This window comes from Ursus maritimus, unplaced genomic scaffold (genome assembly GCF_017311325.1).
Source record: "Ursus maritimus isolate PB19 unplaced genomic scaffold, ASM1731132v1 scaffold_35, whole genome shotgun sequence".
NCBI lineage: Eukaryota > Metazoa > Chordata > Mammalia > Carnivora > Ursidae > Ursus > Ursus maritimus.
The window spans coordinates 27592564-27648542 of NW_024426119.1; the positions used below are offsets into that span (position 1 = coordinate 27592564).

General features: G+C 38.6%; 1 protein-coding gene across 1 annotated transcript; it reads right to left on the reverse strand.

Moving 5' to 3' along the window:
- Positions 1-4311: 4311 nt before the first annotated feature.
- Positions 4312-28521, reverse strand: LPL (lipoprotein lipase). The gene is made up of 10 exons (XM_008705916.2): positions 28244-28521; positions 22309-22478; positions 17906-18085; positions 16471-16582; positions 15219-15452; positions 13184-13426; positions 11111-11231; positions 9071-9253; positions 7975-8079; positions 4312-5872 (listed from the first exon to the last, which is right to left on the reverse strand). Coding segments are annotated over exons 1-10 (1437 nt in total). The 5' UTR covers positions 28332-28521; the 3' UTR covers positions 4312-5871.
- Between the last annotated feature and the right edge of the window lie 27458 nt (positions 28522-55979).

The window sequence follows — 55979 nt, forward strand, 5'->3', positions numbered from 1 at the left end:
GGCAGAGGCCACAGACTCACTGTCTTTTCTTTGCTGGGGGGGGCTTCTCCTTCTTGTCATTCTGATGAAGAGAGGTTGAGGGGTTGTCCAGAGCCCAAATTATTGACTGGGTCCCAGGCCGTGCCCCTTGTTTTATAGGGATCTTAGAGATGTGGGCTTCTTCTTTAAAGATTTTATTTATTTATTTATGTGGCAGTCAACCAGCGAGAGAGGGAACAGAAGCAGGGGAGTGGGAGAGGAAGAAGTAGGCTCCCAGCGGAGGAGCCCGATGAGGGACTCCTTTCTGGAACACCGGGATCACGCCCTAAGCCGAAGGCAGGCGCTCAATGACTGTGCGACCCAGGCCCCGGGTTGTGGGCTTCTTGATTTTTCAGCCTGCCTTCTGGGGGAGGGGCCTGCCGCGCCGATACTCAGGCAGCCCTGTTTGGGTAGAGTCTCGGTGTCCCCTGCGAGGGCGGATGGGGATGGGCACGCTGTGAGCCGGTATTTCCAGGCTTTTGTTCCCTGGCGACTTTCCCTGGTGGTTTGCTGTGCCTCTTCTGAGAGTTAGAGCAGCAGCGGCCGAATTTCAGCCTCTGTCACAGAACAGAGGGATTGCGGCCCGTTCTCCACTGATGTTCTGGCCACTTTAACTCTGTTACTGTTGGTGCTGCTCAACCCTGCAGCGTCCCGGGATGTGCGCCCCACACCCGGCGTCCCTGCCCTCACTTCCAGGGCCAGCGCATCTCTGTCCTTTGTGTTTCTAATGCCGCCAGCCGCCAGCCGCCAGCCGCCCCGCACGCGCTTCTGGATCTCCCGGTCTCAGTCGATCCAGTGAGCGCACCGGGATTCCAGTGTTTCGCGAGATGCCTGGTGGCGCGTGCGCACCCGGCTCACGGTTTCAGTCTGCTGTTTTGCAGGTGCCGTCCGCAAGCCCCGCCCGCTCTCCTGTGCAAGTGGCTGCCGCTTCCCGGCGCCCAAACGCGGCGGCTCCCTCCCCCTTCCATTTATCTTCCGATATCTGTGCACAGTTTCATGGCTCCCCGCTTCGTACCTCAATACTCAGCGCTGGAGATGTTCATTTGTAGAGTTCCAGATGCGTCTTCCTGCGTCTCAGGCTGGTTCCGTGGTTGTTTAGGCTGGTCTGGTACCTATCCAGCTCGACTCGGGGGACCGGCTGAAAACGGTGTCTCCTACTCCTCCACCATCTTAACTCCCTCTCTCCTGACTTGCAAGATTCTTGTTGCAACTGGACTAGGCAGGCTGAAGACAGGGCCCAAGGACAAGGCCTAGTTGAAAAGAGGTCTCAGAGGAGCCTGACTGAAGTTTGGCCAAGGAGAGAATCTTTGTCACTTAGGAGCTCAAACTGAAGCGGACCATCGACTTTGTTGGGTGTCATCTGAACACCAAGGGTTCTCTGTGACCATTGCTTATATGGAGACAAAGACACAAATGTGGCTTTTGAGCCTTCTGGCTTTATATTTGAGTTTCATGTTGCTTTCCCTGTTCTGGCTCGGTGAAAAGTTCTGTAGCTACAGGAACTAGAAGCAGCTAGAATCAGCAGATAGGAATCCTAAAGCCATTAGGATCAAATATCGGATGATTCTTTCAATACACTGTTGAATGTAGATTGCTAATATTTTGTTGAGTTTTACATCTATGCTCATCAAGGATATTGGCCTGTAATTTTCTATTTTTGTAGTATCTTTGTCAACTCTTGGTATCGTAGTAATCCTGGCATCATAGAATGTTTTTGGTAGCTTCCCTTCTATTTTTTTGGAATAGTTTGAAGAGAATATTTATTAACTCTTCTTTAAATGTTTTGTAGAATTCACCTGTGAATCCATCTTTTCCTGGACTTTTGCTTTTTGTAGTTTTCTGTAGTTTCCAATTCAATTAGCTTACTCATGTTTGTCCTTTCAGTTTTGGAAAATTGTATGTTTCCAGGAATTTATCATTTTCCTCTAGGTTGCTGAATTTGCTGACATATAATTTTTCATACTGTTATATTATAATCCTTTGTGTTTCTGTATGCCAATCATTGCTTCTCTTTCCTTTCTAATTTTGAGTCCTTTCTCTTTTTGTCTTGATGAATGTGGCTCACAATTTATCAATTTTGTTTATTTTTTCAAAGAACCACCTCTTGGTTTCATTGATTTTCTCTCTTTCTTCTTTTTTTTTTTTTTTTGGTCTCTATTTCATTTATTTCTGTTCCAATATTTATTGTTCCCATCTTTCTGCTAACCTTGGGTTTTGTTCGTTCCTTTTTCCCCCTAGTTCTTTAGGTGTAAGGTTAGGTTGTTTATTTGAGATTTTTCTTGCTTCTTGGGATGGGCCTGTATTGCTATAAATTTTCAGAGGTAGAATTTAGTGATTTATCAGTTGCATATATAAAAGAAGACATTTTTTAATAGAACAAGGTTATGGCAGCTTTCACTTATGACAAACTGCCATGTGTTGGGCCCTGGGATACACAAGGCTGTGTTAGAGGATAGTAGATAAACACTGCAGATTCCTCCTGTAGAGGCAAGGTGGGAGAGTCTCCAAATTATAGTTTTCATAGGTTAGAATGTAATGTGATTCTGTCTATCCCCACAGGTCTATGCATATACATTTTTAAGACCTTTATTGAGGTATGCCGTAAAAGTCACCCATTTTATTAAGTGTACAATATAATTTTTTTAGTAAAGTACAGAGTTGTGCAGTCATGACCACAATCTAATTTTCTTCATCCCCAAAAGATCCCTTATATTCATCTGTAATTAATTTTTTTCCAACTCTCATCCCCACTTAACAACTAAATCTACTTTTTTCTCTATAAATTTGCCTTTTCTGGAAATTTCATACAAATGGATTCATACAATATGTAGCCTTTTGCATCTGGTCCTTTCATATAGCAAAAGTGTTTGAGGTACATCCATGTTATAGCAGATATCAACAGTTCATTCCTTTAATTTTCAATAATATTCCTTTGTATGAACATACCACATTTTCTTTAGGTCTTTACCAGTTGATGGACATCTGGGTTGTTTCCACTTTGGGGCTCTTATGAATAATGCTGCTATGAACATTTTGTCAAATCTTTGTGGATATGTTTCATTCCTCTTGGGTATATACCTTGTAGTGGAATCACCAGGTCAAATGGGTTAAACTCTATAATCAACTTTTGGAAACACTGCCAAACTGTTTTCCAGAGTGTCCACACTGTTTTACACTCCCATCAGCAATACATGCAGGTTCACATTTCTCTACAGCCTTGCCAACTCCTGTTATTATTTGTCTTTTTGATTATTTCAACAGGCATTGATGTACAGTGAGCAAAGTTTAAACTGGAAGTCTCTTCCTGTCAAGGGGACCCCAGACCAGAAGGCCCTATACCCAACTAACATTGAAGTTTTGGGTCAGTGGCCACTGAAACAATTGTTGTCTGTATGAAATTCTTTCTGACTGTACTAAGATGCAATCTCTACTTAGTTGCATGTATGGCTATGTTGTTCTTTTCCCAATGAAAAGTTCTAAAAAATACAGCTTCCCACATCAAATAGTTAATTTTATTGCACAAACTCACTTCGTGAGTAACAATTAGACCTCAGAAATAAAGACAATGTATTCTAGAAAATGGTCAGAATTTTTTATATTTAACATTTTACTAGTGAAAAAGTAGGTGCAGGCAGGGAAAATTCTGTGCATTTTATTTAGGAAAAAATCTGTATTACTTCCCTTTATAGTTAGTTTAAAGGATTTCTAAGGCTTTGTACAAATGTAAATATAAAAATAAAATATAATGTGCATTGTAATTTTTAGAAGCTATATTTTTTACCAAATAGAGTAATTTTACTCAGTAAAAATGTGCTGAATGAATTTGCCCTAAGAATAAATATCTTTTTAGGGAACTAAAACAATACAAAATAATGACTTAGTGTTAATAAAATTTTGTCAATTTTATTAAAAGCAGATTCCATTTCTTAACATAGTTAATTTTTCTTTAAAAAAAAAAGTCTACTTTATGGTATTATTTCATCAGAGTAAGTTGGCCCAGTGAGACTGTCATTGACAAAGACATGTACAAAGTTAGCACCACATGTCTATAAATGCAGTTAGCCACAACCTTTCCAATATACAATTTCCCTTTGCTCATACACACATATATTTACAGCTAATAAATAACATTTAAAGCCAAAGCATTGCTAATATATATATAATGAAGTCTGTAGAAGCCAGAGTTCCTAGGGCCATACACTGATTGGATCCATATTTTCTCAAGTTTACACACCCTGTTCAAAACCCAAATCCAGAAAATTAATGAATTAGCAATAAAGGGGGATGACAACAACAAATCTCACAATATTTTATTTTTAGAGAAAATTCATTCCAAGTTGGCTGACAATCACAGCATTCATCCTACTTTGTAGAGGTATAACCATATTTCTGAAATGAAAGGCTGAAGTTCTGGCACCTCTGGAATAATTTCTAGTCCAATATGTCCTAATACTGTATCTCTTGATTATTTATTTTCCAAGCTATGCTGAATAATAAATGTACATGTGGGGCTTCATATGTGAGTAATATGTTTAGATAGCCACACATGTTCACAGCTTGGATTCCCAGCAATAATCTTCGAGACATTTTACTTCCTTAGCAATTTACATTAATATATAGAAGATCATTCTGAAAATATGCTATCTAGTTTATAAATAGATATATTTATCTGTTCGCTCACTCTTGACTAGTTAAAAATAACACCTCTCGTGGCATTTCATGTGGCTATGGCAATTGAGGATTCTTTTAATTTTCCAATTTGGTTTTAAGCACTGTTTATGGATATATACTTTTTCACCTCTTAACTTAGTAACAATGGCCCTTGTCTAAAATTTATAGGAGTTTGCATGTTGTAAAATTTGACCTTGAGTACATATTTTCTTACTAAAACCACGGAAGAAAGAGACATGCTCAAAGAATGATTGAAGCATGACTGAGATAAACCTAAAATTGAACAGTGTCTATGAGATATTAAATGACTTCAAATTGATGAATATAAGTTCAGAAATCTGATTAATGAAATTGTGGTATCATTTTCTTTCCCCATAGTTAAAATTATGTGTCAGCTGACAATAACAGGCTCATTTAAAACACCAACATAGAAAGCAATGTTAAAATATAATCTTGAGGCAAATGGCGGGTAGAGATTAAAGCCTATTAAAACTGAATTGGTCTAAATTTTATATCTCTTTTAATTTGTAACTTAGCAATGATGCAACCAGCTTCAGGGAGGGTTTAGAGTTTCAGTGATTTATCAACTTCATTTTCTATTCCTCTCTCCAAGTCACTAGTCCCTGGTTAACTCCTGGACAACACAGCACCCAATGGCAAGAGAAGAACCATTCCAAAAAAGTCAGGTGTCTTGACTAGTAAGTAAATGGGTCCAACTCATGTCACCAAAAAAAAAAAAAAAAAAATATTTTCTATATTCAGACTTGGAGAAAACTTTGAGACGGTATCAGTCCAGAAAATGCAGACTTCCAATTAAAAAATGAGATTCTACTCAATTTTAAGCTGTGGTTAAACTCACCAGATAAAGAAGGCTTATTACATTACCATGAGCCAAATTGGTTCTTATTTCTTTCTCAAAGGACAAAACAGTGATTTTCAAATCTGCAATCTTTTAATGTTAGAAGATGTGCTATTTGGCCACTATATTCCTCAAACTGAATTAGCCACTTTTTTGGGTATTTGAGACTGTATCCTAAAATAACTAATTAATTACTGATTAGGGATTAATACTCAGGAAAATTCTCTTTGAAACACCCAAAGCACTGGGCATCTTTTGTAAAAAGTTATTTCATTCTTCATGGAATTCATATGCTGTTCTTCCTTCTGCAGATTTGCCCAGGTTCTGAGAAAAAGTAGAGGAAGGGCAATTTATTATTTGCTTAGTGTTTTACAACACTCTCCCCTCCCACCTTCATGATGAAAAAGTTATTCAACTGGAAGTTCAGGACAAAGGTTGTGAGTACATACCCAGGGGATATGTGGATAATGAATCAGACATGGATAAGGGCAGGCTTGGGGGCATGAAAGACACTCTAAGATCTACTTAGCCATGTTCCAATAAGGACTATCATTTTCAGAAGACTGAACCAAATTATTTCAAAGAAGATATGATTTAAGAAGACTTCTTAATTCTAAAACTTGTCAAATGAAATGCCTGATTCTTTTCTTTTCTTGTGATATGAGTCCTCTAAAGAGTTATATCAGAAGATAAGAGACAGAGAACTTTCGATTAATTTGGTGACAGAAGAGAGAAACTGCAGAATGTTATTAGTATGATTCATAATTCCTAGATAAAGTTCAGATGCATAAGGAAAAGCCACCCAAATATCTGTGGTCTCAGTAATCCTATAATCAGACAAGGAATGTATCACTAGACTTTCTCAGGTAAATGATTATGACTTACATAAATAATATGACCAGAAATACTTTTAAAACAGCTGGAGATATTTCCTAAATTTTCAGGTTTTCTTTTTACATTCCCATATAGATTTAAAGTTGTGGATGATTTGGGGAAAATGTAGGTGTACAAGTGTTTGTGTATGTTTGTATGTGACATAAATACATGTATAAAACTTCACAGAGGAGTCACTTCTAAAAGTTGAAGCAAATATGAAATTATCTCATATTTGTGAGGAGGGAAAACAAAGCAATGAACCTCTGAGTAGAATAGTCTCCACTTCGATAAAAATTCAGTTATTCTGGCTCAATACCATCAACTATTTTCCATTTTAAGTTTATCTTGAGTGCTCCCACATTAATGTTTTTAATCAAATGGCTTCAATCTTATTGTTCAAAGTGTATGTCATAATTCCATTTTTGTAAAAAAAATGAAAAAATATTAATATTATATATGCGTTGAGAAGGTCTGAAAGAATATAAATTTAAATGTTAATTGGGAGTTATCCCTGGGGGATAGAGTCACAGTGATTTTATTTTTGCCTATTTTTCCTAATTTATCCATAATTCATAATTATCCATGGATAAATTACAACATAAAATAGAAATTTAAAATAATAGAGATATTCCACATAGGGTCTTTAATATGCTTTTCTGATTAGGCAACTCTTATTCTGTACTTTTGTCAATAAATGTTAACTGAGAGAAGACAAACCAGAGGACAAACCAGAAGCAATTATTTTTTCTATTTCTGGATAATGTTGTACCAGCCTTTCGCATTGTTTCTTGTTTCCCTGGCTTGTATGACATGATCTAAGCTTTTCTCCTTTATACTTGTAACCCATTAGAACTTGGTATCTGGCAGGAGAATGAGCAGAGAAATAAAAGTGAGATAATGTGAGAATTCAGGAGGGGAGAGAGAGGGTCACATGCTTAATCTCCACTTAGTATTGATCTGGAAAGATTTAGCTGACAGCTGCCATATGGATTAGTCTTAAAGTTTGGTAGAAAAGAGCCAGGGTATTGTTTTGAGACGGAAAAGAAGATCATCTCCTAAATTCTAACTCCATTATCTCCACATCGTTGGGGATTTTGAGATGGAGGCTTGGTAGCTTCCCCTTTTTGGCTCTCTGTCCTGGAGTCGGCTGCCACCTGGGGCACCAAGAAGGACTATGTGCTGCCGCTGATGTTTTGCTCCCCTGGAACGGCTATGCCCACAGTCACAATGACGACTACTGTGTTGTACACTCTGAACACAGGCTCCGTAAAGGTAGCAGGGATGCAGTACAGAAAAAAGCAGCGGTAAAGATTTTGTGGTAGTGCAAAAGGAAAATATAGAACAGAAAGAGAATGAAAAAAGAGGAAGTACTGCCAAAAACAAATGGGCCAGGCCAAGGTGTATATGGAAGGGCTAAGAAAGAGCACCTGAAGATTCTAGCCCCAAGAATCAGTGCAAGTCTTTAGTTACGGGATGAAGAGAGACGTATGCAGCAGTGTCCCTAAGTGCAAGCTCAGGATACCCAAGGAACTTCAGCCCCTGATGCTCACCAGCCAGACTTGTTCTTCAGAGACTTGTCATGGCATTTCACAAATACCACAGATGACTTTCCTTTCTGCAGATGAGATACTTTCTCCCTGGAACAGAAGATTACCCTGTAGAAGAAAATGAATGTGAACATGTCATATGGGGAAAGAGAAACAACTGAAAATATATGGTTCGATCAGGGCTGTTTAAATCCTACCTGATCACTAGGATTCATTACTTTGATATTTTCAATAAACTGTTTAAAGTCAGGCCATTCTGGTCAGCAACACATCTGAACCAGAGAGTTATTTGAGGGCCTAACCCACTGTTCAACAATAGAGTTAATCAGTCTAGACAGGCACATAAACAGCTTGGAGCAGCCTTAAAATCACAAAGCTTTCACCACGAGGTGACACAAGATCAACTTTACCACTTCCTCGTATCTGCATTAGGGAATTCACAAACCATCCTTCAACTGGCCTGCTAGAGAAACAAATGCTCTGCATAGCCTCTCCATCCACAACCTGTTTTTTGTGTTTTTGTTTTGCTTTGTTATGAAAGAAAATGACCAAAGAGAAAAAATTTATCAATCCTAACTTAAGGAGTCATTTTTATTAACAACAATGGCACACTATAGTTTGCAAAATCCCTGTACATTTAGTATAAAAGTCTTAAATGCTATGGGGCTCTCTATGCAATTAATTTATAGATATACGTGAGGTGGGGTGGGGAGACAGAATGAGATTACCTTTTCGTTCTTCTCTAAGAGCTGATTTTAATCTTTGAATGTCAAAGTAACATCTCTGAGATTCTTTCCATAACTGTTTTGTGCTTGCAAGAAACAGTGCTAAATGAGAAGCTGAGATCCTCAACTTAAAATCTCAGCTCTCACTCAATAATTGTGATCAATTAATGGCTTATAGTTTCTTTCCATGAAATTCAGAAATACTATTACTTCGATAGTATGATAATAAAAGAACACTCCTCCCCAGAATTATAGGTATAATTATCTAGTTGATATAGTCTTAAAGAAAAAGCTTACTAAAGCTCCACCTGAACTTATCCCTAGGTAAGGATGCAGTGAGTCTAAAGTGAATGGAGAAAAATAAATTTAATTACTTTTTTTGAGTCTCTCCTGCCTTTACTCTGATCTTCTCAATAGCAAAGCCAGGGCTGCTCCACCAGTCTGACCAGCTGAAGTATGAATCACTCTTCCATTTGAGTTTCAACATTAGCAGTTCCCCAATATCCACCTCCGTGTAAATCAGAAAGGAGTATGTCTTATTCGCAGAAACTTCAGACCTGAAGCAAAAATCAGCGTATTTGGTTAGTTCTGGAAACAAGTGTTTTATTTTTCTCATTTTTCTTCCTCCCAAGATATAAATAAATAGCTTTATTGTTTGGGAGATATTTTAAAAATGCAAAAAATGTCCAGCAAAATACTCAAAATGAAGATCAATGGCATTCAGGGTATTTTAAAAGATATCTACACCCTTTTAATCTATTCTAAATTTTACACTAACAATATGAACTATTTAATACAACTCTTAAGAAAAAAAATCCATAAATCAATCATTCAGAGACATTTATATTCATTTTCATATATCCCCTTTCAATCTATATCGCTATGTGAACATGTTTACTTTGTTAAAGTCATAAGATACATATAATTCTCTATTCTTTCTTTACTTCATATTTTACTTTCCATTTCTTGCCATGTTGTACCTAGTTTTCTATAATTACAGTTTTAGAAGCAACCTCTTTGACATCGGCCACAGCAACTTTTTTCATGACACATCTCCAAAGGCAAGAGAAACAAAAGAAAAAATGAACTCGTGGGACTTCATCAAGATAAAAAGCTTCTGCACAGTCAAGGAAACAGTCAAAAAAACGAAGAGGCAGCCCATGGAATGGGAGAATATATTTGCAAATGACACTACAGATAAAAGACTGGTATCCAAGATCTACAAAGAACTTCTCAAACTCAATACACGGGAAACAAATAAATCAAAAAAATGGGCAGAAGATATGAACAGACACTTTTCCAATGAAGATATACAAATAGTAACAGACACATGAAAAAATGTTCAAAATCATTAGCCATCAGGGAAATTCAAATCAAAACCACGTTGAGATACCACCTTACACCAGTTAGAATGGCAAAAATAGACAAGGCAAGAAACAACAGATGTTGGAGAGGATGTGGAGAAAGGGGATCCCTCTTACACTGTTGGTGGGAATGCAAGTTGGTACAGCCACTCTGGAAAATAGTGTGGAGGTCCCTTAAAAAGTTAAAAATAGAGCTACCCTGTGATCCAGCCATTGCACTACTGGGTATTTACCCTGAAGATACAGACGGAGTGAAGAGAAGGGCCATATGCACCCCAATGTTCATAGCAGCATCGTCCACAATAGCTAAATTGTGGAAGGAGCCGAGATGCCCTGCAACAGATGACTGGATTAAGATGTGGTCCATATATACAATGGAATATTAGTCATCAGAAAGAGCGATTGCACAACATTTGCAGCAACATGGATGGGACTTGAGGAGATAATGCTAAGTGAAGTAAGTCAAGCAGAGAAAGACAATTATCATATGATTTCTCTCATCTGTGGAACATAAGAAGTGGAAGATCGGTAGAAGAAAGGGAAGAATGAAGGGGGGTAAACAGAAGGGGGAATGAACCATGAGAGACTAGGGACTCTGGGAAACAAACTGAGGGCTCGGAGGGGAGGAGGTGGGGGAATGGGATAGGCTGGTGATGGGTAGTAAGGAGGGCACGTATTGCATGGTGCACTGGGTGTTATACGCAAGTAATGAATCATCGAACTTTACATCAGAAACCAGGGATGTACTGTATGGTGACTAACATAATATAATAAAAAATTTTCATTAAAAAAAAAAGAAGCTAGATTGATTTCATTGACTTTAAACTTTAACCACTGCCTCAATGTTGGGTACTTATTTTGTTTCTAATCCATGCTATTATATGTACCAATGTAATGAATATCGTTTGCCATAAAGTTTTTTAAAAAATCTGATGACTATTTCTTTTCCAAGTGTTCTACTCATCTTCTGCTCTAAGGACCAATGGTTATAGCAGGTAACAGTACCATGATCAACCCACATGCTGGAGGTAATGCCCTGCGGCTACTCACAGGGTAAAAGGGATGTTCTCACTCTCAGCCACAGTGCCATACAGAGAGATCTCAAAGGCCTGGTTGGTCTGTGTATCACTCTCAGTCCCGGTAAAATGTATCTTTACTTGGTAATGGAAGACTGTAGGGAGAAAATTGGAACAAGTGCTGATCAGTTTTTATGGAAACACCACCACCCCCAGATAAGCAGGCAACTCAGAACCACAGAATTCTGATCCATTAAATAGGAAGTGTTCACACATGACTACCAGTGTAGCTTGGAAAGATTTCTTCATGTCTGCACAGTGTTTGTTACTAGAAACTTCAGACCTTGCATTCCACTCCCTTTCAGGAAAGTGTGGTTGTAGCAGATAGGAGGAACCCAGGTGCATATGAATTGTTAAGTAGTCCTAGAAAGTAATCATCTTTGATGGGACACAAGGGAGATCAAATTGAGAAGCTGAAATACCCATGATTCTTTCTCCAAGAACTCTACCCTTTCTTGGCCATCTTTGTCCCCGGATATCTATACAGAGCATATTTGGCATTTGTTAATGGGACACTGTATGTGACTGTTTCTTCATGTTTTATGGGTACGTCTGACTCCCTACCCTATGTGTAAATTCCCTCAGGTCAGAAGATCACGTTTATCCTCTTTATCCCCCCACCATCTAGCACACAGTAGGTATTATAGTAGGCTCACAATCAAACTTATTCATTGAATCATCAGTGAGGCCATAAAGACTGCTAGTTCTTAACGTGTTCTGTAATTAGGGAGAACCTCTGGAAGCAGATAATTGAACTTCTACATTTCCTCCCTGCTCATGCCATCTCTACTAAAAACCCTGAGTAAATGGGATGGGGGAGGTTAAGGAGATAGGAACAGCAGCAGGTTTAACATACAGCTACTAACAGTGAAGAGAAACAGAGTTTGGGGTTGAATGGAGCCCTTGCAGGCATCACCACAGACCACAGCAGGGGAAGTGGAGACTGCCAAAGTATCCCCAAGAATAGTGATGGAGCACTGCATAGCAACAAGCAGGACGCCTGGGGATGAGTCTTCAGAAGATTCCAGTCTCCTCTATACCTCACACCCACTTTCTCATTCTGAAGAGTCAGAAAAACTAAGGGTTTCCTCATTGCTTAAAAGGTTCCCTTGAATTATTGCTGCTCCAAACCTTGGGGCCACCAAATACACCACTATGGAGGTTCTAACAAACCACCTTACAAATAGTTGCCTCCGTCAGATATATTTTACCTTGGAAAACCGTACTTCAATTATCATCCTTTCCCTCAGACTTCCACCTGGACTCCACATAAGTTAGCTTTTCTGGTCTTAGTTCCTCTTGCCAGATTTCCTTGGTATCTCCTCTCGCTTCCCTTCAATCCCTATAAATCTCGCTCTAAACAAGTCTGAAATTCAACTGTACAAATTCATGACAAAATGGAAATATTTTGAGGTCTGATATATTCTTCCCTCCCAGAAATAGCTGAATTTTAAAATACAGGTAGTTTTTGCCCTCACTTAAAGCAAACTTTAGGAGTGGGTAAACTCTTGTCTGTGAAGGGCCAAATAGCAATAATTTAGGCTTTGTGGGCCATACAGTCTTTGTCCCAACTACTTAACTCTGCTGCAGTAGCACACAAGCACTCTTAGTCAACACAAAAATGAATGTGTGTGGCTGTTTTCTAATAAAACTTTCTTTACAAAAGCAGGCGATGGGCTGGATTTGGCCTATAGTTAGCTTGCTGACCCTGGAAAGATGGATGGTTTTACATTAGCTCACAGCCTGGTACTAATGGGCTGGCCCACGCGAGTGGTCATAATGGCAGAGGAGGGTGGAAAGCAAGGCTGCTGCATAGGGTAGTGCAGGTTGCGCCCTGGGCCTTACTGGCAATGGGAATTAGGAGCTTCAGTTAAATGGACCAGGGTAACTCCCTCTCTACCAACGGAAATACAAGTGAGGGTTCAGGGTTGAGTAATACCGTTTCGCTACCTCTGTTGCAATGGACAGACGCAGTACATGTGATGCAATGAGCAATAAGAAATAGGATGGAATTTATTTTCTTTATTCACAACATCCTCCAGCCTACCTTTGTAAGGCATCTGAGAGCGAGTCTTCAGGTACATTTTGCTGCTTCTTTTGGCTCTGACTTTATTGATCTCATAGCCCAAGTTGTTGCAACGGTTCTTTCTGCAACTCAGGCAGAGCCCTTTCTCAAAGGCTTCCTTTGAATTGCACCGGTAGGCCTTGCTTGGATTTTCTTCATTCAACAGAGAGTCAATAAAGAGATGAATGGAGCGCTCATGGGAACACTTCACTAGCTGGTCCACATCTGGGGAAAATGAGGCACAAAGAAAATTCAACTCCATGAGTGTCCACAATGAGTGTTTCATCCTGTATGTCTGAACTAGTTTCAGAATAAAATTACCTAAGGATCTAGTCCTATGACTGCTTGAGTGTAAGTCCTATTTAAGGAGGTATTTTTGGTGGCAGTGTCTCATCTCTTTCTGAGTGTCAAAATTGCAAATTTTCAGAGAACTTTTGCCTTTTCTGCTGTCTTATGTATGTTTATGAAGATATAATAAGAGACAATCAAGGTAGAAGTTGATTTCCCCCAGTTTGTCACATCCTTCTCTTATATTGAAAACATAAGACATTTCTACATGCTTCTAGAAACATCATAAAAGGCAGAATTGTTAAGTGAATAGTATTTTATCATAGATATTATGTATAATTGGAGGTTGTCTCACTAACAATTTTTACATCAAATGAACCACAGAAATAATTAGCAATGTAATAAAAGTGTACCTCTTACCATAAGCTTTTATAACTATTGAAAATAGTAATATTAAGCTGTAATTTCTATAACATATGCACAAAAAACCTGAGCATATTGACTATAGGTAGGTTCCATTGCCCACAAAGGATGAAAAGATCCCTTAAATTATAAATTTAACACGAACATGATTATTGAAGTAAACATTAAGATAATATTAAATTATGGGGCGCCTGAGTGGCTCAGTCATTAAGCGTCTGCCTTCGGCTCAGGGCGTGATCCCGGCATTCTGGGTTCGAGCCCCACAGCAGGCTCCTCCACTGGAAGCCTGTTTCCTCCTCTCCCACTCCCCCTGCTTGTGTTCCCTCTCTCTCTGGCTGTCTCTATCTCTGTCAAATAAATAAATAAAATCTTTTAAAAAAAAGATAATATTAAATTATATCTTCTTTAAATTTTGGAATATTTATTGTTAGAGAATGGTGATTTATTTTATTTTTTTAAAGATTTATTTATTTATTTTAGAGAAAGCTAAGAAGAGAGAGAACACATGTGCATGAGTGAGGGGAAGGGCAGAGGGAAAGAATCTTTAAGCAGACTCCCCACTGAGGGCAGAGCCCCACTCAGGGCTGGATCTCATGACCCACGAGATCATGACCTGAGCCAAAACCAAGAGTCAGATGCTTAACAGACTGAGCCACCCAAGAGCCCTTTGTTTCTTATTTGTACATCTCTTTAAAAGATTGACGAAAGAAATTTGGACTAATTAACAATAACTCTTATGGTTTCACAACCATATTCAAAGTATAACAACATGTGGCTCATTATCATTTTATGCTGCTATTATCCAACACAATGGAGGTTTCTTGTGTAGCTCTCACCTTTCTCTTCTTTTATTTCTGGAAGCTCAGTACTCAGTGTAGTCTACAATATAATACATAAAAGAAAACATATCTGTCTGTCTGACCAAAGGCAGTACTAAGGCTGTAAAGGGATTGTGCTGAATATGATAGCTTCTTCAGAAACATTTCTTGATTAAATGTGTATATTAAATCTACATACTTGTGGGGAATGGGTAGGAGACTGGATCAATAAGAATTAAGTGTGAAACTTACATTTAATTAACTTCTTTTTTCAAAGATTTTATTTATTTATTTGACAGAGAGACAGCCAGAGAGAGAGGGACACAAGCAGGGGGAGTGGGAGAGGAAGAAGCAGGCTCCCAGCAGAGGAGCCCGATGTGGGGCTCGATCCCAGGACCCTGGGATCACGCCCTGGGCGGAAGGCAGACGCTTAATGACTGAGCCACCCAGGCGCCCCGACATTTAATTAACTTCTAAATCGTATTTACCTCCAAGGCCTCTCTCTGCAATCACACGGATAGCTTCCCCAATGTTACATCCAGGTTGAAAAGTGCCTCCATTAGGATAAATGTCAACATGTCCTACTGGTTTCTGGATTCCAATACTTCGGCCAGGCGACCCTCTGGTGAATGTGTGTAAGACGTCTACAAAATCTGCATCATCGGGAGAAAGGCGACTTGGAGCTTCTGCATATTCAAAGTTAGGTCCAGCTGGATCTAGGCCTTAATGCAAAAAAAAAAAAAAAAAAAGAAGAGGCCTCACAGATTTTTAAATTCCCATTCGTTTTGGCCTCAATTAGTATCACCTTAGCATTCGATTGTTCATCATTTGAATGCCCTGGTTGACTGTCTTCCTTTCTCCAAATAGCCTCTAGTGTTGGCCCTTCTTCTCACTGATGTGAGAGATGACGTACGTGCAATACATCAGCAAAGCACAGAGCAGAGGGAGGAGGGGAATGAGCTTCCCAGGGACTCCACTGAGCTCTCTGTGCTTAACTCTGCTCTACTTCTCTTCTAACAGTAGGAAGTAAGCCCAGGAGAGCAAGGGTCCGTATTCTATCCTACTCCAGAAAAAAAAAAAAAGCCCTCCCATGAGATAATTTGCTGTGTTTGCTGGGCAAACACAAAGGAACACCAGACACATATGGGTATTTGACAAACATTCTGATTCTCTTTCAGAATGACAGGCATCTCAACTCTTCTGTGATAAGACTACTGGCACTGCTTTCTTTTTTTTTTTTTTTTTTTTTTTTTTTTTTATTATTTTTTTCAGCTGGACCTAACTTTGAATATGCAGAAGCTCCAAGTCGCCTTTCTCCCGATGATGCAGATTTTGTAGACGTCTTACACTCTCATGTTTCATTCCCCCTTCTGATTACCCGCCCTTTCTTTATCCCTTTCTTCCCCTACTGATCATTCTAGTTCTTATGTTCCATAGATGAGAGAAATCATATGATAGTTGTCTTTCTCTGCTTATTTCACTAAGCATTATCTCCTCCAGTGCCGTCCATGTTGTAGCAAATGTTGAGAACTCATTCTTTCTGATTGCTGAGTAATATTCCATTGTATATATGGACCACAACTTCTTAATCCAGTCATCTGTTGCAGGGCATCTCGGCTCCTTCCACGATTTAGCTATTGTGGACATTGCTGCTATGAACATTGGGGTGCATATGGCCCTTCTCTTCACTACGTCTGTATCTTTGGGGTAAACACCCAGTAGTTGGCACTGCTTTCTTACCAGTAATTCTATTGACCTTCTTATTGGTCAGACTTCCTGCAATGCCAGCAGCGTGGGCTCCAAGGCTGTATCCCAAGAGATGGACATTGTCCAGAGGATAGTGAAATTCCTCCTTTGGAAGAGAAAAAGAAAAAGGGGTTCTTACAGTTCTGTACAAAAGATCAAAGCTAAAAGGAAAAAAATATGTAAGTATTGTTTTTGAAATACAGGCAATGCTGAAAATTAAACACTACTTATTTTAATTTTGTGTTCTAGATCAGTCTATAGTGTTGAGATTTTCTCTTTCTTTAAAAACATATTTAAGTTAGAAAGTTTTCCCATCCATCTGAAATCAAAGTGTATGGAAATCTGAATTTCCACAGATCTGAAAATATATGTATGAATGTATGTGTGTAGCTACATATTTATATGTAGATATATGTATATATATGTGAACTATATGTAGATAAGCTATATGTAAATACACACAAATATATTAAATATATATTTAACTTCAACTCATTATTCCCTACTCTAAATACCCTACATCACTTTATTCTTTAAGGTTAGTCAGAAAATGACTTAAAACCAGGAAATATTACAGGGAGAAAGAACCATAGGTACATATGGTCCAGCCTCTTTATTCAACCTATGAGAAGTCTGAGGCTCAGGCAGGTGATCTAATTTGCCAGGTTCACTTTCCTGATAAGCAAAAGGGTGAAGAAAAGAACTTTTATCTTTTAATGACCAGTCTAATAAACAGAGATTATTTTTTATCTTCAAGTATCTGGCTTAAATAATTTGGCCCTGTCAGAGTATTAACTTTCTTTCAGCCAACCCTAAGATACTTTTCAAAGGTAATTTTCAGGGGATGACATCGGAGAATACAAGTGGATAAAGTGGAAGCTAAATCAGAACTCCTGACCCATAGCCACCTCATAGTCTACAGACCTTTCCTGCCATTTTCTTCCTAGCTCAAATCTATCAGTCTATCTAACCCTCAACAAAAATCTGGATCTTTAATCTACACTATGGAGTGGGTAGTATTAACTTTTCATGAAAAAGATTGGTATTTTAATGGGTCAAATGCAGGACAGGATTTCCATGTGCCAGCCAAGTGGTAGAGAAGGATTTGGCTACACATGACATCTTTCCTCTGCCCTGAAATAAAAAGCTTTTGTCTGCTCTGCCCACTTAGTTCTTGGTCTCACCAGATCTATTCACTATGAGAATATCAAAGGACACGGCAGGGCAGGACTATGCCTTGACTTTACAGTTTTATCATTCTTATCACCATGCTGCTTTCTGGCTAAAAAATGCCTGTGCTTATTCTGAAGATTTGAGTTGCCCCAGAAAATATTTATATTTAAGTGAAAAGGAATCAAGACCACCATTTTGTTCAGTACTAGCAAAGACGCTAGTTTTGGACGCATAAGGCTTCTTCCCCCAGTCTTACCGCCATCCAGTTGATGAACTTGGCCACATCTTTTCCCACCAGCTTGGTGTACCCTGCAGACACTGGATAATGCTGCTGGGCCCGCGACAGCCAGTCCACCACAATGACATTCGAGTCCGGTTCCCTCTTGTACAGGGCAGCCACAAGTTTTGGCACCCAGTTCTCATACATTCCTGTCACCTGAAGAGGATGATACAAGCTTTCCTAAAATACCCACCTGCAACGTATTATAGGTATGTCAGCCTAATACACCTACATTAAATGGAAAGAAAACGACCAAACAAACCTGAAAGGAAGCCCAGTGGCTCAGAAAGATAACCCAAACCATGCAAAAGTGTATTCAGAGACTTGTGCCTGCCTCTACTGAGGCAAATTTGAGTATGCCAAAGAAGGAATGTGTTGAACTGAGGAATGGCAGATTAGGTTTGCACTACCGATTTTTAAAAACTTGTTTTATAAATTCTGTAAAACCAATAATTTATATAAAAGATCAATCTGAATAAGTTAAAATTCTGCAGCAGAATCTATAATTCTGAATATATTCAAAATATATTTAATTTAATTACTTGCAATTAGCCTGTAAATTTTTCCCAACCACATTATTTTGGAGGATGTGAATGCACCTTTTTTTTCTTATAAAGAGTCATTTATATAAAACGTTTGATGTACTAATGAAAAAAATAGTTTCAAACATACTAATCCTAACAGAAGGTAAATTCATTTAGCAATCTCTTTGTTAATACATAAGCAAATGATCAGCTTTGGCTTAGATTTTTTTTTTTTTAATAATTCTCTCCAATTCTTAATTATCAGAGTGGAAATTAATGAGATTTAATAGTCACAATTCCCAAATTATTAGATTGGCCCTGTTTGGAGATAAGGAGACTTCCAACTGTAATTCTTTGCTTCTTATTTTAAAAAGGCTCCCAAATTCAGAGTCAAAAGAACTGTAAGAGTTCTCAGGTTAATTCTATTTATGTAAAATTTTATTTTACGTTTCCAGAGAGGACATTGGACACCTTTGCAAAGATGCATACTTTAAAATAATTAAAACACACTTAAACACTGCAGATTGTAAAATTGTGTATCATCTTGCTTCAACGTAGCAGTAACCTGATTCAAATCCCCAAATCTCCCCACCCCTACTATGACCTGAGAGAAAATCATGTTGTAGGCATAGTAAAGGTTACTTAAATATGTACTCAACAAAGAAGGTTCTCAAATACATTTTTAAGGTAGCTTGTCAGGGGAGACCTATAAAACCTATATTCTTCTTAGATTAATTCCAGTAACAAAAGTAGGAGTCATGAATTATCAAATCAAGGGACTTCATTTGGAATTTTGATCTTATACAGCAGATTCTTTCCGATTTATGCTTCCATTTTATTTAGTTTATTTTCTAGACTAAAACTATCAAAACATGAGATCTCACTTCACTCCTGACACTAGCAACTGCACAATTTTTCACTTCACAGCTGTGCTCTCTGGTAGGAAAAAGCAAACCTGGAACTCAGGAGATTTTGCTTTCAGTCCCAGCTATTCCAATAATTACTTGTACGAACGCAGGCACTGTTTTAACCTTGTAGGCCACCAATAAAACAAAGGGTTTGAGTTCAGATGATTTTGGTTACCTGCCACCTCATAAATGTCTTCTTGTAACCATTTTGATTCCCAATCTATTTGCAGTGATGTAATACCAGCTCTAAATCTATTGCCATTTCAAGTATGAAGAGAAAAAAAGAAAAGGTATAAAGGTGATATTAGTCCATTAGAAACTCATTTAAACCTTCTTTGAACCTGTCTCAGCTAGAGGTTGCTTTAAAAAGTCTATGTGCAGCCTGGGTCATTGAGGGAACAAGTCAGAACTCCACCAAGCCCCAAACCCTGATGAACTGGTCCTGTCTCCCCTTCTCCTGTCTTAGATGTTGGGGGTTTGCCACCCTTTGCCTTTCAAGAGACGATGATGTCAGTTCTTCAGAATGCAATGTTAACCACGCCTTCTTTCAGCCAGGCATGAGGACCTCCTACCACAATGAGAATTCTGTACTTAACACTCTGCTCTATGAAACCTAAGCAGGTGGCAAAGCTCCAGGACAGCTGTGTCTAAGCTGCCTTCTGGGATGTGTTCTATGCACACTACATGCTAAGCATTCTTTCGGATTTTCCACGGCAAAGGCACAGAACTTCTTCATTTCCCTGTGTCCTATGACCTTGAGTTGCTAAATAGTTTACCTCAGATAAGGCAAAAAATCTTGTTTGCTCTAAGCCCCTATTATAATTTTTTCAGCATTATCAATGTTTCCAAGTTAGGCAATCTGTGAAAGAGTAAGTAACCCAACTTAGTCCTACAGTGACTGATACTTTTATTAACTGCCTAAAAACTATTCTAATCCTTTCTTTTTTAATTCGACATAAAATACTGCTGTTAGTAGCCCTGAACAACAAAGGCGTGGAAAATCCAAGTACTCACCCTCTTTAATCCTAAAAAGGCATTATTTACTAGGGTTTTTTTTCCTGAGGTTCCTTAAATCACCACAAATTTTTAAAATCTTTGATTCTCAGACACACAGCTGAACTGAAGCCCTTCTGGCCACTCATTCCAGGTGGTCCAACTGAACCAGCCAGACAGTCCACTGCGATAAGCTGAGATCAGTTACCCAGTGTGGCTGGATTAGTTATTGCATAGGCTAAACAGCTCTTTATGATGAAACTCAGTTTCATAGCTAGTGGCCTAGCCTCTGAGCTCAGGCTCTCAAAATGTCAGGACACACAATGTGAAGAATATGGTGGGCTTAGTGGGCAGGAGGACCAATGATAAAATTGGCACTCTCTACTGAGACTGGGTTAGTCATGTCATCTTTGCATGAGAAGGAACTATGCTTTTGAAAAATTCCTCAAGTATCAAGTTCTCTTAGGGATAAGATTGAGATATCTGAGATATTCAATTTATTCTGTCATATAAAATGTTTATTACGCTTACTATACTTTTCTGAAAAGTATTTAATGTTCTGTGTACAACCAAAATGTCTCTAAAACTACCAATGGTTACTTCCTCTTATTTAAATCTCTTAAAACGTAAAAACATCTATGTTAAGAATTTGAATATTTATTTTTATCATAAGATATATAATTTATTATGTTAACTCTAGTAAATAGATTTTTTTGAAGAAACATCCATGTAAATTCTGTTAGTAGTTGCCTTCACCTCCATAAAAGTTATAGCAATTGTCCTGGATTGTTAATTAAGAAAGGCACTTAAGTTACACAGGAAAAGAAATCGAGACTAGAAGTCTATCAGTCATTCTCTAATTTATCTCATTAGAATTTATTTAGTGTCTATTAGCTCTGACATAATGGCAGGACTATTTCTCTTTAACTTCCCATCTTAAAAAAGTCCTTTTTATATAAAAAATGAAATCTGCTCACTAGGGTTTTAAAATATTACCAACTGAAGTAGCTAAGAACTCCACCGTGGAAAGTGACTGTCTGGCATACTTAGAAGTCACTACTTTAATCATATTCTTTTTTTTTTTCTTTTTTTAAAAGTTTTTATTTAAATTCCAGTTAGTTAACACACAGTTTCACATGTAAAATTTAGTGATTCAACATTTCCATACAACATCTGGTGCTTATCACAACAAGTGCACTCCTTAATCCCCATCACCTATTCTTATTCTTTAAAAGGAAAAGTAAATGTAACCACAGTTTTCACTTTTTCTAATCATTTTGCATGATATTTCCCTGGCTAACCCTCTTTCATCTCTAGAAAAGTTCCCTAAAGTTTACAACTGGAGAATTCTGGAAGTAGAGTCTAACCTCTTTGTCTTACACCTCAGTCAACTGAGGCCCAGAGATGAGAAGTAGCATCAATCACATCACAGAGTTGGAAAATGGCAAAGCCAGAACCAAAATCAATAGTTCCTCACTCCACTCCAATCCCCTCCTCTCTCTGACAGGTTTTCCCTTAGGAAAGGACCTTTGGTGATGTGCTGCATGAATCAGGACCTTGCCAGGTTTCCACTGGTTTCCTAAAATCATAACCTACATTCTGCTCTGTAGTTGAGCAAAGGCTTGTTTTCCCACCTCACAAGAATGTCTGGTTCGAGGACACCAACTAGGTACCATGGTAAAATGAAGGATGGCACTACCTGGAGGAAGTACTCATGAACCCATGATTTTAGATTCCACAATCCCCACCCCAAGCCAGAATTGCCTGCACTCAAGTTTAAAGTAAAGCCATTGGAAAACAAGCTTTGGAAAGCCATTGGAAAACAAGGCATTGGAAAACAATCTCCATACAGGATATGGAGACTCATCACAGGGTTCCCAATAAAGATAGCAAACCAGTCAGGCAGGATGCCTGGTCTACCCCAATTTGCTCCTTCCTAAAGAGACTGTCTTACCGTCCAGCCATGGATCACCACAAAGGTTTTGCTGCTGTGGTTGAAGTGGCAGTTAGCCACAGATTCTGTCACTCCAGGAATGAGGTGGCAAGTATCCTCAGCTGTGTCTTCAGGGGTCCTTAGAGCAAATTTACTTTCAATATCTATAAACTCTCTTCCTCCTGTAATTCCTGAAAAGGGAAAATTGGATAGGTGGCTAATTGGAAGGCTGTTCGTTTTATTTGCTGGAATGGTATGTTTTAGGTTTATAAGCAACTACCACCAGTGCTATTTTTGTTTCTATTTTTTTTAAATATATGTAGATTGAAAGAGAATGACTAATCCTCGATTGGTGATCAAAGTTGACAGAGACCAAAATCCAGGTCTCTTGGTTATAATTCAAAACTCATTCTCCCAAAGAACATCGGCTTATGGCTCTTGCATTGTGAAGTCCCACTTATTTCATATATTATTTCATCCTCTTTCAATCTCTGGTTACATCAAAGAAATGTTTTCCCAAAATATTATATAATAGGCTTGAGGAAAGCTTGTTTCCTTTTCACTAGGATAATTTTTTTAAATGTTAGTAATTACAAAAGTTGGAAGCCCAAGTAAATTTTTGTATAAAATTATTCCCACCCCCATAGCAAGGTACATCAGTTAAAAAATGTTTTAAAAAATCATTCAGTGGTTTGTTCAGAAATACCTGTGCTATGTGTGAACTGGTTAATTCATTTTTTAAAAATATTTTTATTTATTTATTTGACAGCGAGAGCACGAGAGCGCATAAGCAGGGGGAGCAACAGAGGGAGAGGGAGAAGCAGACTCCCCACTGAGCAGGGAGCCCAACACAGGGCTCAATCCCAGGACCCTGCGATCATGACCTGAGGCAAAGGCAGATGCTTAACTGACTGAGCCATCCAGGAGCCCCTGAACTGGTTAATTCTTTTTGCAGATATTTCTTTTCCAATATTTCTTGTCTTTGCAGTCTTTCACACAAAGTCAAAGCTTAAAAAACTACAGCAAAGCAGATTTGGGAAAGAATCCACTTTGACTCTTCATACTCAACCCCAAAGTGAATAAGGAGAGAAATAAAACTTCAGCCAACCTTTTGACTCTCTTGACAATAAATCTAAATTTTGATAAATCTTCATTTAATACTACAGTGAATGCTTGAAGTAAATTGTATTTCAAATAAAGTCAAATTCTTACACAAAGTGAGCAAGTCAAAGGGAAGTTATATTAGGGGAAATTATTTAATTTCTTAACAAGTAAAAAAATTAAAAACTATTTACTATAAGGTAATAATTTGTAGTTTTTGGATTTCTCTATTTAACACTCAGAAGATAAATAATTGGTCCGTCTAATTTCTTAATCTAAACTTCCTCTTTTCACAATTCAAATGCTGAAAATCTATAATTTCAAATAATATTGCAAAAGCCAGGCCAAAAAGTGAAAATAAGAATGATATAGTATAGTGAATGTACAGGAATTCAAATCAGGCTGAGCACTGGTCAACATTTTCCTTTTTAATTACTTTCTAAAACTCCTTAAGTAATTCATTATAGGTGACATGTTGATCACACACACACACACTTCTAGCACCTGAACATTCCAAAATAATTTATTCAAATAATAGCTGTGGTAAACTATTGATACTTAAGGGTTTTTTTTCATTTTCAAATAGCAAAATTGCACTTGAAAGCCACTGACCCATCAAAAATACACTTTGCCTTCCATCTTACTTGAAGATGTAGGTCTTCCTTTTCCTTTCTAACCAGGAAGTACTCTGGTGGTCTCATTATTTGCCTGATAGTAGAAGAAAAATATTGTAAATTTTTAATCTGATTCTGCTCTCGGGTCTTGAAGGTTCCCTCTCAAAAAAAAAAAAAAATCATAGCTCCTGTACAGATTATCTGCATAGCCCATTGAGAGGTCCAATTTTCCACAACTAACATTTTCTGTTGGGTACATAGCTTCTAAGTAAAAAAATAGGAAATTCATACATTCTCAAATTCGTATTTGGAGATTTTTATTTCACTTCTCAGGGAAATTCTTTTTCATTTTAAGTTATAGAAAGCATAATGAAGCATTTGACAGGAAGACAGCACCACTCTATATGCTACGAGACATTTTCAATTCTATGTCAGTTCTATATATGAAATCATAAATGTTAGTAGCAATTACAGTCAGTCTTTCCTTCTCTTTGGTATTCTGATAGAAATTTTCACACTACTGGTGTAAGAGTGTCTCAGCATTCTAAAGATGAATATATTTCCCAAGCTTCACTTTCTCACACAACTGATGTGGGTCAGTCAATATGTTTAGTTGTCCCAGTATATACACTGGGATTGCTCTTGGCTGGCAGATGAACTGATTTGACTCAATTGTTACTAAGGGAATTATTGTTTTCCATACATGAAAATGGTATTAATGACTCTGGGTTTATCTTCTTTAAGGGGACCAGAATCTTTTTTATCAGGTCACCTTAGAAATTAAAGCTACCTTAAATTAGCGGAAGGGAGGCCGCCTAAGGTGTATTCCTTCTTAAGAGATCATATCAGCAGCACCACACCAACTGGTTGGTTCCCATCAGATATGTCATTATTCAGCACTAAGGTAAGATTTGGGGTAAGTTACAAGTTAATGCATTTCTCGACTATGTAATCTTTATTTCTAAATTATTAAGTAGCTAAAATTCTAAGTGTATAAACAAAGACAAGGAATTCACTTAATGTGGATAATAACTCACAGAGATGAAATTAGGTTGAGAGATCAAAGCGCTTCAAAGGTAAATTTATAGGGATACATTATTGTTCTGAAAAGAAGGGACATTAAGCATCCCAGGAAAGCTAAAGTCATCTCACAATTATCAGATGAATAGGATTAGTGTGCATATGAAGACAAGGTACAAGGCTCAATTATGATGCAATTCTCTTTGAAGTTTCTACTCTACCACACACATACCTAAAGGACTTCATCAATAATTTACCTTCTCTCTGAAATTGATGGTCATACCTCCTGACGCATGCAGCTTCTACAGAATGCCAAAAACCAGACTGACTGGGTGAGAACAAAAAAAGTTTGATGAGGGGGGAAAAAATCAATATCCTGTCTGACTGAATTGTTGGTCTTTTCAGATATTTCAATGCAGACAATGCTCTTGACTTATTTAACAAGCAGATTTGCTTTTCATTTTTATAGAAAAAAATATTCATAAAAGAGAAGCAGTAAACTATATAGCTCAATTTCTCCTCCTGGAACAAAGCAAAGAAGGAAGGTTAAGCTAAAAATACACTACACTAACCTGAAAGAAAGTGAAAATTTTCCATTGTAACTCTACCCCTGTGTCTGGCACGCACTTTTCAATACTACTATTAATCAGTCACACCAGTGCTGAGTTCTGCTCCATTTGCAAATGGTATCAGCTATTTTGCTGTCATCACCCATCACATTTAACTTAGATGTTAGCCTGGAAATTCACTATGGCAGGTCAAATAGAATCGCAGCTACTGAGTACTGATCCATATGCTCCTTGTCTAGCTCTTCTAGTTTCCTAACGAGGGCCTGCAGACTGACGTGGCTTCAAGAACAAAGAGCCTAAGGGCAGTGAGTGCCTCCTAGCCTCACATTCTTCTTAGGAAAAAAAAAAAAATTCAGAATAAGTAAAGTCACAGCCCAGAGTGGTGCTGTTTACCATGCTCTCACACTCATAACTCTTGCGTCTGAAATTGTTGTATTCCTAGATGAATTCATCTGGAGGAGAAAGGGGTGGAAATTTGCTGTGATGGGAGAAGCATAATATAAAGGGAGGGAGTGGTGGAGTGAGAGTAGGAGGGAAGGATAAGAGGGATTAATTTCAAGTCTCCTTAAAAATGATTCCTCCCTAGGGGCGCCTAGGTGGTTAAGTCCCTTGTGCATCTAACTTTTGATTTCCGCTCAGGTTAAGGTCTCAGGCTTTGGAGATGGAGCCCAGGCTGGGTGTGAAGCCTGTTTAGGATTCACTCTCATTCTCTCCTCATGCTCAGGCTCAGTCTCTCTTAAAAAACAAAAAGTTTAGGGGCGTCTGGGTGGCTCAGTCATTAAGCCTCTGCCTTCGGCTCAGGGTGTGATTCCAACGTTCTGGGATCGAGCCCCACATCAGGCTCCTCCACTGGAAGCCTGCTTCTTCCTCTCCCACTCCCCCTGCTTGTGTTCCCTCTCTCACTGGCTGTCTCTATCTCTCTCAAATAAATAAATAAAATCTTAAAAAATAAAGTTTAAAATTATTTAAAAAAAAGATTGCTCCCTTGATACATTTACAGCTAGCTAAAGCATGCATTGGTTAAAATCCAATTAATTCATGGATTGCAAAGCGTCCACTTAAATCGAAGAGTATGAATTAGAGGAGCCTAAGAATTTTGAGTGTGGCCTGAACTCCTCATTTTTGAGTTGAGGAATCTAAACCCAGAAAGGTGACACTAACTAGACCAGGAATTTAGGGTCCTGAACTTCTAAGAAGCCAGTAAAAACAGGGGCTCCTGGGTGGCTCCATTCGTTAAGCCTCTGCCTTAGCTCAGGTCATGATCCAGGAGTCTGCTTCTCCCTCTCCCTCTCCCTCTCCCCCCTCCCCGCCTTGTGCGAGCTCACACGTGCTCTCTCTCTCCCTTTCCCTCTCTCAAAATAAATTTAAAAAAAAATTATGGAGGCGAACATGTCACTAAGATATTTAAGGCTTTTTTTTACTGAACCTCCAGATATTGGTTTTTTTATCCAATCAGACTTGATGAAATCTACATTTTTAAAATAAATTTAACAAAAATGTTCTTTTACAACCGCCGCTGAAATAAACTTTCAGCTGCAAAGTCGTGGACAAACTCGACTATAACTTGAACCAAGCACATCCAAGCGACACTGCCTTAACTGCAATTTCACCACAAATGGAGAAGAAAATGTTGCCTTTTATGATTTGCTTCAGTTGCCTTTATATTGCTGTTGTATGTTCGGTGAACCAAGCACGGTTCAAGGTACGAGGACTGCCCCTGTTCGCATCTCTCCCGTAATGCTTTAACGGTGATGACGAGCCGGCGGCGCCGGGCAGTGACTAGGGTTCACGCGGCGGCTTCCGGAAGCCCCACGTGCTGGAGGACTCAGCGAGGCCGGGCGTCGGAGCGGGACTCGGACCGGAGGACTCCAAGGGTAGCCAAACGCAAACCGTGTAACTCCCAAGCCGGCGCCACAGACTGCTGGCCTCCGCGCCATGTTTTTAGGAAGGCAGCCCTTCGCTAGGTTTTCTGGGTGCTAAGAAGAGCGGCGCGTGCAAGGATGGAAGCTGGAGAGCTTCCCGGACCCCCGAACGCGTACAGGAAGCTGAGTCCGCGGGACTCGGCGCCACGCGTCCCAGTCCCCCACCACCGTGTAGACGCCGAGAGCGAGTGGCCAGTGCTCCCGAGATGCGGACATCGCCTCCCGCCCGCCCCCGTCCGCACCCCCTCGGGTCGGCTTCTCTAAGAGAAGGATCCACTCTACCCGCGCTCCCATAGGCGAGGGCTGAGCCGCGGTTGCGGTTGCGGCCGCGCCAGGGTCACCTTGACCTGCGTGCCTTTCATTCCAGGGTCCTCGAGGGAGGAAGTCGCTGCCGATCACCGCCATTTAAGCCCTTCCTCTGATCTCTCTCGTCCCGCCCCTCGAGCTGCCCCCTACTCTTCCTCTCCGAGTCTAAGGACCCGGAAACACCGCCTCAGCCAGATTGGAAGGGACAGCGCGGGAACGGCTCCAAGGAGATCAGAGGGGGAATTCTCTGCCTATCCCTCCCGGATCCCAGCCCGTTGACTCTTCTCTGGGCCGGCGCTCAGTTTAGGAAAGTCTCCGGTGCGCATCTGCAACCCCTTTCGACTTCCTCTTTTCAACCTCATAACGTGTGGAAGTGGCCAAAGTGGAGTCTGAGGGTGGAGGGTAGTCTACGGGCAAAACTTACTGTCGGCGGCGGCCACCCCTCCGCGGGTGGCGGTCAGACTCTGGAGCCACATGCCGAGGGCCACCAGGAACAGTGCTTTGCTCTCCATCTCGGGGCGCGTCTCTCTGGGGGAGCTACAGGGCACCAGCAGAAGCGCGGACAGGGTGATGGACCAGCTGAGCCCGAGGTGGGAGCAGGCTGGAGCTGAGGTCCGGCGTGGGCAAGTTGCCCTTTAAAAGGGAGGGCAGGGCAGCTGGAAGTGGCAGGTTCCCTCTGAGGAGGAGGAGGAGGAAGAATCGAGTCTGACACTGTTTCCACTCTACAGCTGCTTATGTGACTGGAAATATGCAAATAAACCTCATCACCTATTGGCTATAAAATCAGAAGTTGGGGGGAGGGCCCTAAATTCATTTCCAAGTATTTGAACAAACTGTATTGAGGACAAACCTCACCCGCGAGAAGAGGGGAAAAGGGCAGAACGGAAAATTTGCTTTCTCTGTAAGGTTCCTATTTGCTTTTCCGAAGGACTCTGTCTTGCAAGGGCCCCCTGTACAAGCACCAAACAAATTTATATGCATTTATGTTAAATACTCTCAATCACCAGTTTTCCAAGGAGGGGAAGTTAAGCTGTTAAACTACATTTGATCAATACGTAAGCTATACTTCTCTTTCGATAGCTTCTGTTTGTAACTTGCAAAGTTTGTTGTTTGTTTTTCCAAAAATTCTCCTGGACAATGTCAATTTAGGGATCCATGGACACACATTGTTCTGCAGCTTATGCTTGCACAATCTGGTATACTGATATTGGCAAAATGGATTAGCCTATGTGGTGGAGAAAAGCCCTCCTGCTCTGACTAGTTTCTAAATTTTCTCTCAGGAAAATTATAATCAATCTTCGAACTCATAAAGGAACCCATGGATAACATTTTATCATCAGAGACAGATTATTGAGGTCAAATAATATAAAACTAGATTGTTATGCAAAGTGAAAGAAGCCAGTCACAAAAAATACTTATTGTATGATTCTATTTATGTAAAAATCCACGAATAGGCACATTTTAGAGACCAAGTAGATTAGTGGTTGCCTGGAGCTGAGGAATAGGAGCTGGGGAACAATGGAGAAGTTTTGGGGGAAGAGTGATAAAAAATGTTTTAAAGTTACATTATGGTTTTGGTTGTACAACTGGATAAATATACTTTAAAAACATTAACCTGTACACTTTCAATGGGTGAAATTTATGGCATGTAAATTATATCTTAATAAACCTATTAAACATGTTGTCTTGAGGTATGCAAGTAAAATAAGAATAATGAAGCCTCGTTGGATATTTTTTTTTGCCAAAATGTTCAGAATACTTTCAAATATTTTTCTAGATGTAAATAATTTGCATTAGCCAAGAAAAACAATTATCTTTATACTCCACACTACATCTGAGAAACAGGTTCATAAATCAAAACCTCCAATTCACTGTCTATATTGAATTATTTCTTTGAATATCTTTAACGCTTCCTTCTACTCATTCTACCCCCACCCACATTTGTGTGTGAGAAGGCTGAAAGGCCACAGAATTTAAACTGGGCTCATATGTTAAATTTTTCTTATAAATGAAATACATCCCATAATACCCCAATAATTCTAAAATTGTTTTCTGTAAAATAAAATTATATTGTTAATTTTGATGCATCGAATGCCACAACACAATATATTGTCTTGCACTGCAATTATTTAACAATATATCGTGCACATTCGTTCTATATGACAAAGCATGTAGAGGAATTCTGAAACCTACCAAGGATTAAACCCCTCCGAGGAACTTTAGAACAGACTGTGCAGGAGATGAATAACTATGATGTGGTAGTCCTCCAAAAATATATAGTACATTCTAATTTTAAAAAATGACACAAAACGAATGCAGTTGCATGGAATGTGCTCAAGATATAAATGACATATAAACAAAAGTGCAAAAATACTATCTTATATAGAATACTCATGAAGTCTGTTTTCACACATAAATATTGTTTGCTAAGATAAACAATCCAATCTGCACTTCTGTGTCTTCCAGAGAACTACAAGAAGATTTTACGTAATTGATAAAGGAAAATCTGAGTCTTATAATGTATGTTTAAAATGGTTTCCCAGGTTAACAGACAACAAAATCAAAGAAATCAAGGGATAGAGTAATTTTTTTTTTTTTTTACATGAAACCAGCTTTGGAATGGCCTGTGCTGTTTATGCTGCATGTCCATCAGAGTTGCAGCGATTTCCAGGAAGAATTAGCTCCTAGCAACTCAGCCTGTTAAAAAAGGAGACAGTTTGGCTCCAATCCCCCGACAAGCAAGGAACAGGTGGGTGTGGCGGCAACGCGCTCTCCTGATTGGCTGTTCTCAGAGATGCCTGCGTGTCCTGAGGAGGCTCAGTTTATCTCTGAGCCTGGACTGCCTGTGCGTTAGCGAAATGCCTCAGTGAAGTGCGTCGTCCAAACTTCAGCAAAGTTATTTGATTACCGATAGCATGATGCTTGACTTTTTTCACAATTGGCATTTCCTTTGTAACAGGCTTAAAAATCTTCAGATTAGAAGAAGCTAAACTGTTTAATAAATGTTTAACAACCCAGCACTCTCATTGCTCCTGATACAAGTTTAAAATGATGTAAATAAAAAGTTAAATGGGTATACCTATAGAAAGGACCAGGAACTCCAGAACTGTAATGAAGTTCTATCTACCTATGATCTATTATTTAGATTGAGGGACTGCTATTTGCATACACTGAGCACTTTTCATCCCTTTCTGCAGTTAATTATTACAAAAAAAAAAAAAAAGCCCTGGACTTAATAATATTCCCATTGTACAGTTGAAGGAAGATGAAACTCAAGAATAAATAACAGTAACCACAAATCATAAAGTTTTTTCCTTTGGCGATCCCGAGGGGTGGTGGGGGGGTGGAATTTGATGGTTATATTTTAATCTTGCTGTAATTACAAACTGGAAAATGCTGAGAAGCAGATGTTTGTTGCACATGCATAATTTAGGGCGTATATTTTTTGCGGCTTTTTTCTCTAAATCAAAATATTTTGGAATGTCTAAGTGGGCCCTAAAAGAACGTCAGTACTGAAGTAGATCTGGTCTTTATCACAAAAATTATATTTAATGTAGAAAAAACATGGCTAATGAAAATAAGTTACAAATATAAACTTGTAAATATAAAAAGTACTTAAAAATCTATTGACTTTTAATAAGAAAAAGCAAAAGCAAAATGCTAACCAAAAACTGCTGTGAAAGACTTTTCCAGTGTTACTTACCATATGCACAAATGCACGAGCTGCATCTGTCAGGGATGGTGATGTGACAATAAGGATGAGGTTGAGATCATAGCTCTGGGATCTGGTGCCTGAGGCTAGAGCTGTCCTACTGAACAGTGGAGATGCTGGTCTTGCAGACCTCTTTTATTCATCACCTAGCAGAGCTATGTTGAAGAAATCCCAAGTAGCAGTTCAAAAGAATGTTAAATTCAGAGAGAGTATAATTCTCCATTGGTAAAGTTGGGTGTTGTATTTTGAAAAAGATAAAGCATAAATAAATATTATACTTAGCCAATTTGCTACTATCTCTTTCCTCCACTAGGTTTGAATAAAGGAACCAGTGATACTTTCTTTGCTTTGTGGGTGAAGGAACTGTGGAGTATGGAAAGAATTGCTTCAATGGATAAAAGTATGGTGTTAAATAATCCAGACACATTTCAAGGATTTTAGTTTTTTGAGTTGGGGATATCCATCCCCTCCCCTCTTCCAAGAACAAAATAAAGTAGACAACAGGGGCGCCTGGGTGGCACAGCGGTTAAGCGTCTGCCTTCGGCTCAGGGCGTGATCCCGGTGTTCTGGGATCGAGTCCCATATCAGGCTCCTCCGCTATGAGCCTGCTTCTCCCACTCCCCCTGCTTGTGTTCCCTCTCTCGATGGCTGTCTCTATCTCTGTTGAATAAATAAAATCTTAAAAAAAAAAAAAGTAGACAACGAAAGAAAGAAAGAAATCATATTTTAATATCAGCATTAAAAGATTTACGTGAATAAAGTTTAGAAGAGAAATAAAAGATAATTTTTAAAAAGAGAGTGAAAAATAATTTAAAAAGCCAATGCATTGCAATGACATGTCCTGGAACAAGGCTTTATGGTGAGGAAGACACATCAGAACCTACCAGAGAGACATATACTGTGACTGGCTGAGGGGGAGAAAGGTGTAGGCCTTTTCTAGAAGACAGCTCATAAAAACCAAAATGAATGTCCCACAAATAACGTACTGGATATATAATCCATGTTTATTTTTAAGTAGTTTTATTTAAAAAAAAACTTAAAAACTGAAATCCATGTAGGAAATAAACAGAGAGTTTCTTTGAGACCTAGTTCATGACTTGAATATGTAAGACCACAAGTGTTTTTTGTTGAGGACTTCACATTCTGAGGTAACTTCAGACAAAACATCAAAGACCTAAGGTGAAAAGGAGCTAAATTGAACTCAGCACAGATATGTTTGAAGTGCCCCCTGCTGACTTCTAGTGACACTGTAACATCTCAAAAAAAGCTATTTTAGGAAGCTTCAGACAGAATTAACTTGAATAATTATTAACTCTTTTATTACTTGAATTTTTCTTGTTTATCTTGTTAAATTTTATGTAACATGAAGGAAGGTATTGTTCTTATCACCTCTGTGGTACTTCCCATAGCGTCAGACTATGCTGGGAACTTAAGAGGTTCTTGGTCAATAGCTGTTGGGGGAATTAATAACACTGAGGAAAAGATGATCCAGTGTTAAATGTGGGAGAAAGCAAGATATTTTTTATTTTTAATTTTTACTGAATTTTGAAATTGTGAAACTTGTCATAATCTAAGCCAAATCTACCTGGATTATGAAAATGGAGGATAACTTTATTTGACTGGAGCTTTCTGCTGGCCTTATATTTCTCTTCTTCCTCTTAACTAACTCTTTAGTAAAAAAAGTAATTTATTCTTGACCAAAATAAAACCACAAAAGACAAAAAAACTTCAAACAGCACAAATGTGTGTGCAACCAAATAAAAGTCTTCTTCTAACCTCATACTTTCAATCCTCCAGTCTTTCTCCAGAAGCAGCTAGTTCCCTTTCTTATGTACCTTTGTAGAAAGTCTATGCATTTATAAGCATAAATGTGTTTGTAAATGTGTGCTTGTGTATGTTCATATTTATCCACAAATTCACAACTTACTTTTACAGTAATGTTAGCATACTGTAAGAACTGTTCTGCAATTTATTTTTCCACTTAATATGTGACTTAGAGATGAGCTTATGAAGAGCACCTCTCTTTTTAAAATTTTAACGGCCAGGTGAATTTCCCTTATATGGTGGTACCATCATTTATTAAACCAGACATCATTAATAGTTATTTAGATCTTTTGATAATATAAACTAGGCTATGATGAACAAAGACAAATTCTTTAAAATTATTGAGTCAAAAACTATGAATATTTATCATCTTAATAAGTAAAGTCTCCTGTCCTCTAACTAAAAGGAACCGACTTACATTCCTACCTACAGTGTGGGAGAGTTGAGTGCTTGTGGATATTCTGGTCATTACTATATATTATTGAACTATTTAATCTCTACCAACCTGGAAAGTGAAAAATGATCTCTTGTTTTAATTTTTATTTTAAATAATAACAGCTAGCTCTCATATAGCACTTGCGTCATTCTAAGAGCTTTAGATATATGACTAATGTGATACAAAATACCTTTATTAAGATATAAGTCATATACAATCCATCCATTTAAGGCATGCAATTGTTTTTAATATGTTAACAAAGCTGTGTGTACATGACCAATTTTAGAACATTTTGATCATGCCCAAAGAAGGTCTGTACCCATTAGTTGTCACTTCCCCTCCTCCTTCCCCCAGCCCCAACCCTGGGCTACTTTCTGTCTCTATAGTTTTATCTATTCTAGATATTTTATAAAAGATAAAATCATATAATATGTGGTTTTTGTGAATTTTTTTCATTTAGTATAATATTTTTAAGTTTCATTCACCTTGAAGATGAGTGAGTACCTCATTCCTTTTCATTGCTAAATAATATTTCATTGTATGCATATAACATTTTATTTATCTATTTGTCAGTTAATGAATACAGGTTGTTCCCACTTTTTGGTCACCATGAGTAAAACTGCTAATAAATATTCATGTACAAGTTTTTGTGTGATCAGTATGTTTTTAATTTTCTTAGGTATATATGAAGGAATAGAATTGCTGTGTCATACAGTAAGTAACTCTATTTCTAAGTCTTTGAAGGACTGCCATATTATTAAGTACCTCTTTCTTCATAGAGTTTCCCAGATTTCCTTCCAAGAGTTTGTTATGACCTCCCGGTGTTGCAAAACAGTATCCATTTATTGATATTATACATACAATATAATATTGTTTACTGTCTATTTATTGCTTGAGATGGTAGCCTCACAAAGTTACGGATGAAACCTCAATCATAGCCTCTGTTTCCCTAGCACCAAATATAGATTTGGGCACCACTATAGATACTCAAACATTTATATGAACAAATGATGAATAGAGTAAGAAAGGAAGGGAAAGTTTAAAAGGTGAAAATCAGTATATAATACAAGGTATTTACATTTATCTCAAAATTTGTTTCTAGTTTCCTTGGCAAAATAGTTAAGTAAAAAGCCAGAATTAAAAGGATAAATTGAAATCTTTGAAGTTTTAGAGAAGCTTACGTATGACTGAACTTGGCAATGTAATGCCATTCACAAATGAAATGCAAATCAGAACCAAATCAAGAGGATCCAGATCTGAGCTTGCCTTGTCATAAACATTTGTGATTATACAGTAATATGTTTTAATTTTATTGTATGATTTAGAAATGTTATAGCAACCAGCATAATTTTATAAGTGATATTTTTCTCCTACTTGTATTGCTATTTTAGTATAAAACTAACCTTGCCATTTTACTGATTTTTTGTCATCACTAGTAGAGTTAGAGTACTATTTTATCAAAAATTATGTATATGTTGTCCAGTACCAATGCCAATGCCTTTCATGCAAGATATGTAAATAGTCTAATAATACATTGTGCCACATGTGAACAGTCTTCAGCATTATAAAGGCTGAGGCATCATACTCAGAACTGAGAATTTGCCTGGACTTGGACAATCACTTGGGAAAATCAGACAAATTAATCTTTAGAATTATTTCTACAAAGCTTATTCTCTGACTTCACACACCCATTACCATATGTCTTCTCACTACACAGAGATTTGATTGACCCTTGTCCAAAGTTCTACACAGTCATCCCAAGACTACTACACATATCCTACCCTAGATGCACTCTTTGGACTATTTCAAGCTACAGGTCAACCCAGTTGACTTATTACCTAAGAGAAATGAAAGAAGGGCATAAATCTGCCAGGACCTTGAGCCCATATTGTTAAGGGCTTTCTCTAGAGGCCTTGAATCCAATTTGTCTACTTGACTGGCCAGGAGGAAATAGGGAGTCTTGTCATCTCAGTCCTGCCTGAATGGCAAAGACTTTTCTATCTTGGAATTCGGCTGTAGCAGCTTCACTGAAAAGTTCCAAGGAAAGCGAGTCATTAGATCTTGATAGAGAACATTGAGAATAGGTGTCAAAGTCCACAATGAAAGGAAAGGAGACCACAAAAGTTGGAGCTCTGGGCCTATTCTTGGTTACTAGAATCCTGGTCCAGGAATCACTTTAACATCAACAGTCTCAGTTGGACTGCTCTATTCACTCAAGCACTGTTAATCCTTATCTGTAATTTGCTGAAGCAGGCTTTATAAAACCTTGCTAAAGATTACTGCTAAACCTTTAGGAACTATGCAAGCAGGTTGATGGCATTTGAGCTTGAAACAATCCATTAAGGGAGTATGGAAATTGGCAAATAGTACAAACTAAAACTAAGTCGTGTGTGTGTGTGTGTGTGTGTGTGTGTGTGTTTTCCACAAAACAGTGAGTAGGCTAAATATTTATGGTACAGCACTTATTCCTACCCTTTAAAGTGTTATATATAAAACATAAGTTCTCAACCAGGGGTGATTTGGGCTCACAGGTGACATTTGGCAATCTATGGGGACATTTTTGGTTGTCATGAAAGGTAAGGGCAGGGAGGTGTTACTGCCATCTTGTGGGTAGAAGCCAGAAATGCTGCTAAACATTTTTTAAAAAATTTTTATTTAAATTCTGATTATTTAGCATACAGTGCAATATAAAACCAAACCATATAGCAATACAAGTAGGAGAAAAATATCACTTATAAAATTATGCTGGTTGCTATAACATTTCTAAATCATACAATAAAATTAAAACATATTACTGTATAATCACAAATGTTTATGACAAGGCAAGCTCAGATCTGGATCCCCTTGATTTGGTTCTGATTTGCATTTCATTTGGTTTCAGGAGGGGAGTCTGGGTGGTTCAGTCGGTTAAGCATCTGCCTTCAGCTCAGGTCATGATCCTGGGGTCTTGGTATTGAGCCAGTGTCCTGATCCCTGCTCTGCAGGGAGTCGGCTTCTCCCTTTCCCTCTGCCCTTCCCCAACCCCTCTACTCATGTGTGTGCTCTCCCTCTCTCTCTCAAACAAATAAAAAAGATATATTGGTTTCAGGAGTAAAATTCAGTGATTCATCACTTAGATACAACATCCAGTGTTCATCAGAACAAGTGCCCTCCTAAATACCCGCCACTCATCTAGCCCATCCATCACCCACCTCCCTCCATCAACCCTCAGTTTGTTCTCTATCCTTAATAGTCTCTTATGGTTTATTTTTCTCTATTTCCTCCCCTCCCACATGTTCATCTGTTTTGTTTCTTAAATTCCACATATGAGTGAGATCATATGGTATTTGTCTTTCACTGACTGACTTATCTCACTTAGCATAATATACTCTAGCTCCAACCACATTGTTGCAAATGGCAAGAATTCATTCTTTTTGATGGCAGAGTAGTATTCTATTTTATATATATACCACATCTTCTTTATCCATTCATCATTTGATGGTCAATGGGGCTCTTTCTATAGCTTGGCTATTGTTGATAATGCTGCTATAAACATCAGGATGCGTGTACTCTTTCAAATCTGTATTTTTGTAACTTTTGGATAAATATCTAGTACTGCAACTGCTGCATCACAGGGTAGCTCTATTTTTAACTTTTTGAGGAATGTCCAAAGTGTTCTCCAGAGTAGCAACACCAGTTTGCATTCCCACCAACAGGGTAAGAGGGTTCATCTTTCTCCACATCCTCACCAATGCCTGTTGTTTCCTGTGTTGTTAATTTTGGCCATGCTGACAGGTGTGATGTGATATCTCCTCGTGGGTTTGATTTGTATTTCCCTGGTGATGAGTGATGTTCAGTGTCTTTCCATGTGTCTGCTAGCCATCTGGATGTCTTCCTTGTAAAAGTGTGTATTCATGTCTTCTGCCCATTTCTTGACTGGATTATTTGTTTTTTAGGTGTTGAGTTTGATAAGTTCTTTATAGATTTTGGATACTAACACTTTATCCAATAATGTTGTTTGCAAATATCCATTCTGTAGGCTGCCTTTTAATTTTGTGGATTATTTCCATCACTGTGCAGAAGATTTTTATCTTGATGAAGTCCCAATAGTTCATTTTTGCTTATGTTTCCCTTGCCACCAGTGACGTGTTGCATAAGAAGTTTCTATCGCCAAGGTGAAAGCGGTTGCTGCCGATGTGCTACTCTAGGATTTTGATGGATTCCTGTCTCACACTTAGATTTTTCATCCATTTTGAATTTGTTCTTGTGTATGGTATAAGAAAGCAGAGTCCAGTTTCATTCTTCTGAATGTTGCTGTTCAGTTTCCCCAACACCATTTCTTGAAGAGGCTTGTCTTTTTTCCACTGGATATTCTTTCCCTCTTTGTCAAAGATTAGTTGACCATATAGTTGTAGTACCATTTCTCGGTTTTCTTTCCTTTAAAAAATATATTTTTTATAAATATTAAATATTTAAAATATTTATTTATTTGTTTATTTGACAGAGGGGGAGAAGGGCAAGGGGGAGAGAAACCCAAGCAGACTCCCACTGAGTACAGACCTAAACTTGAGGCTCCATCCCACAACCCAAGCCAAAATCATGAGTTGGACACTTAACGGACTGAGCCACCCAGGAGTCACCTTTTCTGGGTTTGGGTTCTGTTCCATTGATCTATGTGTCTGTTTTTGTGCAGATACCGTACTGGAACAGTTTGAGAAGAATAGGTATTAACTCTTCTTTTAAATGTCTGGTAGAATTCCCCAGGGAAGCCATCTGGCTCTGGACTTTTGTTTGTTGGGAGGTTTTTATTACTGATTCAATTTCTTTACTGTTTATGGGTCTGTTCAAATTTTCTATATCTTCCTATTTCAGTTTTGGTAGTATGAATGTTTCTAGGAATTTGCTTCCAGATTGCCCAGTTTGTTGTCATATTATTCTTCATAATATTCTCTTATAATTGTTTGTATTTCTGTAGTATTGTTTGTGATCTCTCCTATTTCATTCATGATTTTATTTATTTGGGTCCTTTCTCCTTTGTTTTTTGATAAGTCTGGCTAGGGGTTTTTCAATTATATGGATTCTTTCAAAGAACCAATTCTTAGTTTTATTGATCTGTTCTACTATTTTTGTTTGTTTATTTCTATATCATTTATTTCTGCTTTAATCTTTATTATTTCTTTCTTATGCTGGATATGGGCTTCCTTTACTCTTCCTTTTCTAGCTCCTTTAGATGTAAGGTGAAGTTGTGTATTTCAGTCATTTTTTTCTTCTTGAGGTAGGTCTGTATTACAATATACTTCCTTCTTAGAACTGCCTTTGCTGCATCCCAGAGGTTTTGGACTGTCATGTTTCATTTTCATTTGCTTACATGTACTTTTTAAAAATTTCCTCTTTAATTTCCTGGTTAACCCATTCATTCTTTTGTACTATGTTTAACCTCCATGGATTTGAAGTCCTTCCAAATTTTTTCTTGTGGTTGACTTAAGTTTCATAGCATTGTGACCTTTAAATACATATGGTTTGATCTCAGTCCCTTTTGGTACTTGAAGAGAGGCCTGATTTGTAACACAGTACGTGATCTATTCTGAAGAATATTCCATGCGCACTCAAAAAGAATGTGTATTCTGCTGCTTTAGGATGAAGTGTTCTGAATATATCTGTTAAATCCATTGGGCCTTGTCTGTCATTTGAAGCCATTGTTTCCCTAGATGATCTATTCATTGCTGTTAGTGGGGTATTAATGTCCCCTGCTATTATTGTATTATTATCAATGGGTTTCCTTATCAATTAAAATTGATTTAAATATTTGGCTGCTCCCAAGTTAGGGGCATAAATATTTGTAATTGTTAAATCTTCTTAATGGAAAGACCCCTTAATTATGATATAATGCCCTTCTTCATCTCTTGTTGCAGTCTTTGGTTTAAAATCTAGGTTGTATGACATAAGTATGGCTACTCCAGCTTTCTTTTCATGTTCATTAGCAAGATGGACAGTTCTCCAACCTTTCACTTTCAGTCTGCTGGTATCTTTAGGTTTAAAATGACTCTCTTGTAGGCAGCATATAGATGGGTCTTCTTTTTTTTTATCCATTCTGATACCCTGTGTCTTTTGATTGGATTATTTAATCAATTTACATTCAGAGTGATTATAGAAAGATATGAATTTAGTGTCATTGTGTGTCCTATAAAATTGGTATTCCTGATGATGTTCTCTATTCCTTTTTTGTCTTTGTTGCTTTTGCTCTCCCTCCACATCCCCCCAAATGGTCCTTTTAATGTCTCTTTCAGGGCTTGTTTAGTGGTCACAAACTCCTTTAGTTTTTGCTTGTCCTGTAAACTCTATCTCTCCTTCCATTCTGAATGACAGCCTTGCTAGATAAAGTATTCTTGACTGAATATTTTTCCCATTCAGCATGTTGAATATATTATGCCACTCTCTCCTGGCCAGCCTAATTTCTGTGAACAGATCTGCTGTGACCTGATCTGTCTCCCCTTGTGGGTTAAGGACTTTTTTTTTCCTTTGCTGCTTTCAAAATTTTTCCATGTGCATTTGTGAATTTGACTACCATATGTCTTGGTGATGGCTGGCTTTCGTTGAATTTAGTGGGAGTTCTCTGGGCTTCTTGGATTTTGAAGTCTGTGTCCTTCCCTAGATTAGGGAAGTTTTCAGGTACAGTTTGTGCAAATAAACGTTCTGCCCCCTTTCTCTCTCTTCATCTTCTGGGACTCCTACAATACAAATGTTAATGGGTTTTAAGGAGTCACTGAGCTTTCTAATTCTACATTCATGATCCAATACCATTTTCCCCTCTTCTTTCAGCTTCATTATTTCCCATAATTTTATCATCTATATCACTGATTCATACCTGTGCTTCATCCATCTTCATTGTCATGACATCGACTTGGGTTTGATTGGGTTTGGCTATAGCATTTTTAATTTTGTCCTGACTAGGTTTTAGTTCTTTTATTTCTGCAGTAAGGGATTCTCTAGTGTCTTCTATTCTTTTTCCAATCCCAGCTGGTATCCTTATAATTGCTTTCTTTTCTTTTCTTTTTTTTTTTTCATTCTAGTTCAGACACCTTATGTCTATATTGATTAAATTCCTGGCTGTAACTTCTTCCTGTTCTTTCTTTTGAGGTAAATTCCTCCCTCTTGACATTTTGGAGGTTTAAAAAAATACAAATAAAAGTTTTTAGGTATGTTTTGATCTGCTTGTTAAGAGAAGCTTGATCCAAAAAATAAAAATTAAATTAAACTTAATTTAATTTAATTTAATTTAATTTAAAAAAAATAAAATAATAAAAATAAAAATAAAATAATTTTTAAAAAATTGTTTTCTGTAACCAAAAAACAAAACAAACAAAAATGAAACAACAACAACAAAAAAGGAAGCTAGATTCTGTTTCCCCAGAGCTGAAGCTTTGCAGGACTTTTAGTAGACTTGGTGCATGCAAGGGGTTTGTGCTGGTCTTCTGGGGGAGAGGCCTGCTCCTCAGATTCTCTGGTGAACTTGCTCTAGTGGAGATACACCTGCATGGCACAAGGGGGTAGGGCTTGGTTTAATTGGCTCCAGCCACCACTTGGTGGTGCTGTTTTTTTCACCCATGTAGGTCAGTGCTGATGGGTTGGGGGTGAAAATGGCTTTGCCCTGACATTCTGCACACCTTTCCTGCAGCCTGCCATTCTTCAAGGATGCAGCCTTGAGAAACCAATGTGCTGTTGAGACCATCCGAACAGTCTATGTGGGGACTAAACCCAGCTATGCCCTTCATATAAACTTCTAAGATTCTGGTGGGAGTGTGGAGATCTGTTCATCTTGCGGGTGCCCAAGACAAGCGTCAATACTCTTGGACATGCAGTGAAGCCATTTGGGAACCTCCTGACCATCCCATCTGCCAGTTGTGGACCACTTAGCTGATGGCACAAAGAGCAAAGGAATTGCCCATCCACACCCTGCCCAGAACCCAGAATTCTCCAAGATGGTGGAGGAGCAGAAGACTTAAAGTTCGTCTGGTCCCAGGAATTCAGCTAGAGAGCTACCAAACCATTCTGAATACCTATGAACGCAACTGGAGAACAAAGAAAAGAGTAGCAGAAACTATGAACAAAAATGCAACCACTTTCTGCAAGGAGGAGAAAAGATGGCAGAGGAGTAGGGGACCCCTTTCTCAGCTGGTCCCCTGAGTCAAGCTGGATATCTACCAGACCAACCTGAAAACCCAAGGAATCAGCCTGAGATGCAGGAAGATACATCTGGATCTCTACAAACAAACATCTCCAGTGCTGAATATTGAGGTACGAAGTGGGGAGCCATGAATCCGTGCACAGATATCCGAAGATAAATGGAAGGGGGAGGGAGCCAACATGCTCAGGTGCCAGGAAGCAGTAGCCACCTGCACTGGGGAGTGGGCTGGACTCATGGACCAGCACCCATGCAATAGCAGACTGAGACCATGAGCCTGGGAACGGGCATGTGACCAGAGTGAAAACCAGAGCTCCGGAGCACTCACTGGAAGTGGACTGATACTGGGAGCTTGGGAGCGTGTGCACGAACCAGACTGAAACCAGGAGATCCGGAGCGCAAACCACACTGAAACAGAGAGGTCAGGAGCATGCACAGGAACCAGGGGCGGCTGGTGGTGTTAGAAGCACAAAGGAAAGAGTTGTGCCAGCCCTGGAAGTGAGGGCTGGGAGAGCAGCTGTGGGGTGCACAACCCTGGATGCTGCAGGGTTTTTAGCAGCACCAACAGAAACAGAGTTACACTGGCCAGGAGAGCTCAGTGGAGAGTGGACTGTGATCTCTCTGTTCTGAGACAGAGGCTAGGAAACAGCCACTGCTGCTCTGACTCTCAGAAGAGTCACAGAAAACCACCAGGGAAAGCTGGCAGAGAACAAAAGCCCAGAAATACCAGCTCACATTGTGCCCATCCCGATCCCCCCTCGCAGGGGACAGAGCAACTCTACCCAAACAGTGTTGCCTGAGTACCAGCGTGGCATGACCCTCCCCCAGAAGGCAGTCTGAAAAATCAAGAAGCCCACATCCCTAAGGTCCCTATAAAACAAGTGAACACTGCTTGGGTCCTGGTCAATAATTTCGGCTCTAGGCATCCCAGCAAACTCTCCTCATTAGAATGATGAGAAGGAGAAATCCCCCACCAGCAAAGAAAAGATAATGAGTCTGTGGCCTCTGCCACAGAACTGATGGATATGGATATAACCAAATTGTCAGAAATGGAGTTCAGAGTAACAATGGTCAAGTTGATGTGTAGGCTGGTAAAAATACTAACAAAAATATTAATGAGAATATAGAATCTCTAAGGGAGGAAATGAGAGCAAATCTGGCAGAAATTAAAAATGCTAAGAATCAAATGCAGTCTAAAATAGATGCTCTGACGGCCAGTGCAAATGAGGCAGAAGAACGAATTAGTGAATTGGAGGATAGGATGGTAAAAGACAAAGTTAAAACAGAAACTTGTCTCAAAAAAATCCAATCTCAAGAATGTAGATTACGGGAGATAACTGATTCAATGAAACGTTCCAATGTCAGAATCATTGGCATCCCCAAGGTGGTGGAGAAAGAGAGAGGTCTAGAAGAGATATTTGAACAAATTGTAGCTGAGAACTTCTCTAATCTGGCAAAGGAAACAAGCATTCATATCCAAGAGACAGAGAAGACCCCTCCCAAGGTCAATGAGAGCAGACCTACACCACGTCACGTCATAATGCATTTCACAAATATTAGATCCAAGTATACAGTATTGAAAGTAGCCAGGGCAAAGAAATTCCTTATGTACAGAGGTAAGAATATCAGAATAAAGTCAGACATGTCTACACAGACCGGGTAAGATAGGAAGGGTTGGCAGGGTATTTTCAAAGCTCTATCCGAGAAGAACATGCAGCCAAGGCTCCTTTATCCAGCAAGGCTGTCATTTAGAATTGATGGAGAGATAAGGACCTTTCAGAATCAGCAGAAACTGACCAAATTCGTAACCACCAAACCAGCCCTACAGGAGATACTAAGGGAGGTTCTATAAAAGTAAAAAGACCCCAAGAGTGATACAGGAAAAAAATTTACAATCTACAGAAACAAAGACTTCACAGGCAACATGACATCTTTAAAATCACATCTCTCAATAATCACTCTCAATGTGAATGGCCTAAATGCTCCCATAAAGCCACAGGGTTGCAGATTGGATAAAAAGACATGACCCATCCATTTGTTTCTATAAGAGACTCATCTTGAATCTAAAGATACACCCAGACTGAAAGTGAAGGGATGGAAAACCATTTTTCATGCCAATGGACCTCAAAAGAAAGCTGGGGTAGCAATTCTCATATCAGACAGATTAGATTTTAAACTAAAGACTGTTGTTAGAGATACAGAAGGACACTATATTGCTCTTAAAAGATGTATCCAACAAGTGGATATGACAATTATAAATATCTGTGCCCCCAACAGTGCAGCAGCTAGATACACAAGATAACTCTTAACCAGAATAAAGAGACATATAGATAATAATATGTTAATAGTAGGGGACCTCAATACTCCATTTTCAGCAATAAACAGATCACCTAAACAGAAAATCAACAAAGAAACAAGAGCTTTGAATGCCATACTGGACCAGATGGACCTCATAGATATATACACAACACTACACCCAAGAACAACAGAAAACTCATTCTTTTCGAATGCACATGGAACTTTCTCCAGAATAGACCATATACTGGGTCACAAAACAGGTCTCAACCAATACCAAAAGACTGAGAATATTCCCTGCATATTCTCAGACCACAATGCTTTGAAACTGGAACTCAATCACAGAGAAAATTTTCGAAGAAACTCAAATACTTGGAAACTAAGAACCATCCTGATCAAGAATGATTGGGTAAACCAGGAAATTAAAAATCAGTTTAAACAATTTTTGGAGATCAATGAAAATGAAAACAGATTGGTCCAAAACCTGTGTGACACTGCAAAGGCAGTCCTAAGGGGAAAATACATAGCCATCCAAGCCGCACTCAAAATAGAAAAATTTAAAGTGCAGTTTTATATTCTCACCTCAAGAAGCTGGAGCTGGAACAGAAGAATAGACCTAACCATCACATGAGAAGGCAGTTGATCAAGATCAGAGCAGAGATCAATGAATTAGGGACCAGGAGCACAGTAGAGCAGATTAACAGAACTAGAAGCTGATTCTTTGAAAGAATAAATGAGATCAATAAGCCACTTGCCAGATTTATTCAAAAGAATAGAGAAAGGACCCAAATTAATAAAATTATGAATGAAGGGGAGAGATCACGGCCAATGCCAATGAAATAGGAAGGATCATTAGAAACTTTTATCAACAACTTTATGCCAATAAATTAAACAACTGGGAAGAAATGGATGCCATCCTGGAAACCTATAGACTACCAAGACTGAAACAGGAAGAAATTGATTATTTAAACAGACCGATTAATTATGAAGAGATTGAAGCAGTGATCAAAAACCTCCCAAAAAACAAGAGTCCAGGGCCTGATGGATTCCCCAGGGAATTCTACCAAACATTCAAAGAAGAAATAATACCTATCCTCCTGAAGCTGTTTCCAAATATAGAAACAGAAGGAAAACTACCAAACTCATTCTATGAGGCCAGTATTACCTTGATTCCCAAACCAGGCAAAGACCCCATCAAAAAGGAGAATTACAGACCAATTTCCCTGATGAATATGGATGCCAAAATTCTCAACAAGAGCCTAGCTAATAGGATCCAACACAACATGAAAAGAATTATCCATCATGACCAAGTGGGATGCCAGGGTGGTTCAACATTCGCAAATCAATCAGTGTGACAGATCATATCAACAAGAAAAGAATCAAGAACCATCTGATTCTCTCAATTGATGCAAAAAATCATTTGACAAAATACAGCATCCTTTCCTGATTAAAACCCTTCAGAGTGTAGGGATAGAGGGTACATTCCTCAATTTCATAAAAACCATCTATGAAAAACCTGCAGTGAATATCATTCTCAATGGGGAAAAGATGAAAGCCTTTCCCTTAAGATCAGGAACACGACAAGGATGCCCACTCTCACCATTATTATTCAACATAGTACTAGAAGTCCTTGCAACAGCAATCAGACAACAAAGAGGGATAAAATGTATCCAAATTGGCAAAGAAGAAGTCAAACATTCCATGATACTCTATATGGAAAACCCAAAAGACTCCACCCCCAAACTACTAAAACTTATAGAGCAATTCAGTAATGTGGTGGGATACAAAATCAATTCTCAGAAATCAGTTGATTTTTCTATACACGAACAATGAGACTAAAGAAAGAGAAATTAGGGAATCCATTCCATTTACAATAGCACCAAAAATCATATGTTATCTCAGAATTAAATTAACCAGAGATGTGAAGCATCTATATTCTACTAACTACGAATCACTCTAGAAAGACACTGAAGAAGACACAAAAAGATGGAAAAATATTCCATGCTCATGGATTGGAAGAATTAACATAGTTAAAATGTCTATGCTACCCAGAGCTATCTACATCTTCAATGCCATCCTGATCAAATACCAAAGACATTTTTCAAAGAACTGGAACAAACAGCTCTTAAATTTGTGTGGAACCAGAAAAGGCCCTGAATCGCCAGCGAATCGTTGAAAAGGAAAAACAAAGCTGTGGGCATCACGTTGCCAGATTTCAAGCTGTACTACAATGCTGTGATCACAAGGACAGCATGGTACTGGCACAGAAACAGACACATAGACCAATGGAACAGAATAGAGAATCCAGAAATGGACCCTTGGCTCTTTGGGCAACTAATTTTTGACAAAGCAGGAAAAAACATCCAGAGGAAAAAAGACAGTCTCTTCAGTAAATGATGCTGGGAAAATTGGACAGCTACATGCAATAGAATGAAACTTGACCAATCTTTCACACCATATACAAAGATAAACTCCAAATGGATGAAAGACCTCGATGTGAGACAGGAATCCATCAAAATCCTAGAGGAGAAATCAGGCTGCAACATCTCTGACATTGGCCACAGCAACTTTTTTCATGACACATGTCCAAACAAGAGAAACAAAAGAAAAAATGACCTTGTGGGACTTCATCAAGATAAAAAGCTTCTGCACAGCCAAGGAAACAGTCAAAAAAACTAAGAGGCAGCCCACGGAATAGGAGAAGATATTTGCAAATGACACTACAGATAAAAGACTGGTATCCAAGACCTACAAAGAACTTCTCAAACTCAACACACGAGAAACAAATAATCAAATCAATAAATGGGCAGAAGATATGAACAGACACTTTTCCAATGAAGACATACAAATGGCTAACAGACACAGGAAAAAGTGTTCAAAATCATTAGACGTCAGGGAAATTCAAATCAAAACCACATTGAGATACCACCTTACACCAGTTAGAATGGCAAAATTGGACAAGGCAGGAAACAACAGATGTTGGAGAGGATGTGGAGAAAGGGGATCCCTCTTATGCTGTTGGTGGGAATGCAAGTTGGTACAACCACTTTGGAAAACAGTGTGGAGGTCCCTTAAAAAGTTAAAAATTGAGTTACCCTATCATCCAATAACTGCACTACTGGGTATTTACCCCAAAGATACAGGTGTAGTGAAGAGAAGGGCCATATGCACCCCAATGTTCATAGCAGCGTTGTCCACAGTAGCTAAATTGTGGAAGGAGCCGAGATGCCCTTTAACAGATGACTGGATTAAGAAGATGTGGTCCATATATACAATGGAATATTACTCAGCCATCAGAAAGAACAATTTCACATTTGCAGCAACATGGAGGTGACTGGAGGGGATTATGCTAAGTGAAATAAGTCAAGCAGAGAAAGACAATCATCATATGGTTTCACTCATTTATGGAACATAAGAAATAGGAAGATTGGTAGGAGATGGAAGGAAAGAATGAAGGGGGGTAAACAGAAGTGGGAATGAACCATGAGTGTCTGTGGACTCTGGGAAGCAAACTGGGGGCTTCAGAGGGGAAGGGGGTGGGGGATTGGGATAGGCCAGTGATGGGTATTAAGGAGGGCACATATTGCATGGTGCTCTGGGTGTTATACGCAAATAATGAATCATGGAACATTGCATCAAGAACTGGGGATGTACTGTATCGTGACTAATGTAACAAAATAAAAACTAAAAAAAAAAAAAAAAAAAAAAAAAAAAAAAAAGAAGAAGAAGAAGAAAGAAAATAGCCCTGCCCTGCTCTCTCACGTCTGGACCAGGAAGCTTCACCCACTACTCTTCAGGAAACCCTCACAGATGAGCAATCGCCCCTCCTGTGTTCCTGGCTTCTGTCTGATCCCTGCCTTCACCCTGTCTGTGTCTCAGCTGTCTGCCTGCCAGGCTGCACACCACTCCAGTGTTTTATCTCAGGCATGGCTGGGCTTCAAAACTCCAAACTTCAGAGACCCCTATGACATGGACCTATGCTGATCCTCTGGGGGAGGGTCTTCCTGCACTGTGGTTGTTGCAGGAAGCTTGTCCCAGAAAATGGTGGCATGACTGTGCAGCAGTGCAGAGTTTATGGAGAGCACAGCACAAAGCCAGAGCCAAGGTTTGCTGCCCTCATCCAGCACCTTAATTCCTATGCTGGTGAACAAGGCTGCTCAATGGTGCGTGCAGGGTCTTTTGCCCCCTGAGAGACTATATCACCTCTACCAAATGCACTCCAAGCAGGGGACTTGTTTCTATGCATATGACCCAGGGAATCCTCAGACCATGCTACCTGATTCTGGGTCTCCACCCTCCTACCCTGCTGGAGCACCACCAAGAACTCCAGGTATGACACTGGCAATGCTGAAGACCTCTGAAACTTCAGACTCTGTGCTCCACTGTTTATTAAAAAAAAATGTGATATTTAAACTCTCTCCTTTTCCCAGTCAGTGGTTAAGGGGAAGAGTTTATCTTGTGCAATTCCCTGCATGTGTTTTTTTTTAAGATTTTATTTATTTATTTGACAGAGAGAGAGAGAGAGAGACAGCCATGAGGTGATCATTTTTCTGCTTATAGATGTACAGCTTTGTTCTCTCAGTCCTCAGATTGATTTCTTCACTGTTCAGAATGATTTAATATTTACCTAGCTGTGGGTTTGAGAGAGAAGGCAAGCTTAGGGTCACCCCACTCCTCTGCCATTTTAACCCTCCTCTCACTGCTAAACATCCTAATACAACTCCACATAATAAAGAATTGTCCAGCCTCAAATGTCAATAATGTTGTCACTGAGAAACCTTGGTGAAACCTTGAGAAAAATAAAGCTTCCTAATGTCATGTTATTAAGACTCACATAGATTCCCAGGGGTAGAACTGACTAGGATATCGATATCCCTATAATTATTCTCTCCTTCTTCATTTAAAGGTTCATGGGACCACCTTACAACCATGGCTAGTGCCCGTGTATTAAAACTTAAACTTGCAGGGGCTTCACACCTGAAATGTTGCCTCTTCTGTATTATTCATATCTGCTTGTATTACAGCCCTGCCCACCTCCCAATGACTTGTATCTCATTGCCTTTTTATACCTATCCCAGCGACATTCTGCTACCTGTAACCACCCCTACCACTATTAAAGAGGGAGGGAGAGAGAGAGAGAGAGAGAGAGAGAGAAGACAGCTTTATCGAGATATAATTCACATACCATAAAATTTATCTTTTTTTTTTTTTATTAGAGAGAGAGAGAGCTAGAGAGAACAAGCAGGGTGAAAGGCAGAGGGAGAAGAAGACTTCCCACTGAACAGGGAGCCCAATGTAGAACTTGATCCCTGAACCCTGGAATCATGACCTGAGCTGAAGGCAGACGCTTAACCAACTGAGCCACCAGGCACCCCAAATTTATCTATTTAAAGTATACAATTAAATGTCCTTTAGTATATTCACAGAGTTCTACAACCATTACTACAATCAATTTTAAAACGTTTTCATCACCTCAAAAACAAACCTCAAACCTATAACAAGTCAATCCCAATTTCCCCCAAGCTTCCCAGCCCTAGGCAACCACTATTATACTTTCTATTTCTATAGATCTGACTATTCTCAATATTTCATATGAATGGAATTGTATAACATGTGGTTTTGTCATCATGTTGAATCATGTGTCAGTACTTCATTTCTTTATATGACAGATAATATTCCATTATATGGATATACCACGTTTTATTTATCCATTTATTGGTTAATGGGCCTTTGAATTGTTCCAACTTTTTGGCTATTTTGAATAATGCTGCTATAAACATTCATAGGTACAAATTTTTATGTGGACATGTGTTTTCACCAAGGAGTAGAATTGCTGAGTCAAATGGTAACCCTGTGTTTAATCATTGGAGGAATTACCAGACTGCTTCCCAAAGTCACTGCACCATTTTGCACTCCTACCAGCAGTGTATAAGGTTTCTAATTTCTCTAAATCCTCACAAACACTTATTATTATCTGTCTTCTTGATTACAGACATCTTAGTGTAAAGTGTTATCTCATTGTGGATTTGATTTACATGTACTTAATAGCTAATGATATTGAGGATCTTTTTCTGTGCATACTAGCCATCTGTATATCTTCTCTGAAGAAATGTGGATTATTTGGATTATTTGTCTTTTATTATTGAGGTGTAGTTTTCCATGTATTCTATATACAAATTGTTTATCAGATATATAATTTGTAACTTTTTTTCCAGTTCTTTGGATTGTCTCCTCACATTCTTGATGGTGCCCCTTGAATCTCAGATGCTTTGCTGTTGTTGTTGTTGTTGTTGTTGTTTTTAATTTTGATGAAGTCCAATTTATGTATTTTTTTCTTCTATAGTGTGTGTCTTTGTTATCATGTCTAAGAAACCATTGCCTACTCAAAGATCACAGAGATTTACCCCTGTTTTCTTCTAAACGCTTTGCGGTTTTAGCTATTATGTTTAGATTTCTAATCCATTTTGAGTTAATTTTTATGAATGCTGTGGTATAGGGATCCGAGTTTATTCTTCTGACCATGGATAACCAGTTCTCCAGCAACATGTGTTGAAAAGACTATTCTTTCCCTAATCTTATCAAAAAATCAATTGACCACAAATGTGAAAACTGATTTATTTCTGGACTCTCGATTCTATTTCTTTGATTATATCTCTATCTTTTAGTCTGTACCATACTATCTTGATTGTAATGGTTTTGTAGTAAGTTAAGCAGGAAATGTGAAACAGCTAACTTTATTCTGTCTTTTAACACTGGTTTGGTTATTCTGTTTTTTTTTTTAATTTCTATATGTTATTGATTTCTAATTTCATCCCACTGTGGTCATGGAACCTTCTTTGTATAAGTTCTTTAAATTTACTAAGGCTTGTTTTATGACATAGCATGTGTTCTCTTCTATAGAATATTCCATGTGCACTTGAGGAGACTGAATACTCTGCTACTGTTGGGTGAAATGTTCAGTAGATGTTTGTATCATATGTGTTTTTAATTTTCTGTAGGTATTATGATGTTTGGACATCTTAATTTCTGGCTGGGGAGAGACTGCCTTTTGCTGGGATGGTCAATTCCAAAAAAAAAAAAATGGTAAAGACCTAGTGGGGATATGACTTTCATAATGCAAACTAACAAATCCAGAGCCATATTTCCTCTAGCCTGCCATTTCAGGAGACAATACTCCTCCATCTTAACCATTCCCAGGCCATATATTAGGCAAGAGAGACCACCCTTATAATTCAAAGCCCACCAAAATTATTCAATGAGTGTTTCTTTAATTGCAGTGAAATACGTATAACATGACATTTACAGTTGTAAGCATTTAAGAGTACAATCCAAGTGGTGTTAAGTACATTCACATTGTTGTGCAATGCTCACCACTATAAATCTCCAGAGCTTTTTCATCAGCCCAAATCAAAACTCTATATTCATTAAACTATAATTCTCCATTTATTCTCCTTCCCCTGGTAACCACTACTATAATTTATTTCTCTATGATTTTGACTATTCTAGGTCCCTCATATAGGTGAATTCATACAATATTTATCTTTTTTATGGCTTATTTCATTTTGCACAATGTCTTCAAGATTCATCCATTCTGTAGCATGCGTCAGAATTTCTGTCCTTTTAAAAATTGGATAATATTCCATCATATGCATATAACACATTTTGTTCATGCATATTTTCATCAATGAACATTTGGGTTATTTCCACCTGTTGGCTATTATGAGTAATAACATTTGTGTATAAACATCTATTTAAGTCCCTGCTTTAAATTCTTTTGAATAGTTACCCTTAAGTAGAATTGTTAAATACAGCAGTTCTATATTTTTTTTTGAAGAACTGTCATGCTGTTTTCCACAGAAGCTGGATCATTTTACATTCCCAACAGCAATGCACAGGGCACCAACTCTTGTTAGTTTCTGTTTTGGGGTTAGTTTAGTTTATAATAGCCACTGTAATAGATATCAAGCCTTACTCCAGATTCTCTTCCTGGATGTTCTATTGTTGCATATTCACCCATAATCTCTTCCCCCAGATGTCTGTGAAATTTAGTCTCCCTAAAACATTGCTAAGCACCATCTGATCCTTGTCTCTGCTTGAGCTCTGAGTGAGAAGAAACTGAAACCAGTCCTTCGTGAAACCCTCAGATAAGTTAGAATATAACAAATAAGATCTTTTCTGCTTCATTTGGTTCAAAAGAGGAACTGGGAACTGGGCTGCTGCATTCAGCGGTCTACCATATATCTTCACTTGTAATTTCTTGCCCTAGGCATCTGTGGATTTTTGTCTCCCTGTAGCTTTTCTGAGCCCTCTGCTTGGATAGGAATGAAGAAAAAGAGACCATTTCTTCAGGCTGCCCCCAAATGGGTTAGAATTTTTCAAATAAGGTCTGCTTTACTCCTTTTGGTTCATGAGGAGATTTGGAATTGGGCTGTTTACTTCTCTAGACCAAGCCTGTCACACGGGATATGTAGAAGAAGGGATAGGGAAAAGGCAAGCAAAAACATCATAAACTTTCCTACTGATTTAAACGTGTCTTTTTCTTGATTGGGTGTTCACTTAGTTGCTATAGACTTGTAACTAGTTTTCAGAGCTTCCTATTAGTTTTTTTTTTTTAGCAAGGTTTTGATTATATCTTGATGTCTCCATGGAAGAACAAGGACTCAGAGCTTCCTAATGTGCCATTTTGCTGATGTCACTCCTCGCCAATAAGTTTTGACCACAATAATCAAGATATAGAATATTTTCATCATGCCAGAAAGTTCTCATTCTACTTGTTGTAGAAATGTTGTATAACGGGAAACAAACAGTACATACTCTATCATGTCTATCTCTTTCAGCCAACTTAATATTTTTGAGATTCTTGCATATTGTTTTGTACATCAGTAGTTTGTTCCTTGGTATAGTTGGGTAATACTTCATTGTATAAATATGAATCCATGTTTACCTAATCATCTCTTGGTAGACATTTGGATTATTTCCATTTTTTTTTTGCTATTACACAGAAAGCTTTTTATGAATATTCATATATAAGTGATTTCTTTTGGGTATATGCCTAGTAAAATAGCTAGATCATAGGGAAGTTGTATGTTTATAAGAAACTCTCAAACTGTTTTCCAACATAGTTTTACCATTTTGCACTCCCAACATCTAGTTATGATAATTCCAATTCTTCCATATCTTTATCTACACTTTATATATTCAGTCTTTTAAGTTTTAGACATTCAAGTGTACATAGTGATATCACATAGTTGTATTTTACATTCTCTGATAATTATTGATTTTGAACATGTTTTTCATGTGCTTATTGACAATTGGTGATATTTTTTAATTATTTTGCCTAATTTAAAATTGTGAGAGGGGAGGAGTTAAGGTGACAGAGTAGTAAGGGGACCCTGAACTTGCCTTGTCCTTCAAATACAGGTAGATCAACATTCAACTATTTTGAACAATTAGGAAGACGATCTGAGGATTATGGAAATAATCAGCACAGTTGGAGCAAGAGAACATGGCAGATGTGAGATTTGGGACCGTGAATTTGGGGAGAGGAAAGTGGCATGGCTGCAAAGGGGAGGTAACCCTTTTCCAGAGCAAAGTCAGGAAGAGGGAGAAAGTCAGAAAGAGCTCAGTGGGTAGGGACCACATAATAAGCCAAGATGAGGAGATCCCCTGGGTAGCACAGGGAGAGATCACTCCCCTTCCTAGAGGGTATTTGGAAGAGTGCATTTTGCCTCTGCAAGGACAAAGGGGCAGCCAGGGAGCTATTGAGCAGCGCTCAACAGCAGGGTCAGAGATTCATGCACAGGGCAGAATATCTCTTAACAACTTTTCACTGTGAGCCACAATAGGCTTAAGTCTCTGCATGCATGCTTAGTGGTTGCTTTGCAGCAGCTGAACTGAGCAGAGAGCAGAGAGACTGGAGTATATTGCAGGTAACCTGGCTGCCACTTTTCACTGTCTGCCACAATAGATTCAAGCCTCTGTGTGACTGCTTTTCTGGGACAGAAGGAAGTAGGGGACTGAGCAAAGTGCAGATGGCTGATAACATGATTCCAGCTTTTCACAGAACATTGCAATAAACTCTAGGCCCTGGACACACACTGTGTAATGGCTTTTCTGGGGCAGGATGGTGCTGAGCATGCCCTGAGCCTCTCCTCTGGGGGATAAGTGTGGGCCCACACCTTACCAGGTCCTTTAAAACTTGGAGTTTTGAATCCCAGCCACTGGACAGAGATAAAATACAGGAGATTTGTGGCTCTGGGCATTCTGACAGCCCAGGTGCAGACAGGTTAAGGGCAAGGAGCTGATGAAAACCTGGCCACAGGAGATTGCTTTTATAAGAGGGCCTTCTGAACAGCAGTGTCTTGGAGTCCCACTCCCCAGGGAAAACAGGGCAGGTGACACAATATTCTACATCCTCCACCACCCCTCCCTCTTCCTGACCACGAGCACAGTCCTACTTCAGAGAGAAATACAGCACCTCCACTGGAGGTTGGAGTTCCCTACACTAAATTCTGTCCCCCTGTGCCTGACAGACATATCTTTACAAGGGCAAGTCAGCTTGTGAGTCAGCCCAGCAGGCCTCTCCCTCAGAAGACCAACACAGGCATCCATATCTACCAAGTCTACTGATTAAAGAAAGCTCCAAAACATCAGCTTCCAGTGGAAATAGGACCAGACTTCCTTCTTTTTTTTCCTCCTCTTTTCTTAATTTAAAAATAAATAAATAAAATATATATTTTTAAATTTTGTATTATGTTATGTTAGTCACCATACAGTACATCATTAGTTTTTGATGTAGTGTTCCATGATTCATTGTTGGCATATAACACCCAGTGCTCCATGCAATGCGTGCCCTCCTTAATACCCATCACCAGCCTAGCCCAATCCCCCAAGCCCTCCCCTCTGAAGCCCTCAGTTTGTTTCCTAGAGTCCACAGTCTCTCGTGGCTCATTCCGCCTTCTCTTTGCCCCCCGCTTCATTCTTCCCTTCCTTTTCCTACCGATCTCCCTGCCGTTTCTTGTGTTCCATAAATATTTTCTTTTTCTTTTTCTTATGTTTTATTCTTTATCCCTTATTATATATATATATATATGTAAATATATATATATATATATATATGTATTTCTTTAATCTTTCTCTCTCACACACACTTTTTTTTAACATCAGACTCATAATCTTTTGTTCATTTGTTGGTTCTTTTGTTTCCTTTTCCTATTTTTTGGGTCAGCTTCATCTTTTTTTCCCCTTCACTTTTCTTCTTTTCCTACTTTTTTTTTCCTTTCTTCTTTCTTCTTTTTTGGAATAAGGCTTATAATTTATTGTTTGTCTGTTTCCATCTTTGTTCTATTTCCTCTTCTCTTATCTTGGATCAGACTTTTGTTTTTTATTTTTGTTTTTCATTTTATTTTGTCTTCTTTTCTTTTCTTTTTTCCTTTACAGGCTTATCTTGACAAACAAATCAAAGGACACCTACTCCTCAATACAAGCAAGGAGGAACTCTGTAGAAGAAGGACCAGTGGGAAAGAGGAGCCAAAACACAACAAAAGAGTGCACACACCATACGCCAGAAACACTTCCTGAAATTTTTGTTGTTGTTGCTGTTATTGTTTTTGATGTTTTTATTTCTTGTATTTTTTCTTTCCTCCTTTCTTTTCTGAACACAATGACTAGATGGAAAAAAAATCACCTCAAAAGAAAGAACAGGAGGTAATACTCACCACCAGGTATTTAAT

Excerpts from the sequence above, each read along its gene's own strand:
- LPL (XM_008705916.2), bottom strand. The coding sequence starts at position 28,331 with ATGGAGAGCAAAGCACTGTTCCTGGTGGCCCTCGGCATGTGGCTCCAG. Across the intron at positions 15,453-16,470 it reads GAAGGTCAATAGAATTACTG|GCCTAGATCCAGCTGGACCT; the intron begins GTAAGAAAGCAG and ends TTTTGCATTAAG. Across the intron at positions 11,232-13,183 it reads CTCTCAGATGCCTTACAAAG|TCTTCCATTACCAAGTAAAG; the intron begins GTAGGCTGGAGG and ends TTCTCCCTACAG.